At 38.3% G+C, this 72,089-nt stretch overlaps 5 protein-coding genes and 1 pseudogene across 5 annotated transcripts; 1 reads left to right on the top strand and 5 right to left on the bottom strand.

Annotated features, from left to right (window-relative positions):
- The first annotated feature begins 19,074 nt into the window (after positions 1-19,074).
- Positions 19,075-24,288, top strand: LOC129809203 (uncharacterized). Its single transcript, XM_055859018.1, has one exon. It carries the CDS (start codon positions 19,075-19,077, stop codon positions 24,286-24,288), a length of 5,214 nt encoding a protein of 1,737 aa, XP_055714993.1.
- A 1,900-nt stretch (positions 24,289-26,188) lies between these two features.
- Positions 26,189-29,836, bottom strand: LOC129809201 (uncharacterized). Its single transcript, XM_055859017.1, has 2 exons — positions 29,713-29,836; positions 26,189-29,013 (listed from the first exon to the last, which is right to left on the bottom strand). The coding sequence occupies exons 1-2, from the start codon at positions 29,834-29,836 to the stop codon at positions 26,189-26,191; spliced, it is 2,949 nt and encodes a 982-aa protein (XP_055714992.1).
- Positions 29,837-33,523: 3,687 nt separating this feature from the next.
- Positions 33,524-49,094, bottom strand: LOC129809196 (cytotoxic granule associated RNA binding protein TIA1-like; annotated as a pseudogene).
- A 4,212-nt stretch (positions 49,095-53,306) lies between these two features.
- Positions 53,307-54,554, bottom strand: LOC129809200 (uncharacterized). The gene has a single exon (XM_055859016.1). The coding sequence runs from the start codon at positions 54,552-54,554 to the stop codon at positions 53,307-53,309; it is 1,248 nt and encodes a 415-aa protein (XP_055714991.1).
- A 39-nt stretch (positions 54,555-54,593) lies between these two features.
- On the bottom strand, positions 54,594-56,837 carry LOC129809199 (uncharacterized). The gene has a single exon (XM_055859015.1). The coding sequence runs from the start codon at positions 56,835-56,837 to the stop codon at positions 54,594-54,596; it is 2,244 nt and encodes a 747-aa protein (XP_055714990.1).
- Positions 56,838-65,557: 8,720 nt separating this feature from the next.
- LOC129809198 (uncharacterized) lies at positions 65,558-71,245 on the bottom strand. The gene is made up of 3 exons (XM_055859014.1): positions 70,979-71,245; positions 69,599-70,645; positions 65,558-65,944 (listed from the first exon to the last, which is right to left on the bottom strand). The coding sequence occupies exons 1-3, from the start codon at positions 71,243-71,245 to the stop codon at positions 65,558-65,560; spliced, it is 1,701 nt and encodes a 566-aa protein (XP_055714989.1).
- Between the last annotated feature and the right edge of the window lie 844 nt (positions 71,246-72,089).

The following is a 72,089-nucleotide window of genomic DNA, read 5'->3' as shown; positions in this document are numbered from 1 at the left end:
GTTTTTGCAGTAAAAAAATTTCACATTTATAATTATGGTCGTCCTGTCACAGTATATACAGACCATCAGTGCCTTAGAGAGTTGTTTGGTGGAGACAGAAAGAACTCAGCAGTAGCCGCTGCTGGGATTCAGAGATGGGCAGTATTCCTAGGCATGTACAATTTAAAAATTCTCTATAAGAGAGGAGTTGATAATGGGAATGCTGATTTTCTGTCACGTTTTCCATCAAGGGAGGTAACTGGGGTTAGTGATACGCTGCTGAATTTTGTTGATATTCGGGGAGAAATAGCGTTAGATGAAAAGCAAATCCGTGAGGCAACTGCGAAAGACGAAACGTTAATAAAAATTATAGATTTCATTCTTAAAGGACATTCTTCTAAAGTTATGTTGAGTAATGATCTTATCTTAACGGTCGAAAATGGCATCATCTATATGGGTCATAGGATTGTGATACCTGCAAGTCTTTGGGAAAAAGTCTTGAGAGTAATCCATGAAGCGCACGATGGCATAGTGAGGATGAAATCTATAGCGCGAGGTTGCGTGTGGTGGCCTAGGATTGAAAGCGATATCGAGAGGATAGCGCAAGCGTGTGAAACGTGTCAAATCCTGGCACCAAGACCACGGAATGTAACACTGACAAAATGGGCCAGTACTTCTTATCCTTATGAAAGAGTACATATAGATTTTTTTCATTGGAGAGGTAAAATATTTTTAATTATTGTTGATGATTTTACAAAATTAATAGATGTCAAACTTTTGAGAAAAAATGACGTGTGGACCTCAATAGAAGCCCTCCAAGCTAACTTTGCGATATATGGCCTGCCTAAACGAATAATTTCCGACAACGGTAGTCCTTTTCAGTCGAAGGAATTTGAAAAATTTTGTAATCTGAATAGAATTCTTCATGAAACGTCGCCTCCTTATCACCCAATGTCCAACGGTTCAGCTGAAAGAGCAGTACAAACTGTGAAGAAGGCGTTTAAGAAATTCTTGATAGATGAATCTAAGAAAAATCTGAGTATTTACAATCAAATCTCGTATTTTTTGTTCAGATACAATAATACGCCATCTTCTGTCATGGGAGTGGAACCAAACACACTGATGCTGAACTTTAAGCCAAGAACAACATGGACTATTCTGAACAAAAAGGGGGAGGAGAAGATTAGGAATGATCCGGAGGAGAAGTCTAAGGAGGAAAGGAAGAGTATTCCCAAGAAGAAGAACAAGGAGCAGAAGCAGCAGCCAAGGAAATCAAAGATTCCTTTGGTAGAGAAGCAAGAAGTATTATACTTCGACGCTTTGAGCCGCATTTGGACAAGAGGAAGGGTTCACAAAAGAATCAGCCCTACAGTCTACATAGTGGACTTTGGAGGCACTCACAAGAAGTGTCACAGAGATCAGCTCAAGCCCTTCATCAGGAAAGTTACCTTCGCTCCAACGTCACATCTTCCACCTCAAATAGACCACCCTAGAACACCTCCACCAGCAACACCGCCGCCGAATACCGATGGAGATGATCCATTCGTTACACCACCACAAGGGAGTGTTACGGAACCACCGAAGAGGAAACGCAGGGGAGCGGTCTTACCTACAACACCGGTCATTCGACGCAGTGAGCGAATACGAAAAAAATTAATATTATAAAATTCAGATTGCATGCATTTAAAGCATTTAAAGTCAATATTGTTAAAATTTTGAATTATTTGGGCAAAATCTTAAAGGGGGGAAAATGATATATCCCAAATGTATAAAAAGGCTGGAGTCAATAAACTAGCTCTCTTTTAGTCCCTAAACCTCGGCCTCGTCACTGGTGCATACACATCACAGTCATGGGCAAATATTTCCCATGGACGTTGCTAAGCGCTTTGTCGTCCTCCTGCATCAGCTCTGCGTTGTCCTCATGCAAAATGTCCACCTCCTGGATCTGTTCTTCGTCTCCGGGCAGACCAGTGAACACGGACAAGCAAAGAAGACTCGGATCACCTCACGAGGAACATTTCTCACAGTCGTGGACAGCCATCGCTTCACATCCACTGCTGTATGACACTCGTAACCCAAAACTCTTAAGGTGTTGGCTGCATTATCTGCTGGTGCATATTCGAATCGTTCCGTGCTTACAACAGAACGAGTTCTGAGGCTCTCCAAATCTTCGAGGGCATCGAACCAATCCCTCGTCCTAATGCGACGCGCCTCCGATGCAGCAGTCTCACTTATACAATTTTTCATAGTTTCATTTTCTAATTTTATCACAGAATATGGCTCACTTAATTCGTTAAATTTCACTTCTAACTCTGTGTATTTTTCTTTTGGAACAAAATACTTCTCCGAGAGTTTGCCGAAAAAGGAATTGAATAAAACTTTCAAAAGTAATCAAGTATTTTTTAATTTTAGGAATTATTGCCTATTTGTAGGAATTATTATCTGTTAAATTCTGAAGGATTATGCACTGATATTTATCTTTATAGTGAATGTGATAATTTTTTCTGATTTTCTAATTGTTCCAACTCCACCATATAGAGAAGATTCCACGATCCATTTTTTCTCCAAAACTTTAGCATCATCGCTCCCAGACGACAAAAGATATTAACTTTTGGTTTTCAATGACTTCCCTACAAGCTGATATTCTCCATCAAATTAACCTACCCAAATTACCTTTGACTTTTACCAAATTTGGCCTAGGACAATTTCAATGATGAATGATTTCATTTCGTGCACATTAGACACCTTTCACAGCAAAATCGCCATTTTAAATTATTCAAGGTCAAAGGGCCTAAATTTCACAATATTAGGTGAGATTCTTAACAATCTCACCTACTATAATCCTAACAAAATCTCATGTCCTCCGATTGGCCCCAAACTTTGCCAGAATGTGTTTTGACACTTCCTGATCACGAATATATGGATGGCTAAAAACCGTTCCCGTCCGTCCGTCCGTCCGTCCGGCCGCTCTTTGGAGCTTAATAGCTCCTAAACTAAAAGAGATATCGACTTACGGTTTTCGGCAAAGGTTATATATCAGTAGTAAGTTAGCCACCGTACGACTGTTGTGAGACTGTTGTTATTTACCACTGTGCGACTGTTGTGAGCCACTGTAGGACTGTGGTGATTTCTACAGCTGTGGCACTGTACGACTGTTGCACAATCAAGGGAAATGAATGTGTGAATGAATGAAAAAAGCTCTAAGAATATGCCACCGTGCGACTGTTGCAGAAATGTGTAAATTCTAGAGCTGTGTCACTGCACGACTGCTGCGTTGTCAACAAAAATTCTCAAAGCATTCCACTGTACAACTCTAATGATATTTGATCAAAAGATATGATTTTTATAAAAAGCTTCTAGCTAATATTCAAACCCTTTGTGATCGTGATGTATTTGATCTAAGCTTTCACTTGTCATGTGAATAAGTAACTTTCATATCTTTCCAAAAAGTTATGAAAGCATTTTCACAATTGTCAAATTTACATACATTTAAAATGTGATATATATTTTCATGTGAAATGATAAATAGAACAAAAGCAGGACTGTTCCTTTGTATATAAATAGAGATCTCGTTTTCAGTTTAGCAGTCATGAACAGTATACAGATATCATCATGCCTACGAAAAAACAAATACACAAGAAAAATATTCCGAGGTGTATTTCCAGTAGATCAACTACATCTATGTAGCATAAAGAAGCCAGCTTTGTTAGTTGTAAATACAGCTATATCTACTCATCCTGGAAAACATTGGGTGGCAATATATCTTCCAAAGGGTAAAGGATTTGCTGAATTTTTTGACTCATATGGAAGATTTTTACATAACAAATATTTTGAAGAATTTTTTAAGAGATTTTCAAATCTAAATAAGATACTGTTTAATGCGAGAATCCTTCAATCTGTTTTCTCCTCTGTATGCGGGTATTACTGTTGTGTGTATGCCGTGTATAGAGCGAAAGGAAAGTCAATGAATGATTTTATTAAAAATTTTTCTAATCGGCTACACGAAAACGACCGAAAAATTAGCGAAATGTATTATGGATATTTTAAAAATCCTGTAAGAAAGTGAATTCCAGTCAGTCGGATTTCGTTTCCTGAAAAGAACGCACCGGATTCATTACGAATCATGAAGGATATCTTTGAAAACTTTGATATAGAGAAAAAACTGAAGCACTGGAAAAATGATATAGGGAAAAAGACTAATTCCTCAAAACGAAATAAGGATAAAAGGAGTTTCAAAAAAACTAATCATGATGTGAATATAGAGGCTCTGCTACTGGAAAATACAAAATCGTCTGAAAGTCCTACAACACCAAGATCCAGAAATACTGTTAGTGTACTGCAAGGATATACCTATTTTTTAAACGCATGTTACACATCATTTGTGTCCATTGGCTTTTCTTCGGAGGATTTCTCACCAATTGTGCAAATTTCCGCAAAAAACGGTCTCCTAGGAGTTGATTCTATTAGTTTCACCAGAGGTGCCTGGTCAAAAATTTACGCTAACAAGGAATTCATTGCCGAGCGGCTAAACACTTCTCAAAACATGGTCTCCGCAGATAATATTTTTATGAACATCAATAATAATAATAATATTAATGATAATGTAAAATTAGATTTCGCAGATTTAAATAATACAAAATATATTGTTTTTACTCAAAATAATGTTACAGTGACTTTGACCAATAATGAATTTCAAAAATTAATGGATTTAAGTGATTTTTTTAACACAACTCTGATTTATAATAACTCAGTTCAATATTTTATTAAAGAATATTGTTCGAGATATGCATCCTCATGCAAAAATTTAAATGTTAAAAGGATGGATTCCACAGCGTACACATCACCTATGGAATCACGTCCCCCTATAAACTATTTTAGACTATTCCATGAGATACCTTATGTATATGAAAACATATCTTCTTATAATATAGATACGCAGACAATATAAATATAAATACAATTAAAATGATGATATAACTAATATACATGTACCATATAATCCGTAATAAAAAAGTGTGTATATTATATAAATTAATATGTTTCACTTTCCTCAAAAGTTAGGGAGATGAAATTGCTGATCATAAATTTTTATCAAAAAAACATTCTTCTCATATTGCAATAAATTTCTATTATGGGTAATCGCTTTTTCAATTGTGATTACTTCATCATTCTGTTTTCTTATTACTCTTGGTGAACAGCATAATATCGTATACTCGTGAAAATGAGCAATCCAACATTTTTGGAAGGTCTTCTGCTTGCAAATAAGACCCTCTCAACCTTGTTCAAAATTTTAAAAGAACCGAATTTAAAGTTTTATCAGGAAAATATATTAAACAAGATTGAATCGGTATTAAAAAATGGTGTAATAGTTTCTGATGAAGAGAAGATAAGATTAACCGGTGAAATATTATCCGTGGATGGAGACGTAATTGCGTGCCACCGTATTCTAAAACTTCTATGGACTCGTAATGAAGGTAAAGAGATATAGAGAAATATTTTATTAATTATTTGTCTTTTATATAATCGGCAGATTTTTTTTAATATCACATTATTTTTGGCTTTTCCAGAGAATTCAGGGAATATCGACATGACTTCAGGATCTTCAAGATCAAATTTTACTTCATCATCAACGGTTTTGAACTCTGTACCATCCACTGCACCATGCACTACAAGCTCTGTACCATCTGCTGAAATACCTGTACTGCCAACACCATCCTCGTCAACATCATCGTCAAGTTTGTCTCCACCAATGGCTGAAAAAATGCTACATCGTGAAAATGAACTTGAAAATTCACAGAAAGGAGAGGGTGAGTAGAAAGTTCACAGCAAAACAGAATTGATATAAATACTGTCTCTATTTTTTTAATTTTATTTGCAGGGAATGATGATATTACAGCTAATCATAATGAACAGTTGGTTGAGGTTCTGGGTAGAGAAAAATCATTTAATAAAAAATTCAGCGTGACCCAATTAGGAGTGAAATTCCGAATTCAAAGACCCAGCGGAGTAACAAACGGATTTGGGTGGCTGCATAATGCCTTTCAGGAAGTAATAAATATGATCACAGCTGAAGGAAATATTGGAGATAAAGCTGCTTTGGAACTACATCTCGCAGAAAAACCTGAAGTTAAAGCTATTTACAATGGACTCACTCCTATTGATGAGCTATCAGCAGATGTTCTTCTCAGCAGATTTGAAAAAGTAAATCAAAGCAATGCGTCATTTGGAGTCGCTGACGTATTGCTTATTACAGCCGCAATTGTGCACATGAAGCAGGGCCGTGGACGAAATAAAATTGTTCACATGAATTCAGGCGAAATTAGAAGGTATACTTAAATAACATTCTCTTATTCGAAATCATGCTTAAATGTCTTTAAGATTCAAGAAATACAGCGTCATCGATCCTGGAGCAGAGGAATTCTGTCTTCCCATAGCTATCCTTTTTGGGAGAGTGTTAAATATGAAAAATTCGGAACGCAGTAAGAGAACTCTACTCAGTTGGAGACGTTACAATGCAAAATTAAGGATTCAAGCTGTAAATTTGGTTAAGGTATGCGGAGGGGTAATAAACCCTAAAGGTGAATATGACAATAACTTCATTTCATTGTTTAATACTAAGTTCCCTAAATATTTAATAACTGTGTATAACAATGTGAGTGATTGTAAAAGTATCACATATAAAACACAAAAAACAGATCTAAATTCGTCTAACCGTATAAATTTATTTTTCAATGAGAAAGAAAGACATTACTTTTGCATTAGCAATGTAAAGTCTTTTTTCAATTTTAGAAAACAATGTGATGTATGTGATGTTCTTTATAATTGCGATCATAGATGTCCTGGGCGTTGTACTTTTTGTAATCGTGAACCGCCGTGTCCATTTGTTCAATTCCTCAAAAAGTGTAATGATTGTAATCGAGAATTTCGTGGGGATCAATGTTACAACTACCACAAAGTAAATAACACTTGTAATACATTTAAAATATGTGTAACTTGTGACACATTTTACAAAGTTACAAAGTATCATAAATGTAATACTTCTAAGTGCTATATTTGCGGTAATTTTGTTGAAAAACCCCACTACTGCTACATTCAGAGTTTTAAAAAAGATCCTCCACAACGTTTTCAAATTATTTTTTATGATTTTGAAAGTCAGTTTCTCGACGAAGGGCAAGGGTTTTCCCGCCATTCACCGAACTTATGTGTGACAAATATTGTTTGTCACCTATGTTATGAGTCAAACTCATTTCCTGCAGATTGCCCGAATTGCAATCCCTTTGAAAATATTTTTAATAATGATGATAATGCGAGTTGTGTATCAAAATTTGTAAATTTTGTATTAAAGTTCCGTCTATGGCCTGTTGTGGCAATTGCCCATAATGCAAAAGGATATGATTCGCAATTCATCCTTGAGGAATTGTGTAAGAGAAATATAAGCATTAAACCTATTATGGTAGGGCGAAAAATTCTTTGCATTTCTCTTGATAATATAAAATTCATAGATTCAATAGCATTCATTCCTCTTGCATTGTCAAAATTTAGCGCGAGTTTCGGACTAAAGGATTGCAATAAAGGCGAATATCCGTATAAATTTAACACGCCAGAAAATGAGAACTATATTGGAACTTTTCCTCCAATAGAATATTATCCTATCGATAGCATGTCGTCGGAAAAATATTCTAAATTTGTTGAATGGTATGATGAAAATAAACACAAACCATTTAACAATAAGGAGGAACTCATCAAATATTGTCAACAAGACGTACATATCCTTCGCGCGGGCTGTCTGAACTTCATGATTTCCTTTTTGGACACTACAGGTATAAATCCTTTTCTACAAGCAATAACAATCGCGGATTCTGTTATGAAAGCATATAGGAAAAATTATTTAAGGGAAAATACGTTAGGTATTACTCCCAAAAATAATTATAACTCGAACTTTATCCATTTTCAAAGTAAAATAGGTCTTAAATGGCTGATTTTTAAAAAACAAACTTTTCCAAATTTGCGGTATGAAGAAAAAATTAAATACACCAATCTAATTGTTGACGGATTTGATGAGAGTTCAAATACTGTATTTGAATTTTTTGGCTGCTTTTATCACGGACATACGTGTTTGCAGAATCGAGAGTATCAGTGCAGCAGAGACCCGCTGGATACATTGAAAAATCGATATGAAGTGACAAGGCATAGGTTACAAAAATTAAAAAGTCTGGGCTACAAAATTGAATTTGCATGGGAATGTGAATTTCGTAAGTCTCTTAAATGTGATGATGCGTTAAATAATTTGATCGAAAATAATCGTGAAATTATTAACGCAGGATTTGATTTAAGATCAGCAATATATGGTGGCCGTACAGAAGTGTTTAAACTATATTGTAAAGCTCAGCCTGGGGACAAAATGTATTATTACGATTTTACATCTTTGTTCCCCTGGGCAAATAAATATACTAAATATTTTCTGGGACATCCTACCATAATTCGAGATTTCACAGACCCATGCGAGATTCTGTGTCATGATGGTGTTGCGAAGTGTAGAATTTTACCTCCACGTTGTCTTTATTTACCAGTTTTGCCATATCGGTGCAATAATAGGTTAACCTTTCCTCTGTGCGCTATGTGTGTATTAGAAAAAGCCGATCTAGATGAGTGCACACATAGTGACAATGAACGATCACTTCTAGGGTATTGGTCATTGGATGAAATCAGACTTGCAATTGATAACGGCTACACGATTCTTGAATCTCTAAAATTATGGTCATATAAACCAATTCAATACGACCGTGATTCAGGAGAAAAGGGGTTATTTGCGGATTACGTAGATAATTTCCTAAAGATAAAGCAAGAATCTAGTGGCTGGCCTGAAAATTGTGAGTCTGAGGCATCTAAAGAACAGTATCTAGAGAATTATCTTCTTCGAGAGGGGATAAAACTCAATGAAGAGAATATTACCCTTAACAAAGGACGCAGAAGTTTAGCTAAACTTATGCTGAATAGTTTGTGGGGTAAGTTCATTCAGAGGGAGGATCTGAAAGTAACAGAGATCTGTAGTTCGCAGGCAGAACTTATGAAATTTGTCACAAATGAAGGCATCGAAGTACACCAACTATATCTTTGTGGTCCTGATAAAATATTTGTCACATGGTCGCATATAAATGAGAATATACCTGAATCTAAGTACATAAATTTAGGTGTTGGAATCTGCACCACTACAAATGCTAGAATAGCATTATATAAGGCTTTATCTATGGTTGGGAAAAATGTCTTATATTGTGATACAGATTCCATCATATACTTGGTACCAAATGGCGAGGAAAATCCTTTAACAGTCGGTTCATTTTTAGGGGAATTGACAGATGAGATACAGTCATACGGTGAGGGATCGTATATAGACGAATATGTTGCTACAGGTCCAAAATCATATGGTATCCGTATTTTCAATCCTAGTACAGGTACACATTCTTATAAAGTTGTCTTTAAGGGTATCAGTATGAACCGGCATGTGGAGGAGAAGGTTAATTTTGATACACTTAAAGAACTTGTTAATGGTGGAGATCCTATAGAGATTAGATATACGGATACTATATTTAGAGATAAACAATTCCACATGTCGTCTGGTCCATCGTCTAAAACAGCTAAGTTCACACATAATAAACGTCGCTGTGTACAGAATTATGATACATTGCCATATGGATATTAACATATTGTTATATACAGTTATATAAATATTTAATTTAAAATTAAGAATTAGTTGTATTTTCGTATATATTTATTTATTTATTTGAGGTCTACTTATGTATGGAGTGATTTACACTTTTGTAAAAATGAAATGTAAAATATTATTGACAGTCCATGTGTACAATAAAATTGGATTTTTAATAAAAATAATCTGTGTTGAAGTCTTACTATGAATTTTTTAATTTCTTTTGTTTAGATTCTCCTCAAATACTATAAATAGATGATCAAAATCTGACTCTGTTTATTGTAATACTGGTATCGATATGACACTTTTGAAATTTCCTGTACCCTTTTCTATAATACTCGCTGGTCCTTCAGGATGCGGTAAATCTACTTTCGCTCATAATATTCTAAACAACTTACAGAACCTAACTGATACTAAATTTTCAAAAATAATATGGTGTTTTTCAGAAAATGGAAGTGTAGGTAATCTTCCAAAATTAGAAAATCTCGAAGTTTTCAGTGGAATACCTGATAATATAGGAAATGATTCAGAACACAAAACCCCTAAACTTATTGTTATTGATGATTTAATGACAAGTAAAGAGTATGAGCCAAAAATTTGCGATTTGTTTATCAAAGAATCACATCATAGGAATATATCCATAATATTTATTTGTCAGAATATATTCTACCAATCGAGATTTGCACGTACGATTAGTTTAAATTCGAAATACTTAACAGTATTTCGAAATGTCCGTGATAAATCACAATTTATGCCTTTAGCTAGACAACTGCATCCTGAAAATCCTGTTGAACTTTTGAACATATATAAAGAATGTACTTCCAAGCCTTATGGTTATTTATTTATAGATCTTAATCAGGAAACGCCGGATGCTTTAAGATTTCGTACCAATATTTTTGATGATAATTTTGCAACTTGTTTTTGTACATCTGAGCAATTAAATTTACTCCCTAGGTATAGAGAAGATGAAACAGAAAGCAAAGAATTTCAAACGATTGGTGGAGAACAGGCATATGTTGTTTATACTTAAAGACGCCAGTCCTAAACTGCGAAAGTCCATATTACAAAATTGTAATTTTTCAACTATCAAGGCTATCCAGGAAATTGCTCACAATATTTTAATAGGAAACCATGAAGTCACTTCAAAATGCTTTAACACTCTAAAAAGGTATAAAAAGGATTTGAGAAAATTTGTATGTTCAAAGTCATCGGGATGCTCGAAGAGAAAAATAGTTGTACAAAAAGGTGGTTTTGTGCCATTATTAATATCTTCAGTTTTATCAGGTATTATTGGAAAAATATTATCACAAAAATGAATTTAAACATGAAGAAAGATAAAATTAAACGTATGATACTTGTATCACAGGAAGTGTTTGAGAATTTAAAACACCTTTTAAATTTTGATAAGACTTTAAATAACTTTGATCAGGAGATTTATCGGATATTAAAAGATAAAAACTTGAATGATACACAAAAATGGTATAGATATAGACAATCGCTTATAAGGCAATCTGAAAGTTATCGAAGAAAACAAAAATTACCATCGAAACATCATATGGAATTATATGAATCAAAGCCAGGCGAACCTATTAAAAGATTTTCTAGGAAATACCCTCAAACAAATATGGGCACTCAAACAAAATATATATTTAAAACTGATAGGTCCACGGAAATGTCACCTTTGAAAGAAAAACCTGTTAGAAAAAATTTGGATGAGTTGATTTTTGAAAGTGCTGACAACGGTGTGGACACAGTTGATAGCGATAATCAAATTGATGACGATATTTCCCCACCTGAAGCCGAAATATATTCAGATGATACAATTGATGAGGATCCTGAGGAATTGATTCCCGCTGAGGAATTTAATGGATTACCGACAGATGTTCAGCAAAATTTCAAAAAAAAAGCAAATGAATATATTAGACATTCTCCGAGTGCAAAAGATGTACCGTCAGCAATAGGTATTTTAGGAGAAGATGGAACTGTGTATCATATATCAACGGACATTGTAAAGAAACGTATTTCTACTTTACGACCTAGTTCAAAAACCCATGTTAAAACAGCTACAAAAGAAAGAACACGAAAATATTTAAGCAGATCAACGAAACAGCCCGTGCAGACATTGTTAAACTTTCCTGCAAAGAAACCTAGAGTGAGAAAGGATAATACTACCACCAAGTCTAGTGTAAAAAGGGACATGATAGAATAAATGATTTATACACTAATTTAAAAAGTCCATATTTGTACGCAACTCCTGGTAAATTATATAAACGTTTAAGAAGAGAAAATGTCTCTCAACGAGATATAACTGATTATCTTCAGAATCAAGATTCTTACACGTTACATTTTCCAGTGATTAAAAATTTTAAAAGAAATCAATACCGCGTATTTAACATTGATGAGCTATGGGAAATTGATCTATGTGATATGAAACATATTAAAAAAGTAAATAATGATCATTCATTTATTTTGACAGTGATCGATGTATTTTCTAAATTTGCATTTGCTAGACCTCTTAAAACTAAATCAGCAAGAGATGTCACAAACGCCTTTTCTAACATATTGAAAACTAGCGGTAGAATTCCCGAAATTGTTCAATCAGATAATGGAAAGGAGTTTAGGAATAGCTCTTTCAGTAATTTGTTGTTATCTAATAATATAAAACAATATTTTTCTTACAACCCAACGCTGAAATGTGCTGTTGTGGAGAGATTTAATAGAACATTAAAACAGCTTATGTATAAGTATTTTACTCATAGAAATACGAAGCGTTACATAAATGTATTGCAAGACCTCTTGAATGTATATAACAACACTGTTCATTCAACTATTAAAATGAAACCAGCTGATGTGACAGATCATCATATTTCCATTTTGAATAAGATTTATAAGAAAAGACACGATAAATTGTTGTCCGAAATTAAAACTAAGCCAAAATTATTGAAAAAGAATGACCTTGTACGCGTAGCAAAACCAAAGACACATTTTGATAGGGGTTTTGAGCAAAGATGGACAGAGGAAAAATTCCATGTTGATACTGTAATAAAGAAAACACCTTATTATTTATATACCATGAGAGATTTTAAAAATACCCCTATTACAGGTAGATTTTATGCAAAGCAGTTACAAAAAGTTAAAAGCGATCTTCCCCCAATCGAGAAAGTTATAAAAACCAAAGGGCTAGGGAAAGATCTTCAGTACCTTGTGAGATTTGCTAATGACATCCCTGATAAGTGGATAAGCAAAAAAGAAATTACACAACATTATGGGGTCTCTGACAAGAGCAAATGAATTTTATTTAACACTGCTGAGCAATTCATCGCACAATTATTTCCCAAATAACACTTTAGCAAATTTTCATACCAAATTACCCACAAAATTATTTCTTTCTGATGATTGGGTTGTGGGTCTCGCAGAAATATCTTTTAATATTGCAAAATCCTCTAGTGATCGTGAAAAGCCTAGAACTATTCAACCAAGAACAATTTTAATTAAAAACGGCCAGAAAACTGACAGATTTTTTAAAATACCTATATTCTCACAGTTCACACCTCTACATAGCTTACTATATCTTTTGAGAAATACTTTTTCAAAAGATTTACGACCATTAGATGATTTTGTAGGATCAAGTCTAAGTGATATAAATAGCGATATTGATAAACGTTTAACAAATATTGTTAAAAATTTAACAAACTGTGAGATACAAGAGGGGAAAGGCGATACTATAGAACGAGGGCAAACGGGACCCTTTTCACATTTTTCTATTCAATTTAAGTGTAATGAACCTATAATTAAACTTCAAAATCCTATACAACAAAGTAATGGGAAAGAACCTATTACAACAATTACTATATTTTTGGATCACAAATTTTTTGATATACCTTTGTACAATGACGAATTCGAGTCTGTAGAGGAATTGATGAAAACTATTTTACTGTCTATACCTTTTCAATCTAGAAGCCAGGAAAAAATATTAAAAATTGTTGAAAATTCCCGCTTACCACCAGTACGTATTGACAATCAAGAATTTGTTTCAACCAGCCTTCACCCTTCAGTAGTGCCTAAAAATGAACCTCAAAATCATATGCGTAAACTTATGTTTGTATATACAGATATAATAAAACATCAGCTCGTCAGTAATACTTTTGCAAAGTGTTTAAGAACAATATTGTTATTAAAAAATGATGAGGTATATAAATCATTCGAAACAATTCAATATCATCCTTTAGAAAAGACAAATTTTGATACGATTGAAATTCTCATTACTTCACAAGATGGGGAAATATATAATTTTGAACATAGTGCAACTCCAACTATGTTAGTGCTACATTTCAAGAAGAAGTCATTTTAAAATTAATACAAAATGTATAAATAGACCTAACGTATAAAATTAAACTCATTTTATTTAAAAAATGAGTAGCATATACACTAGATATTATCTTAGTCAATGCGGTAGGGGAGAGATAGGGGATGTCTATAAACCAGACTTTTTTGGAATTCAAAGAGGTCGTGGTCTAGGATCAATACTTGGTGGCCTCATAAGAGTCTTGAGGCCCCTATTCGTAAAAGGATTAAATGCTGTTAAAAATCAAGCTTTAAAGACAGGCTCAGAAATATTAATGGACATAGGCACCAAACCTTTTAAACAAATACTTGTTGACCGTGGCCGTGAAGCCCAAAATAATTTAACAGGTAAAGCTATGCAGAAGTTAAAGAATATGAGTGGTGATGGTATATATACAGGATCCAACCTAGGAAGTTTCATTCCGACTTCATCTTCACATGTAAAAACTTCTCAAGAAAAAAAATCAGGTGTACTTAGTAAAATTCTATCAAAAGTTACAAAAACAAAACGTAAAGGGAATAAAAAAGTCAAAAGAAAAATAAGTACCAAGCAGCATAAAAAGAAGAAGAAGAAGAATAATTCACGTACTCTGGATATATTCTCATAATGTCGAAGTACAGAGAATGTATGAAAAGTGAATTAGATATTTTTGCAACACCTCCTATACAAACATCAATTCTACGCACGGAAGAAGTGTCATATCAACCTATTGCTAGCCTTGACAACCCCTCTGTTATAGAATTTTATTCTGTAGCACACGGGGATTGTTATCGCGATCTATCATCAATTTACCTAAGATTTAAAATTCAGTTGCTCAATGAGAATAGCTTGAGCTATAAGGAAAGTGACAGCAAGCAACCAGGAATTGTCAATAATATTCTTCATTCATTAATTCGATCATGTTCTATTTCATTGAATGGAAAGGCAATTTCTCAGAGTGAAGGTGACTACCATTATAGAAGCTATTTAGAAACCCTTTTGACTTACGGGACTGATGCAAAAAATACATTCTTGCAAAATTCGGGATGGTATCGTGATACCAATGATTTAGAAGATTTGACAGGTGTCAATCAAGGATTTCATGATAGAAAAAATATTATTAAAAATAGCACAGTTGTGGAACTCATGGGAAGATTACATTGTGATATGTTGAATCAACCTCTACTGTTGATAAATAATGTGGATTTACGTGTAAATATTACGCTTGAAAAGTCTAATTTTTTCTTACTCTGCGAAGAGAGCGAAAATCCACAATTTCGGCTCTTAGAAGCAACAATGTACATGAATCAAATTACAGTGAATCCAAATATCCTTCTTGCACATAATATGGTACTGGAAAAAGAAAATGCTGTATATCATTACAAAAAAGTTGAAGTGAAAACTGTTACTGTACCATCAGGATCATCATCCATAAATCTGGATAATATTATTCATGGGGTTTTACCAAGAAGAATTATATTTGGAATGGTTGATAATCAAGCTTATAATGGACAAAAGTCTCTGAATCCTTTTAATTTTCAACATTTCGACATGACGGATTTTGCACTCCTCGTAAATGGTATGCCTCATACTATTCAGCCTCTTAGAATGAATTTTGAAGAGAATTGGTATAGCAAAGCCTATCAACAAATATTCAATGGGATAGGAATTCATCATGATTATAAATCTCATCAGATATCTCTTAAGGATTTTAAGAGTGGTTTCTTTTTATTGGCTTATGATTTAGATCCCGACTCTCACTCAGAAGGTTGCATATCCCTCTTAGAACAAGGATCTGTAAGAATAGAAGCACGTTTTGCCCGTACATTATCTAAAACTATTACATGTATCATATATGCTGAGTATGACTCAAAATTGGAAATTGATCGAAATAGAAATATTATTTTATCTTAAAATTATATTATTTTGATTTTTTTTTGTATATAAAGTTCTGAACATGTGTAAGGTGTAAATTTTCATGCAGACGCTAATTCAACTTCAAATGCAATTCCCATAAGGAAAGAGCAATGCACTTTGCTGATTTCACATTGTCGCGTACACGTAACTGGTGTAGTTTTTCATTTGTCGCGTCAGGAAAAATTATTTTCTTTCATTGATATATTTGTTCAGTCTTTACTGCAATCGCACTTCTCATCAAGCTCTTGTGGCGCTAAGTACTCAAGAAAGAGTGATCTTTAAGTGATCTTCAAAGAATCTTCAAGAAAACCTACATCTTAAACCGCTTTAGAATGGTGAGTATTTTTCCCAGTAATTAGTTATTACATGTGATCTGTGATACAGTAAAGTGAAGCTTTGACACGCACTCCTTATAAAAATTGTGATTTATGAATTTCATCAGGTCTCTAGTGATATATTTCTTTTCGTTCAACAAAATCTGTGATGATTTATTGTGATTCTGTGAGTTTCAGTTTTATGTAGAATATTCTTATAATTTTTAATGATAAGTGTTACACGGAAAATTCATAAGTACTTTTCTTTCTCTTGCTGAAAAACCATTGATATAAGGATTTTATTAAAGTGATATTTTCTGTTCAAGAAATAAATTATGTGGTTACTTTCTATTTATTAATAAACTTTGTGTGATTAGATATCAGTGATGTTAAATGTGACTTATAGATATTTTATATTATATTTAATATATATATTCGATTTACTAATAAGAGTTTTACTCTTCATCTTTCGCAGGATTTCACCAAGCTTTTTAAGGAGGCCCAGGAGAGGCAACCTGTGTACAGTAGTAAATTGACTGCAGGACATTACTATAGATGCGAGAAGTTCATCTCAGGGGTGAACACTTTTGGGCAAGAAGTTGTTATAGCTATTCTAAAGAACGGCTATAAGATCTACTTGCCCAAGAGGCTCAGCGATAAAGTCATGCCTCATTGCGACGAGCTGAAGCCCGAGGATAATTGGGCTTTAAAGCTCGTCCGCTACGAAGAAGAGGAGATGGTGTTTAACGGTGTTCGGAAGAACACCAAAACACCCATTTTAGAAATCATCAAAGGGGTGAAAGAAGATGGCATTCCCGATGGTGATGGTAAAAATGCTTCTGCTGTTGCTGAGGAAACGGGAGAAAAAAACTCTCTGGAACCTCTTCCGGGACCGAGCAGCAGCACTGACAATAACAACAGCCACAACACCATCACACCTCAAGGCCCTCAGCCTATTAGGAGAAAGAGGGAGCTTCCTTCTGCAAAGCAGCGAAGGGATAAAGTGAAAAGACTTCTCTCAAAGATGCAGAAGAAGCAGATGCCACACGAGTCGCAAATCGACTTGTTCCTGAGCGACAGTGACGGTGACGTCACATTTATACCGGACTTAGACGCCGAGGTTTTTGAGGATGAAGATGTCTTCACCCAGAGAAAATAAAAAAATTAATGAATAAAATCTTATTTAACATATGTATTTTGTTTTTATTTTCTCCCAAAATTGTTTTCTCAACGTTGTGATTTCCTCATAGGGAAGGGCGTTTGACAGTTTGCTAGAGATGGTAAACTTTTACAGATTTCATGGATTTCTGCCTAAAGTAGATGACAACTGCCGTGAAATTTGTGAAATTTTACCACCTCTTCCGTTTGCATAATAACCCTTGACTTTTTCTTGGTAGGGGGGAGGTGGACCTACTTTGAGCTGTGGGGCTATATTGTTATACGATATTTTCGCATATTTCTAAAGGAAACTGGGTTTTAAAATGATGTAATTTGGATAGACAAAATAATTGTGTTTCTAAATCAAATAATTGTAAAGACCGGCTTCACTTAGAAATAGACGAAAAAGTCGTATAACAATCTAGCCCCACAAATCAAAGTAGCCCCACCTCCCCTAGTGCTTGAAAATATGACAAAAGAAACCTTTAGTTCAAATGCATCACGACCACAGAAATTCTGAAGGGTTTGAATATTAGCTAGAAACTTATCATAAGAATCATGTCTTGGATTAAATACCGTTAGAGCAGTACGGCAGAATGCTTTGAGAATTTTGCTGACAACGCAGCAGTCGTGCAGTGACATAGCTCTAGAATTTACACATTTCTGCAACAGTCGCACGGTGGCATATTCTTAGAGCTTTTTTCATTCATTCACACATTCATTTCCCTTGATTGTGCAACAGTCGTACAGTGCCACAGCTGTAGAAATCACCACAGTCCTACAGTGGCTCACAACAGTCGCACAGTGGTAAATAACAACAGTCTCACAACAGTCGTACGGTGGCTAACTTACTACTTCAGGAGAAGGGATGAGGAATCCTCTGACCACAAAAGGTATCTGAATTGTTTTGGGCATAGTATACAAGAAAATCCCAGAAGATCTGGGATTGCCTGGAGGAAGCTCCAGGAATCCTCTGACCACAAAAGATATCTGAAGAGTTTTGGGCATAGTATATAAGAAAATCCCAGAAAATCTGTGATTTCCAGGAGAATTGATGAGGAATCCTCTGACTCCCGTAGGTATCTGAAGTGTTTTGGACATAATATGCAAGAAAATCCCGGAAGATCTGTGATTTCCAGGAGAAGGGATGAGGAATCCTCTGACCACAGAGGGTATCTGAATTGTTTTGGGTATAGTATACAAGAAAATCCCAGAAGATCTGAGATTTCCTGGAGGAAGCTCCAGGAATCCTCTGACCACAAAAGGTATCTGAAGAGTTTTGGGCATAGTATACAAGAAAATCCCAGTAAATCTGTGATTTCCAGGAGAAGGGTTGAGTAATCCTCTGACCCCCGTAGGTATCTGGGGTGTCTTTGACATAATATGCAAGAAAATCCCGGAAGATCTGTGATTTCCAGGATGTTCAGTCGTTAAATTTAAATTTTTCATCTAACTGCTCCTCTAGCGGATTTTGCACAAAAGTCATTCTGTCATAATACTTCTATCTCTGTCATTGTAAGAAAAAGGATTGCGCAATAAAATTATCAAATTGAGTTTATAAAACTAGCCCAGGTGAATCAGCTATACCCTCGCTCTGCCATCAAATTATCCATCATAGTTTTGATCCATCAAGCCAAATACCTGTGGCTGTATAAGTAGCTACCTTTGAACGCAACAACATGGAGCAATTGACAAAATTGCATAGACAACTCGGTGCCCTCAAGCGCAAGTTGGCGGACACTATGAAGCCATTTAACCAACCTGCAACCGACATGTCGGTGGGGGCCTGGGAGCCTCGTTTGCAGTTCATCAGAGGTCTCAGGGAAGACGCAAAGGTGTTAGAGAATGCTGCTTATGAACTCGCTACTGATGACCAGGAATTTGATAAAGAAGTGGAGAGATTTGCCAATTTTGAGCAAATACTTTTGGAAGCAGAAGTGAAAATCTCGAAGCTGAAGATTCCTGCGGAGGAAAAGCCACCAATGATTCCCGGGAGTAGTGAGAGGGGTTCCAGACTACCGACAATCTCTTTGAAAACGTTCAGTGGCCAGCACGAGGATTGGAATGCGTTTTTCGCGCAGTTCACTTCAATGATACACAATCAGAAAGACTTGTCGGCTGTGGACAAATTCCACTACTTGGTGTCATACTTGTCTGGTGAGGCTTTTCAAGTGGTTAAAGAACTAGAAATCGTCGAATCCAATTACGAAATCGCTTTGGAGCTGCTGAAGAATGCTTATGAAGATAAGAGGCTAATCATTCGTAAGTACATTAACCAACTATTGAATTTGAAGCCCATCGTGACTGAATCTGCCGCTGAGTTGCGTGCTTTGTGCAATGTCGTGAATCAATCTGTCAGTGTTTTGAAGAAAATGGGTCTTCATATCGATAAGTGGAACGAGATTTTGGTCTGTTTGGTGGAGACGAAACTGGACAAGGTGTCTAGGCGAGATTGGGAAGAAACTATCAGTGCAAATAAAGAATTTCCCACCTTTGAGGAGCTCAATACTTTCCTGACTCGCCGCTCTAAGATGCTCAGGTCACTGTCAAATTCAACAGCTTCTACACCAAAACAGACTGAGGAGAAAAAAGGATCTCAGGGTTTCACAAAGAGGAAGACGTTGGTTGTCAGTGGTGAAGACACCCAAGTGTCATGCAAACTTTGCAATGAGACAGGTCATAGACTTCGACAATGTGAAGCTTTCCAGAGATTGGGCATTGAAGAAAGAATCAACAAGGCAAGAGAATTGTCTCTTTGTCTCAACTGCTTGGGCCCTGGAAATCACACATCACGACAGTGCAAATTCGGGAAGTGCAGGAAGTGTGGTAAGTCACATAATACACTATTACATAGAATTACCGATACACCCTCTTCTGATGCACTTGCTGGAAATTCAGTAGACAATTCCGGTGCAGCTTCAAATCAAACAGCTGTCAATGGTACTGGTAATGCATTACCCGCATCCCGCCGACAGGGGGATGCGCAAGTCATGCTTGCTACAGCTGTTGTTTATGTTTTCGATAGATTTGGTAAAAGACAAATGTGTCGTGTCGGATTGGATTCTTATGCGCAATCAAACTTTATCACAGAGAATTTGTGCCAAAAATTACAATTGCAGAAGTCCACATGCAATATTTCAATTTCGGGAATTGGTGATTCTTCCCTATTTATCCGACACTCTGCAAATGTGACTATTAAGTCCCGATACAGTGGTGCAGAATTGAACATGAATGCTCTCGTGATCCCAGTAATCACTGACAACCTTCCGAGTGCTCTTTTTGACCCTGCAAAGCTGAAATTGCCACCTTATGTGCAATTGGCTGATCCAGAATTTTATGTTCCGAAAAAAATCGATATGCTCGTTGGTGCCGAGTTCTTTTTCCAGATTCTCATTCCTGGGCAGATGATAGCTACACCAAACCTTCCGACATTGCAAAACACTATCTTTGGCTGGGTTCTATCAGGAAGTTTGGATCTCTCTGAAGAGACCCAAGAGCAAAATCAAGCATCCACATCTGCTGTCATCTGCAACCTTTCGGTAGAAGAGAATCTGAGTGATCAATTGACAAAATTCTGGGAAATCGAACAACCAACTCCTCCGGAACAGACATTAACTCAAGAAGAGTACATCTGTGAGCAGCATTTTGTTACTAACACCAAGAGAGATGAAACTGGCCAGTTTGTGGTACGACTTCCTCTAAAGAAAGAGACAAGCGATTTGGGGACTTCATATCAAGGAGCTCTTAGACGATTTTTGTCCCTAGAAAGACGACTGGAGAATAATCCAGAAGTGAAAGCAAAATATCATGACTTCATGGCAGAGTATTTGGCACTTGGCCACATGAATGAAGTTGGCCCAGATCAGATAATGTATCAGCCGAGCTATTTCCTGCCACATCACTGTGTCTTCAATGAAAATAGTACCACAACACGCCTCAGAGTGGTTTTTGACGCCAGTCACAAGACATCATCAGGCAAATCTCTCAATGATATTCTGTGTGTGGGCGCACAGACCCAGCCTGAGTTGATGACAATTCTATTGAACTTTCGCATGGGCGAATATGCCATTTCTGCTGACATTCGACGAATGTACGGGATGGTGAAAGTGGACAATCGAGACATTGGGTTGCAACAGATCCTGTGGAGATTTGATCAGGATCAAGCTGTAAGTACTTATGCCTTAAATACTGTGACATATGGTACCGCTTGCGCCCCCTTTCTAGCCACGCGGTGTCTCTTGGAACTGGCCAATATTGGGGCCTCCACTTTTCCACTGGCATCCAAAGCAAGCCGGGAGAATTTTTACATGGACGACTTGCTAGTATCCGTCTCCACTCCCGACAAAGCCGAAGAATTGTTAAAACAATTGATAAATTTGCTACATTCAGCAAATTTTCAATTGCACAAGTGGCACACCAATCACACACCGCTATTGGACACAATCAAGACTGCTCAACAAACCAGTGAACCTCCACAGATCTCAGAAGTTACTCATGCCCTAGGAATTGAATGGAGACCACAAACTGATGAATTTACTGTCAAAGTTCCCGACATCGATCCAGAGAGTGCCATCACTCGGAGAAGTATCCTATCTGACACAGCAAAATTATTCGATCCTTTGGGTCTCATTAGCCCAGTGGTCGTGCGTGCCAAGATGTTCATGCAGGATTTATGCCGAGTCAAGATGAGTTGGGACGAGCCTGTGGATGCTGAACAGTGCCGCCTTTGGCAGAAATATCGGCAAGAACTCTTGACAATCAATTCTCTCAAATATTCTCGATGGGTAATAGGCCACAATGGCACTGGAAAGATTCAAATTCATGGGTTCTGTGATGCTTCCTTGAGAGCAATGGGATGTGTTATTTACATTAGATTCGAGACTGATGAAGGAGAAATATTTGTGCAGCTTTTGTGTGCAAAATCAAGAGTCACACCTTTGAAAAAAGGAACTTATACAATTCCCCGTCTGGAATTGTGTGCGGCTGAGTTACTGGCCAAGGTATCTAATAGAGTTCAAACAGATTTGAGGCTGAAGGAGGTTGAGATGTTTCTGTGGTCCGATTCTACTATTACCCTCTCATGGATTTGTCAAGACAGTGCTCAATTTAAAATATTTGTTGCAACGAGAATTCATAGGATCCAGTCTCTTACCAAAGATGCAACATGGCAAAACGTCTGTTCAAAAGACAACCCAGCTGATATAGTATCACGAGGTGCCACAGTTCGAGACCTAAAGGCTTCATCTTTATGGTTCAAGGGTCCGGCTTGGCTCTCAAGCCCTCAGGAGGAATGGCCAACTTCCAATGCTGTTCGTGATAGTGAAGTTAGAAATCCAATTGAATTGGCTGAAATCAACTGTTCAGTTTCCACTCAAGATTCTTTTGGGAATTTTATCCACAAATTCAGCTCAATTCATAAGCTAAATAGGGTAATAGCTTACTGGAGACGTTTCATGTACAATTGCCGCCATCCTAAGGCAAAGAAATGCGGACCACTCTCTGTCATTGAACTTAAAGAATCCCTGGATATTCTTGTGAGGATTGAACAACGCACCTACCTGTTTGATGAGATCAAACAACTCCAGAAACCAAATAGAGGAAGGCCAATGAAATGCAAGACTCTCCAGTCCTTGGATCCCTTCCTGGATGATAAGGGTATGCTACGAGTCGGCGGACGACTCCGTCATGCAGAAGTATCAATGAAAACAAGGTGTCCCCTTATCATTCCAAAGGGACATTTGGCAAAACTCCTGGCCAGAAATGAACATCAGATATTACTACATGCGGGTCCTCAGCATGTGTTAGCCTCCATGCGGTTGCGGTGGTGGCCCTTGGGTGGCAGAAATCTGGTGAGGAAGATCATCAAGCAATGCATTACTTGTTTCCGAATGAATCCACCGCCCTGTGAGCAGTTTATGGGCTCTCTTCCCAAGGTTAGAGTGAACCAGGCTCGTCCATTTCTCCATTGTGGATGTGACTTCGCAGGACCAGTGAAAATTCGACCAATGCATGGTCGAAAGGGACAGACCAGAGATGCTTTCATCGCAGTGTTTATCTGTATGGTGACAAAGGCAGTCCATCTGGAAGCCGTAAGCAATCTTTCTGCTGATGCCTTTACCGCTGCCTTGAAAAGACTTATTGGACGAAGGGGAAGGATTGCACATTTTTACTGTGACAACGGGAAAAATTTTATTGGAGCGAAAAGAGAGCTGACTCAACTTCGACAGATATTCTTGAGTCAGGAGAGCAACCAGTTTCTACGAGAATACTTTTCGAAGGAAGGTATTACGTGGCATTTTATCCCACCTAATGCCCCTCACTTTGGTGGCCTCTGGGAGGCTGCTGTTCGCTCAGTCAAGAAACATCTGTACCGAGTCACTGCTAATGCAAGTCTCAACTTTGAGGAACTAACAACCTTGTTAGTTCAAATTGAAGCAGTGCTCAATTCACGCCCCATTACTACTTTGTCCGAGGACCCCAAGGATTTGCAGTATCTTGCTCCGGGACATTTCCTTTCCTCTGGAGGACCGCTCACAGCTTTACCAGAGCCTGACTTGACAGAGCTTCCTGTCAATCGCCTTAGTAGTTGGCAACGGGTCCAGCAATTGCTTCAACATTTCTGGAATCGCTGGTCCGTTGAGTACCTCACTCAGCTGCAACAACGACCAAAATGGCTCCAAAAGAAGAGAAATCTACAGGAAGGTGATGTCGTATTGCTTAGAGAAGACAAAACTCCACCCATGTTCTGGCCAATTGGTCGCATCATCAAAACATTTCCCGGAGCAGACAACCTGATACGTGTAGTGGAGCTGAAACTCAAGGACGGAAGGACTTTCAAGCGGCCAATCTCGAAGATCTCACTTTTGCCAATTGATGATGATGATCAACTTTAATTTTCATATTCTCTATCTCATTGTTTAATTTCGATTAATTTCTTGAAATCCAAATGTTTGTATTTCAACCCGGGAGTATGTTCAGTCGTTAAATGTAAATTTTTCATCTAACTGCTCCTCTAGCGGATTTTGCACAAAAGTCATTCTGACATTATACTTCTATCTCTGTCATTGTAAGAAAAAGGATTGCGCAATAAAATTATCAAATTGAGTTTATAAAACTAGCCCAGGTGAATCAGCTATACCCTCGCTCTGCCATCAAATTATCCATCACAGGAGAAGGAATGAGGAATCCTCTGACCCCCATAAGTATCTGGGGAGTCTTTCACATAATATGCAAGAAAATCCCAGAAGATCTGTGATTTCCAGGAGAAATCTCCAGGAATCCTCTGACCCCTGTAGGTATCTGGGGCGTCTTTGACATAATATGCAAGAAAATCCCAGAAGATCTGTGATTTCCATGAGAAGGGATGAGGAATCCTGTGACCCCCATAGGTATCTGGGGCGTCTTTGACATAATATACAAGAGAATCCCAGAAGATCTGTGATTTCCAGGAGAAGGGATAGGGAATCCTGTGACCCCCATAGGTATCTGGGGCATCCTTGACATAATATGAAAGAAAATCCCAGAAGATCTGTGATTTCCAGGAGAAGGAATGAGGAATCCTCTGACCCCCATAAGTATCTGGGGAGTCTTTCACATAATATGCAAGAAAATCCCAGAAGATCTGTGATTTCCAGGAGAAATCTCCAGGAATCCTCTGACCCCTATAGGTATCTGGGGCGTCTTTGACATAATATGCAAGAAAATCCCAGAAGATCTGTGATTTCCATGAGAAGGGATGAGGAATCCTGTGACCCCCATAGGTATCTGGGGCATCTTTGACATATTATGAAAGGAAATCCCAGAAGATCTGGGATTTCCTGGAGGAAGCTCCAGGAATCTTATGACCACAAAAGTTATCTGAAGAGATTTGGACTTAGCATACAAGAAAATCCCAGAAGATCTGGGATTTTCTGGAGGAAGCTCCTGGAATCCTCTAACCACAATAGGTATCTGAATTGTGTTGGGCATAGTATACAAGAAAATCCCAGAAGATCCGGGATTTCCTGGAGGAAGCTCCAGGAATCCTCTAACCACAAAAGGTATCTGAATTTTTTTGGGCATAGCATGCAAGAAAATCCCAGAAGATCTGGGATTTCCTGGAGGATGTTCTAGGAATCCTCTGACCACAAAAGATATCTGAAGTGTTTTGGACCTGATATGCAAGAAAATCCCAGAAGATCTGAGATTTCCTGGAGGATGCTCCTGGAATCCTCTGACCACAAAAGTATCTGAATTGTTTTGGGCATAGTATACAAGAAAATCCCAGATCTGGGATTTGCTGGAGCAGGGATGAGGAATCCTGTGACCACCGAAGGTATCTGGGGCGTCTTTCACATAATATGCAGGAAAATCCCAGAAGAACTGGGATTTCTTGGAGGTACGAGGAGAGGGTAGTACACTACTTCCATCTTAATACTTCTCCCATGGATTTTCATAAAATCCCATAATATCATTGAGGTGACAGAAATAACTTTTTTTTTCAAAAAGTGTAAAATGCAAAGAAAAAAATCTGAAAATTATTGGCTGCTGGAATGAAATTCAGATAGAAAATTCAAAAAGAAAGAGAAAAAAACATAGCGAAGGTTTTTCCATCCCTTTTGCACCTTCACGAAATACCACACACAGAGCATTTCCCCATCTCTGTTTTTTCTACACCTCCTGTCGTCCACGAGTGCTGCCTTTGCTTTTGCTCGGCAGCAGTCGTCGGCAGAGAGGAGAATGTACAGAGCCACCAATACATACAAATATGTGTCATTTTGCCCCTGGCAAAAAATAAATGTCATTCTGCTTCTTTTACTTTATATATGTCATTTTGCTTCTGGGCTCCTCTTTAGAATCAATCCAAGCATGACAGTTTACATCCGCGATATCGAGTGTTTTCAAAGTCATATCAAGGAGCTCAGCTAGCAAAACTGCTCCACAGAGCTCAAGTCGAGGCATTGTGTATGGTTTGTCCAATGGAACAACCCGTGTTTTAGCAGCAAGTGGTAGTATCATCACGAGACTATCCTTTTCAACACGTGCATACACCACTGCGCCGTACGCCTTCTCCGAAGCGTCCGAGAAACCATGCAACTGTACATTTGCTCCTGGTGAATAGTTCATGTATCTCGGAATTCTTATTTTCTCCACCTCTGGAAGGTTACGTAGAAATTCTTTCCAATCATCCACGATGCCTTTTGAAACAGGTTTGTTCCAGTCTACTTGATCCTTACATGCTCTCTGCATGATTAATCTAGCTCTTATAGTTACTGGAGCTAGCCAACCAATAGGATCATAGATAGAAGCCAGATGGGATAGTATCATTCTCTTGTCCATCTGACCAGAGCGAGGAGTTGGTTTTATTTTGTAAGAAAATTGGTCGGTGTTAGGATCCCAACCAACACCAAGAGCTGTTAATGTCCTAGCTTCAATTTGTTCTTCAGAGAGGTTTGCTAGCAACTCAGGTTTGTTACTAGTCCATTTTCTCAAATTCATGCCTCCCTTTTGTAGCAAATTTATCAATTCATTCTGAATTTGAAGAGCACCCTCCACTATGTCTGCCCCTGTCATTACGTCATCGACGTAAAAATCTTTTATGGCGGCGACAGCAGCAGGGAATTGCGCTCCTTCGTCTTCAGCCAACTGCATCAGAACCTTCACCGACAAGTACGTGGCCGGTGCAGTTCCATACGTCACCGTATTTAATCTGTACTCACGAATTGGTTGCTCAGGGCTGTCTCTCCACAGAATTCTTAAGTAATCTCTGTGTCCTTCTGCTACGATTATCTGCCTGAACATCTTCTCGATGTCAGCAGTGTATACATACTTGTATTTACACCAACGTATGATAATCTGATTTAAATTTTGTTGCAGCTGTGGACCAGCATGCAACACTGAATTCAAGCTTTTTCCAGTTGATGTCTTACAAGACGCATCAAAGACAACACGCATCTTGGTCGTGGAACTTTCTTTCTTAAAAACCGCGTGATGTGGCAAATAATATTTTCCACCATCAGGAGGTGCAAGCGACATATGCCCCAAAGAAATATACTCATGAATAAATTCAGAGTAATCCTTTCTTAGTTGCTCGTTTGTGGCGAATTTATTTTGCATATTAATAAAGCGAGCCATTGCTTGCTTTTTTGAATCTCCTAGTTCCGAAGGATTACCTTTAAAAGGCAATTGGACTACATATCGTCCATCTTCGGTTCTTGAATGTGTTTCTGCAAACTCCTTTTCAACACGATGTAGCACCCTATGTGGCTCTGTGTGTTGATCCATTTCCCAGAAAAGCTGTAATTTTCGATCAATTTCAGCCATCGAAATCATGCTAATTATTTTACTTTCTGGAAGTTTCTTTTGACTATGAGATCCTGTTAAGATCCATCCAAACTCTGTGTTCTGTGCGCTAATAGTGTTTGATCTTTTTATCCCATTCTTCAAAACTGATGCATAAATCTGTGCACCAAGGATCATGTCTATGGGTCCTGGTGTCATGAATGTTGGATCTGCCATCAGAATGTTATCAATCTTCAATCCTTTGTATGAATCAGTTTTGATAGGTTGTTGTGGTAATAGTCCTGTGAGCGAGGATAGTACAAGTGCTCCAACCTCAAGTTTATAAGTTGATGGAAATCTCGGCGCTAGAATGATCTGAACCTGATGTTTCGAGACAGCAGCTGCACTTCCACCTATTCCTCGAATGGGTGCGTTAATTCTCTCGCGTGGCAACGCAAGTTCTTGGGCTGCTCGTTCTGATATGAAGGAATCCCCAGATCCTGTATCAAGCAACGCACGAAGATAATGCCAATCTCCTCCATTTGCTCTCGCTTTCATGAGAATTGTAGGAAATAATGGCGAAGTTGAGCTTGTATGCAGGGAGACATGCTCAGAATCCTCAAACTCTTCAGAATCCTTCTGTTCTTCCTGATTATCCGTAGATAGAACTAATGCATCAGTTTTCTTAGGTTTAGTTTCTTTAGCTTGAGATTTTTTCTCATAATGTAGCAAGGTGTGATGCTTTTGATCACAATGCTGACAATTCCTTTTGCTCTTACATTCCTTGTCCTTGTTATGTGACAAGCAATTAAGGCAAAGATCAAGCTTAAGAGCTGTTTGACGTTTGTTGTAAGATGTCAGCTCTTGGAATTTCGGACAGTTTGTTATTCCATGAGCTTCTTTGCACAGAAAACAAGCCATCTTGCTGGTGAGATGAAATGACTTTTTAATGGTTTCTTTCTTCGCACCTTTTTTCTTGCTTTCAGGATCACCTGAATCCTCTTTATCGTTTGCTTTGAGCACTCTGTGCCTCTTGCGTAAGAAAGTCATAAATTGTGCGAGTGTGGGCATTTCAGTTGGATCGGGAAGCAATTCCTCAAGGTATCTAAGAGCATCTGTATCCAGTTTTTTTATTGCGAATCCAATAATTAAAGGATCCCAATTTTCAGTACAACATCCTTGACCTCTTAGTCCCTCAAGGGCCTCGTTAATTTGATCATGAAGAGTTATAATGTCCGTGGCACTGTTTTGGCCAACCTTCTTCATATCAGTCAGGATGTCGATATGACTCATAATAATTTCTCTCTTATTGTCATACCTTTCTTTTAGCAGCTTCAATGCTGCTTTGTAATTATCACCTATCGGGGTGATTTTACTTATAACCTTCTTTGCATCTCCATCGAGATACGATAATAGATACAAAAACTTTTCAGTATCATGAAGATATGGATCATTATGAATTATATGAATGAATAACTCATAAAATCCTTTCCATTCAACAGCCTTTCCAGAAAATTTGCCAATTTTTACGGGTGGCAATTTTGGTCTATGCGACGCATGCGGCCCTGGAAACGGTGTATTGAATTGAGAAAAATTTGGACCTTGTGTCCACTGATTCCCTTGTGGCATAAAGGGAACAAAATAATAGCCAGGAACATTCTGAGGTTGTCCTGCAAATCCTTGTTGATCGAAGGATTGATAAAAATTAGGTCCACGAAAACCTTGCGGTAGAGCATTCTCCTTTGAATGATCTCCACCCGAAAAACTAGAGAAAGTTTGAACATTGTTTCTCTCGTGATTTTCCGATATTTTATTTGAAGAAAGCTTCTCCGCGCTATCTCCTAGTGGCATCTCTTTACGCGCATGTGAATAACCGACGTTCAATCCACCCCGTAGTACATCATCTCCCCACGAGATATGTCGAGATCCAGAAAATTCGCCAAGACGCTGTGGCTCATGTGACAGCTGCTCTTGCGAGCGTGAAAAATTTGGAAAATCTCGAAGAGGGTTATCCGGCCATTTCGGATAAACACCTGTATAAGACAACTCTGTCTTACTTGAGGAACGAGCCTCAGCATCATCTTCATCCGAAGATTGGCCATCCCACACGGGATGCTGAGTCTTATCGTCATCAGACGACAATTCTTTGAGCTTTTCTTCCATCAGGAATTTCGCCTCCATATATACTTTTTGAGTCGCGCCATAAAAGTCATTTTTGAAATATTCGTCATCTTTGCTTAGGTGTTGGTCAAGCTGAATGTGATTACTTTGAAATTCTTTCCATCTCTCTTCAATTTTCGCGAGACGACGCTGAATTGACTCCCGCGTTTTACGTTTGCCCTCTTTTTTATAATTAGTAAGCAATCGTTCCATTTCTACCGCGTGTTTCGCAGTGTCAGCAAGAATACCCTTTGTGTCCATTGCTTGTGTGACGAGTGCAAAGTTCTCTTTCTCAATCAGTGTATGTAGAGAAAAAAAAAAGAAATGCAGTGGAACTTTGTGCCAAAATAAAATTGTGTTTACTTGCCAAAAAAGTGTTTAAAAAATCAAATAAAGTGAATAAAAGTTGTTATGAGTGAAAATGTGTCCCTTGGTGAGATTCTTCCGCATCCAGCCTCTGGATTTTGGAGTTAATTTCGGCTAATTTTGCCTCCAACACCTTCATGGCTTTTCTTCTGCGCCGTTGCTGGACTTTTCTGCCTCCGCGGCTTCGTCTGTGCTTCTTCTTAGGAAGCTCAAAGAGGCGTTTTGAGGACGATCTTCTAGCCAAATACTCCTGTATGGTGATTGGCCTTGGTCCAGCAGTAGGATCTTGGAGCAACTTTTCCAGAGATGGCTTTTCTGATTTCTGAAAGGCTTCTGGAGGCGGTGGTGGCGGAGCCTCTGTGGCCTTATAGAGAGGAGTCGGAGGGACTCTCTCGGGAACAAACTTAATATTCTTACGTTCCACTGAAAAAAGGTTTTTATTTTACTTATGATTTTACGATTCAATTTTCAGGGGACGAGATTGACTGAAGCAGTAACCCGCAAGAAAAAAATGGAGAGTGACAAATTTTAGATTTAGAAGAATTATGCTTAGAAATCTTGAGAGCAATTTAAATTTTTCGGTCGCAAAAAAACCCAAATAAACCAACAAGAGAACGAAAAAAAAACAGGGTTCAATTAAAAAAAGCCGTAAGGACCAATGAATAGACAGTGGCAGAGCTGTTAGGATTTATCTTAGAATTTTGGGAGGGTTTACCTAGGAATTCCGGTGAAGAGAGCGCCTATGACGCTCTACAGTCACTGGGGGACAAAATTCTAATAATTAGAGCGCCTTCTTAAAGGCAGCTCTTTCTTAAAAGAACTTGGGAGGATTCCTTGCATGAGAAGACTTAGTGAAAAGACAAAGTTTTTGCCTTACTTACTTGTCCTTTCCACTACTGCATCACTCTTGTGAGCTTCTATGCATAAGCCGTAGCTAGATTCCATGGAAAGACGCGACTGATTTATTTTCCCACAAATCAATTATTTATATTACAATACTTTCTTAATTCTAAAGAGGTGGGAGAAAGTACAAATTTTTATGCACGCCTACTGCAACTTGGGGGAAATGTGACAAAATATAATGAGCAAGCAAATTTCTTCCCCTACTTTGCAAGTACATTGTACGTTCTTCCACAATTGCCCTATATTCTTCCAAATATAAACAATGAGAAGTTAGTATGATTTATCAACTTTTAGAAAGAAATAATAAAAAGAAAAGGATTAAATATATTATAAAAAATTATTCATGTTCACAGTCGTGAACAATGATGATGATAATGGTTAGACTTACAAATTTTACAATACATTGGGTTTATAAATTGAATTTTATTTGATATTAAAAATTCCAGTTTATGATCATTCAATTGAATCATTCAATTGTTTATAATCAGTAATTGAATTTTCATTTTAGGGCTCTCACTCTGTTCGCAAAAGCTATCAAAAAGCAAAAGATATTAAAAAAAAACTTGTATGACTTATACAATTATTGCTACTTATACTTTTTTTTTCTTCTTTTCAAAAAAGTATAAGTAGCAATAATTCTACAAGTTATACAAGGGCCAATCCATCTCAAGACGACCATAGGGGTACCCTTCATGGTCTTAGATGTTTTTGAATTTTACATATGTTAAAGTACACGATAAAATAATATACCCCTATTTTTTTTCTTCCGAAAAAAAATCCTGGCCGGAGATACATGGCGTCAGAGATGGCGCCTCGCGCTTCATTCCTCAATTGCGATTTTTAGCAAATATTTTAAAATGCTCTATTTCGGGAACGGGTTGAGATTTCTTCTTACACTTTTTTTTATTTGAAAGATAATTTTATACTCTTTAAAACGATATACTTGATTTTGCATTATCTGCTTAAGTTTTTTTGTAACGGTCTTTTCAAAAATTTTTGAAAAAAATTTAAAAATTAATTTTTCTCAAAAACCCCATTCTCAAAAATTTTGATTTTTTTACTGTTGATCAGTAACATTGAGTACTACATTCCCTGAAAAGGCGAGCTTCCACTTTTGCACTTACTTTTTTTAAAATATATTTGAAAAATTAACATATTTTCAAAATTAAAAATAACCAGTTAAACTCAAAATTTTGAGTTCAACTTTTCAGGGAATATAGTACTCCACAATACTTATAAACAGCCAAAAAATCAAAATTTCTCGAAATCAAGTTTTTGAAAAAACTTTTTTTTTGTGTTTTAAATAAAAATGTCTTTTATTGACAAAAATAAGCCTTTAAATCAAATTAAACACATGTACTAATTATGTTTTTTTGTTTCCTTTTAGTTTTTCAAAAAAAAAATTTTGGAAATTTTTTTGGATTATTTTCGAAAAAATAAAAAATAAATTTTTTTTTGAAATTCCGTTTAAAAAAATCTACATATTGACACATGTGTCAAATGTATCTTAAAGTTTGATTTTTGTCAATAAAAGACATTTTTATTTAAAACTCAAAAAAATTTTTTTTTTCAAAAACTTGATTTCGAAAAATTTTTATTTTTTGGCTGTTTATAAGTATTGTGGAGTACTATATTCCCTGAAAAGTTGAACTCAAAATTTTGAGTTTAGCTGGTTATTTTTTATTTTGAAAATATGGTAATTTTTCAAATATTTTTAAAAAAAAAAGTAAGTGCAAAAGTGGAAGCTCGACTTTTCAGGGAATATAGTACTCAATGTTACTGATCAACAGTAAAAAAATCAAAATTTTTGAGAATGGGGTTTTTGAGAAAAATTAATTTTTAAATTTTTTCAAACATTTTTTAAAAGACCGTTACAAAAAAACTTAAGCAGATAATGCAAAATCAAGTATATCGTTTTAAAGAGTATAAAATTATCTTTCAAACAAAATAAAGAGTAAGAAGAAATCTCAACCCGTTCCCGAAATAGAGCATTTTAAAATATTTGCTAAAAATCGCAATTGAGGAATGAAGTGCGAGGTGCCATCTTTGACGCCATGTATATCCGGCCAGGATTTTTTTCGGACGAAAAAAAATAGGGGTATATTATTTTATCGTGTACTTTAACATATGTAAAATTCAAAAACATCTAAGACCATGAAGGGTACCCCTATGGTCGTCTTGATATGGATTGGCCCTTGTATAACTTGTAGAATTATTGCTACTTATACTTTTTTGAAAAGAAGAAAAAAAAGTATAAGTAGCAATAATTGTATAAGTCATACAAGTTTTTTTTTAATATCTTTTGCTTTTTTATAGCTTTTGCGAACAGAGTGAGAGCCTTAAAATGAAAATTCAATTACTGATTAGCGATTTTTTCGGTCGTTTTGAGATTGATTGGCCCACAAGTTTTTTTTTAATATCTTTTGCATTTTGATAGCTTTTGTGGACAGAGTGAGAGCCCTAAAATGAAAATTTCTATCTCTTGATCCTCTTGGTTGTTTGTGCTGTATCCTCAGTGTTGAGTTCGTCTCATTGTGTCTGATACTGTGTCATCGCCGTATACATGATTTGAGGCCGATTGGCAGCGGCCCCATTGGTGGCCGTCACACTCTGTACCGTGGGGACTCCCATATGCATCGTATTGGCCGGCTGGACCATGCGATATGCTCCGGCTCCTTGCTGTGGACTCGTGTAGGCATAGGGATAGTAGACCTGTTGCATGTACTGCGCTGGCATCTGTGCCGCAGGATATCCCGGCCGGTACCAGTAGCCCATTTGCTGATAGGAATAGAGATACTGTGCTTCCTGTGGCTGCACCGGTTGACTCTGGTTTGATGGCTGGGCATTGCTCGTGGTATCCCCACGATTCTCCTTGCCCCAGAAGCACATGACGGGCTGTCCGTTGATGTCGGTGTTGTGAGTGACTTCGATGGCATGCGTTGCGACTTCCTTTCTGGTGAATTTGATAAAGGCATAGCCTGTATCCTTGAACACCCTGACATCCTGAATGGCGCCAAATTGGCTAAAGTGCTTGTGCTCCAGCTCCTCGCTGATCACATTGGCTGCCTAGCCTCCACAGTACACAGTGGCATTTGTTGGACTAATCTGATTGTAAATCCCTTCGTACGATGGCTTACCACCCTTGATACCCTTGCTCGTTTCACGCGGTGGTTGTGGTTTGCGGGTGCTCCAGTTGGTACGAATTGACCTAGAGCCCAGCCACTGTCCATTCATCGACTGAATGGCATTCTCAGCTTCAGCCTTCTTCACGAACGACACAAAGGCATATCCCTTGGATTTCAGTGCTTGCGGATCGCGCACAATGAGACAATTGGAAATTTCTCCAAACCCAAATGGCAATTTTGAGGAAGATTACTGTTGGATGTATGCATTTTGGATCCAAAAATGGGTCCTGTGACGGTCGTCAGAGCGTCGAATGCCGGAAAGTGGGAAATAATATGACGGTTATTACGAAAGTCACTTGGCGTCGTAATAGCTCTGAGATTACTCGCCCACGACTAAAATACGACGCGCCAAAATGGGCTCTTCCAGTGACTTCCAGTGTCCCTATAAATAATCTTCCCCTAGCTGGGTATGTCTGGGGAAATATCACTTGTCGAATGGCAAATAGTATGCAGTGCTGTGAATTTGCAAATTAGTTGGCAATTTCGCGTGTTTTCTCAATAATATTATAGTGTAACATTAGGAAGCAAAGCTGCTCCAGTAGAGAAATGTGTTCTGATTTAGAGAAAGTCAGTGCCGACAAAAATTAAGCAAAAATTAGGCAGTGTTTTGGTTGATAAATTGTTGTGACCCAGCAAACACATCAAACCACAGGATCCACTCCTTGTCCTAGTGGACACATCAAACATCAGGACACAATCCTTGATCCAGCGAACACATCAAACCACAGGACGCAAGTCTTGATGGAAACACACTACACTTTGGGGATTGAACACTTTATTCAGCTGAACTCCACAACTCCCCTTACAGAACTGAACAATCTTTCTAATCCAATTCCCCTTTTTATAATCTTTGTCTTATTAGGTGAGATTCTTAACAATCTCACCTACTATAATCCTAACAAAATTTCATGTCGTCCGATCGACCTCAAATTTGGCCAAAATGTGTTTCGCCACTTCCTGATTCCGAATATATATGTGGCTAAGTTACGTTCCCGGCCGGCCGGCCGGCCGCTCTTTGAAGCTTAATAGCTCCTAAACTAAAAAAGATATCTACTTGCGGTTTTCGGCAAAGGTTATATATCGGGTGAAAATTGCAACTTGGTGCATAGACCCCCCACCCCCCACCCCTCCTTCCAACATTTTGAAGACCCCCCTTTTTTTGTTTTCTCAATAGCTCCGCCCCTATGGCATTCAGCGGACTCAAATTTTAGTATGTTATAGCTGGGCCTTAGAGCTTTCCATCAATACCAAACTTAAGGTCCCCCGACCCCCCTGACCCGAGCTATAAGGGTCCAAAAAAAATTTCTTAAAATGGCCATAACTCCGGTTCTAATTGTCAGAATTTAAAAAGTGAGGGCTTTTTGGAAAGCTCTCGTGAAATGCCACTTCTCCTTCTAACATCGCAAGTTCATAAAACCACCGCTAGGGGTGCTTTTTCTAAAAAGAAAATTTTTAAATCTTAAAAGTTAAATAACTCAAAAATTCCATTGTGCATCGGGCTGAAATTTTAGTATGTTGTAGCCGTTGATTATACCTATCAAACAAAAAAAACCTTAAGTCGATCCATAACCCCTGACCCGAGCTATAAGGGGTCAAAGTTCGAACATTGACCGGCCTCTATCTCCGGTTCTAATTAACATAGCGACCTAAATTTTACCTTTTTGGTTTCGTCTCGATGAGCACTTTCAGATGGAAATTCAAAAAGTCACCACAGGTGGCGCTGTGATAGCGTCAAAATTCATCGAAATTCAAAGTCACTTTTCTCAAAAACGGCATTGTGCAAGTTAATGAAATTTTAGTATGTTGTAGTCCAGTCTAGGACGTTTCCAAAATGGTGCGTATGCGCGCTGTGGTTAAAACAGAACCGGAGATATGAGGGGTCAAAGTTTACGAAATTCAAAAAATCATATCTCCGGTTCTATGTGACCGATTTTGATGAATGAGGGCTTAAACGAAAGATCTCACCAAATGCTACAACTTTCTAGAATGTTTGAACTTCGTGGGACCAACACCAGGGGCGCCACAGTCGAAAAACCAATTTCAATATCACATAACCTCAATTATCTCGACTGTCGCTGAACCGATTTTGATGATTACTTCAACATAATTGTAGAGCATATTTGTCTCTACATTTCGTCCATACATCATTTTCCGCTCAGACTACGCTATCACTCCGATTTTGCCGTTTAAGTGTGAAAAAATTGATTTTTCCCATAATAACGCTTTGAAATCACTCAGATGCCAATTTGACTGCCTCTACTCCACCAAGCCAAGACACTTAAAATAGGGTTTTAAATGGAAAGTCCCACAAAATACAACAATTCTTTGATATAGTTGAAGTTCAACAAATGACTACTTGGGGCACTCTGGATGAAAAAACGAGTTAAGAAACAAAAAACCTCTATTATCTTGGCTTCTGAGTAATCGATGAGATCATGTTCTATAGGAAAATTATAGAGTACATTTTGGTCTACATTTCACCCATATATCACTTTTGTGCCAGTTTATCCAAATCCTTGATATTTTGGTTTAAATACAAAATTTGTATAATTTCACGAATTTGATTCAGGATAACTGAATGGCGACTCACAATTTCAGCTCTAAATCGAATTTGCATGCACTCCGAGTTAGCTCACGTTAAGAATCTCACCTACATAAGCCGGTTAGGATTATCTGTCCCTTTCTAGAATGATCTCATTACTCATGCGACATTTCTTCCTATTTCACCATTTCTTCGAATCCCTCAAGAGATCGCATAAATTCTCCCTCCACATTTGGAATGCGCTTGACCCATTAGTCGTCCGGCTAAAAGTTTTTAGGCAATTCAACCAACAACCATAAACATATCATTTTTTATTAGCCTCCAAATGCGCAAAGAGCATTATCCGGCATGATCAGGAAATGAGATCATACCCTCCGAGGGAATAAGAAAAAATCATATTTAGAGCATTATTGTGAAAAGAAAGAAGAATATAGATTGAATGAAATGTAACCCTGAAGGGGTTACAACATTATGAAATGTAACCCTGGAGGGGTTACAACATTATAAAATGTAACCCTGAAGGGGTTACAACATTCCTTTCCCCTTAGAAGAAGGCGGCTGTGGCTAGAAAAAGGAAGTTTTTGGTCCAAGAAAAGAAATGTCGCGAATGTTAGTAAGTACAAATTCATCATTGATATTATTACTCTTAATATTAGGTGAGATTCTTAACAATCTCACCTACTATAATCCTAACAAAATTTCATGTCGTCCGATCGACCTCAAACTTGGCCAAAATGTGTTTCAGCACTTCCTGATCACGAATCTATATGTGGCTAATTTACGTTCCCGGCCGGCCGGCCGGCCGCTCTTTGGAGCTTAATAGCTCCTAAACTAAAAAAGATATCGACTTGCGGTTTTCGGCAAAGGTTATATATCGGGTGAAAATTGCAACTTGGTGCATTGACCCCCCACCCCTCCTTCCAACATTTTGAAGACCCCCCTTTTTCTGTTTTCTCAATAGCTCCGCCCCTATGGCATCAAGCGGGCTCAAATTTTAGTATGTTATAGCTGGGCCTTAGAGCTTTCCATCAATACCAAACTTAAGGTCCCCCGACCCCCTTGACCCGAGCTATAAGGGTCCAAAAAAAATTTCTTAAAATGGCCATAACTCTGGTTCTAATTGTCAGAATTTAAAAAGTGAGGGCTTTTTGGAAAGCTCTCGTGAAATGCCACTTCCCCTTCTAACATCGCAAGTTCATAAAACCACCGCTAGGGGCGCTATTATTAAAAAGAAAATTTTTAAATCTTATAAGTTAAATAACTCAAAAATTCCATTGTGCATCGGGCTGAAATTTTAGTATGTTGTAGCCGTTGATTATACCTATCAAACAAAAAAAACCTTAAGTCGATCTAAAACCCCTGACCCGAGCTATAAGGGGTCAAAGTTCGAACATTGACCGGCCTCTATCTCCGGTTCTAATTAACATAGCGACCTAAATTTTACCTTTTCTGTTTCGTCTCGATGAGCACTTTCAGATGGAAGTTCAAAAAGTCACCACAGGTGGCGCTGTGATAGCGTCAAAATTCATCGAAATTCAAAGTCACTTTTCTCAAAAACGGCATTGTGCAAGTTAATGAAATTTTAGTATGTTATAGTCCAGTCTAGGACGTTTCCAAAATGGTGCAAATGTGCGCTGTGGTTAAAACAGAACCGGAGATATGAGGGGTCAAAGTTCACAAAATTCAAAAAATCATATCTCCGGTTCTATGTGACCGATTTTGATGAATGAGGGCTTAAACGAAAGATCTCACCAAAAAGTATTTCAATGTTAAGGTCAATCTTCCACTGCTGATGGATGAGGAGCAATACGTAGTGTCAGTGAAAGTTGATGGTGTTGTTTTATTATTCACAATTGTTCTCCCAGTTTTTGATGCCCTGAAGAAGGTCCCAACCAAGGATCGAAACGTCGGCCAATAAAAACATAAAGAAGAACAAGAAATTTTTTAGACCGAAATTCCAAAATCTGACTTAGATCTCACCAAATACTACAACTTTCTAGAATATTTGAACTTCGTGGGACCAACACCAGGGGCGCCACAGTCGAAAAACCAATTTCAATATCACATAACCTCAATTATCTCGACTGTCACTGAACCGATTTTGATGATTACTTCAACATAATTGTAGAGCACATTTGTCTCTACATTTCGTCCATACATCATTTTCCACTCAGACTACGCTATCACTCCGATTTTGCCGTTTAAGTGTGAAAAAATTGATTTTTCCCATAATAACGCTTTGAAATCACTCAGATGCCAATTTGACTGCCTCTACTCCACCAAGACACTTAAAACAGGGGTTTAAATGGAAAGTCCAGCAAAATACAACAATTCTTTGATATAGTTGAAGTTCAACAAATGACTACTTGGGGAACTCTGGATGAAAAAACGAGTTAAGAAACAAAAAACCTCGCTTATCTTGGCTTCTGAGTAATCGATGAGTTCAAGTTCTACGGCAAAATTATAGAGAAGATTCTGGTCTACATTTCACCCATATAACACTTTTCTGTCAGTTCATCCAAATCCTTGATATTTTGGTTTAAATACAAAATTTGTATAATTTCACGAATTTGATTCAAGATAACTGAATGGCGTCTCCCAACTTCAGCTCCAAATCGAATTTGCATGCACTCCGAGTTAGCTCACGTTAAGAATCTCACCTACATAAGCCGGTTAGGATTATCTGTCCCTTTCTTCTTCATTAATATTTGATTCTTCTCTAATACATTTGAGGTGGATGTTTTACATTTATCATAATCTTTATTCTTTTAGATATACATGTATATATATATATATATATATATATATATATATATATATATATATATATTAATTTTTTTTTTGCAAATTTCTTTGAGTTAGTAAGCTATTCAAAAAGAGATACACGCAATAGATTGATTGCTGTGGTACTATCATCCTTATAAAAATCGTATATTAATTTAATAAAAAAAAATCAATAGGACATAATAAGTTTGATTTGTCCCGGGGGACCCCCTCCCCCCATAGGGAGACAATATTAATTGTCTAAAACTTTTTTATTTATTTTTTTTTTTAATATTTTTTTTTGTATTCATTTATATATTCATATATGTATTACCCCCTTTTTTCTTTACTTATATATTTAGAATTTGGACATTTCACGAGACAAAGAAAACTCTCTTATATTATTTTTCCCTATTGTTAATTGAAGCGTACATTCTTTTTTTATTGTACCAAGATTAGGACTATTTTTTATATTTATGTTTTCATAAGTCGGATCCGAGAAATCCTCTTGATTGGACTGTATGCTTTTATGAATTTTTGAAGTAGAAGCAGATTTGGAATTCATCTCTATTTCTTCATAAGTTTGGTTTGACGATTCTTTTTTTTCGCGAATATGTTCACTCGGGACAAGATAATCTTCAGAATGTTGCAGAGATTCAGGTGGCTGACTAAAAGTCATGGTTAAATAATTCAGGTCGTCTTCCGGTGGTATTTTCGTAATGTTCAATACCTCTGAGGCGCTACCGCATGTGATGAGGATGATTAGACTGAGTATGAATAGTGAACCTGCGCGGTGGAATAGAAGTTATCCTCTCAGTTTCAGAGAACGCAATGTCCTACTTCCTCCCCCCTACCATGTCACATCATCTTATTAATATCTTTTTATATGGTAATCGTATTTCCGCAGAAGAAAACCCGAAAAACTTCGCGGATTGAGGTGTACGGTCTCACTTCATTCACCCCCATACTAACGACTATCAAGACAAAAGGTCACACTCCTTATGTTTTACTGATGTCTGTATACATTTTTATATATATATATATATATAATAAACATGCTATTTGTATATATATATATAAATAAGGACTCGGTTATCTATGTGCATAAAAGAAAACAATTCTCTCTTTTTTTTTCTAAGTACTAATAGGGTTACGATACTATCGCGCCACCTCTCACTCTGACAGATTCGTCAAATGGTGCGATTTCTCTTTTATGCCCCTTTTCCCCTTTTTTTCCATTTCACACACTGACCATTTAGCCAAATGGAAGAGGGATAGGTATTTAGTTTGCAGTTTCTTGTTCTTATGATTCCACCACCTCACACGCTGAATATATAATCCAAATGGCAGAAAAAAAAAGAAATTCCTACTGCTAAATTTCAGCTGATTATCGTCAGCTGGTGCCCACCGAGTTGTAGGCCGAAGAAGGATTACCATGGAAGAAGAATCAAAAATGAACTCGGCGATAGAGGGGGGTACAGTTATCAACTTCATTCTATCCAATCTATTATTCCCTTTTAATATTAATATCCATTCCTTTTTTTTCTTACCTTATAAGTTATTCGATGTCTCGAGAAATGGACTTGATTTCGTTTTTAATCGTCCCATTCATCTACCGGTTGTCTATTTCCATAGAGCCTTTGCTCCCAGAATTGCACTTCGTAGCGTATGAGATTGCGAAAATGGCGAATAACCGACACCATGTATGCCTGACATCCAACATCCGAGAATGTCGGTATCAGGTTTCTACGCCAAAATTCGTAGTCCTCATAATCATCCACTAGATACCCCAAAAGTTGGAACCAACGATATAAGTCTCGGGGCAAATATTCCATTGACAACATAGCCTCTACATTTATTGAAGTACGGTTTCCAACCTCGGCTAAAGACTGGCGGTTTTCCTCATATTGTTGATTCTCCCGCTCTTTTCTCCACTGGATCCATTGGAACCGTTGTTCCCATAACTCCTTTTCTCGATTTGTTTCGTCACTACATAACCTTCTCCTTGTCACGACATTTATAACGTTACACAAGATATAAAATATTCCGAACATTTTTCACTACTTTTTTTTTCTCTTTTTTTTTTTAAACAAAACGTCCGAATTAAGCGATCGCTAAACTAAGAATGTCTCTATTTTCCTGAACTAATTTTATTCATCCTCCCAACTTCATCATATGAATGCCCATTTCTCCCTTTATGCCTTCCGCTCTCTTTCTTTTCCTTTTCTCTTCATTTTTACTTGAACTTCAAAAGTAAATTATTATGATATGTTTTAGTTTTACTTCCTAGCAATATAGTTGACGTGACGGCAGACGGGGTGGCAATTATTGTAAATGGACCATGACGTCTTGGTAGAAATTTATGAGCTTCATTTTTTTTTTTTGGAGGGCCTTTGTTCGCTACTAAAACTCTATCGCCCACTTGAAAAGGTTCAGCAAAATGAGGCTTCCGATCGTGTTGGTTTTTGCTCAGTATTTTTTCTTATATATTCGTTCCTTTGCAAATTGTTGAGTAATCTCTAATTTCTGCCTCAAATTTGAGACAAAATCATCATATACATACATAGGATTACTATTGATGTTTATGAGAGATGTAATATCGTATTTCCTTCCAAAAACTAATTCATGTGGGGTGTAACTATGAGAACTGTGCACACTGGAGTTAAAAGCGGCTACGGCTTTGGGAATCCAGGAATCCCAATTTTCCTGACAATTTTGAGTATAGTTTCGAAGATATTCAGCCAAGGTCCGATGAGACCTCTCAACCCCCCCTGACGATTGTGGATGGAAAGGTGTCGCGTATGTTTTATTTATTTGCAATAATTTGCGTGTCTTTTTGAATAAATCCGATTTGAAGCACCCTCCTTGATCTGAAACCACTTGAATGGGGGATCCATAAATACAAATAAAATGGTCAACAAAGGCTTCGGCCACAACCTCTGAACTCTGTTCTTGGATTGGGATTGCTACTAAGTACTTAGACATGTCATCATAGATAGTTAGGATGTATCTATTTCCTTTTAATGTTATAGGTAAAGGTCCCACAATATCAACGGTAACTTTGTAAAAAGGATACGGAGCCGTCGTGGTGACGACCATGGGCATCCTGGTGCTCCGGAGCACTTTATTTTTCTGGCAATTCTCACAACGTTCAACAAAGTGTTTTACTATTCTTTTCATATTGTGGAAAAGATATTTTTCTTTTACTCGTATCATAGTCTCCTTAGTTCCCGTATGTCCTGTCAAGGGATTTTCATGAATTTCCTTTATTATGGCCTGAATTTTGATAGGATCGGTAATAAAAGTGATTTTATTAAAATAAATGAAAATTGAAACTTGAGTTTCCTTGAATACATAGTTCAACATTCTTTTTATAATTTCATATTGGAGGTGGATCGGTGTCACGTTTGACTTGTCTATTGAGAGTTCTTTAATTCCTTCTTTAACAGCAAATTCCTTCATTGCCACCATCGCACCAAACACATCCTCATACTTGAGATTTGTGGAAGGGGGAACCTTACACAAAAAATATCGTCTGTCTGCATGGGAATAATAATTCAGTCGATTATATTCGCGGACGTTCAAGATTTCAGTGATAAAATCTGCATTGATATGGGGAAAATCTGAAGGACAATTATCCTCAGGAACAATTAAGAAAATATCTTTCCTTCCTGATAAATAAAGTAATTCATTTTTAATTTCTTCTATGAGTGCAGTCAATTGTGCGTCTCTTGTAATAATAAATTTTTGATATTCTTCATTAGGCACCGACATTTGCGATGCAAGGCCTTTTCTTTCTATATTTTTTTTTTCTGTGATCGTGTTATGGCGTATACATTAGTATTATTGTCGATTTCGGGGGCTCTAGAAAGGGCATCGGCTACCACATTTTCTTTTCCCTTTTTATAAACGACCTTGAAATCAAACTCTTCCAACTTCATTCGCCAACGGAGGATTCGACTAGTTGGATCTTTGATACTATAGATCCAGACTAGGGGTTTATGGTCTGTTTCTATCGTGAAGCAGCGCCCAAGGAGGTAAACGCGATATAGTCTACAGAAATAATAAATGGCTAATGCCTCTTTCTCTATCGTAGAGTAATTTATTTCGGCTTTATTGAGAACTCTACTACCGAAAGAGATGGGATGGCCATTTTGCGATAGGACTGCTCCGATAGCATATTTACTAGCATCAGTAGTGAGTGTAAAAGGTTCATCAAAATTTGGGTAATTAACAATAGGACTGGTGGTTAAGCTTCCTTTTAGGGTATTGAAAGCCTTGTCACACTCCTCCGTCCATACAAAATCCGTATCCTTCTTCGTTAAATTTATTAAGGGTAATGCAATTCTGGCAAAATCCCGTATAAATCTTCGATAATATGATGCTAGACCTAAGAATGATCGTACATCCTTAACAGTCTTGGGAATAGGGTATTTGTTTAAAGCATCGGTTTTGGACGGATCAGTATGTAACCCTTTGTCCGAAATTTTATATCCCAAGTAAATCAACTCAGTTTTCAATAATTCGTATTTTCCCGGACTTAACTGTAAATTGAACTCCTTTAGTCGTTGGAAAACTGTCTCTAGATTTTTGAAATGGTTCCCGATTGTGTCCGAAAAAATTATAATATCGTCCAAGTATGCCATACAAATTTTATTCAACAGATCACCCAATATATTACGGATCATTCGGGAGAATCCTGCGGGTGCGGAACATAGACCCTGGGGTAAACGTTTAAATTCATAATGAGACCCCAATGCATTGAATGCGGTCTTATGTCGACTATCCTTGTCTATCTCTAATTGAAAGTATCCGGATGCGAGATCTAATGATGAAAAATATTTACTCTGGCCCAATCGGTCGAATATATCCTCGATATGACCAATAGGAAATGAATCCTGGATAGTTATTTCATTCAATTTTCTGAAATCTATTACTACCCGCCATCGTCTATTTCCATTACTGTCCGCCTTTTTAGGAACAATTAGCAATGGACTATTATATGGGCTAAACGAAGGTTGGATTACATTACTGTCAAGTAACTCACTAATCTGTCGCTCAATTTCTTCTTTATGACATGCAGGTAAACGATAGGGTTTGACATTAATTATTTCGGCATCAGTTTTTGTCCGAATCTTATAAGTATGATTTCTTACGGATCCCAATTTATCGTTCTCCAAATGGAATATTTCGTGATTCTGTAAAATTAAATTCTTTAGCTGATTCGTCTCCTCTTGATTCAACTGGCTTTCAACCTTTAGTCCTTTTAATATCTCCTTCACTCTATTTTCTCTGCAACTTATTCGATTTATATTTCCTGCCTCTAATTCATAAATATTGAATTGTGCAATTTCCTCCCACTTAAAATCCTCACAACTCACGAATAGATCACTCGATCCATGATTTTGTATTTGTATTTTGACCCTTCCATTATCAGATGTTGCTAAGCATTCAGGCAGAAAAAGACCTGGGTGAGGTTTTGTATTCATGCACAAATACACATTTGTGTCAGGTGCACAAATCTCGATTAAATCATTACATTTTGCCGATATTCTTATCTTATGCATCCCTTGATTTTCATGTAATTCACGGGTCTCTAAGAACAAATTTCTTATTTCATATAAAACTTCTTCTTCCTCTTCATCTTCTTCCCCTAACAATTCATGATTATCCATCTCTAAATACCCTACTAATGTTTGCACTTGTTCCCTATCTTCTTCTATGGCCTCTTTTAATTTTTTCTTAAGAGTGTTTTGTCCCGATTTCTTTTTCTCTTCTCCAACTTTTTCACTATTCTCTTGTTTCGCCTCTTTTTCTTTCTTGGTGTTAGTTGACGATTTGGGTTCCTCATAAAGTTCGCACTCTTTTTCAAATCCTACTACAACATTCAAATTCCTAAAGAGAACCTGCCTTTCTTTTGTAAAGAGAATTGCATCTAATTTAGATAATACATTATATCCTAGTATTCCATCAAAAGGTAAATGATGCCCCTGGGGAAGTGTCTGAGCTGTGATAGTAAAATCCGGCGAGGGTTTGACTCCAAATCGCATTAATAGATTTACGGTGCCCAAAGTTTCTACAGCCCCACTAGTAATTCCACTAACCGCAACTCTTTGATGTGAGGTTACTAAGACTTCAGGATTCAAACTCTCTGCCCTTATTAATGAAGCTCGAGCACCGGTATCAATTAAAAAATTTAAAGGACGTAAATACTTAGATTCAGCGCAGTATATCTTGATAATCGGAGTGAGTTCCAGGTTGTTGACAAAAAATGTGAGCTCATTTTTCTGATCTATTGGCCGTTTTTCGGGTCTTGGGAAGTCAACAAATTCCCAAGCGGCTGGGATCCATTTAAATGGTTCTCTTCCGTGATTAATTCTCGTGAGGGCTCATCTGCCTCGTAATATTCTTCTTCTCTCTCTTCAGGAATATAGAATTCTCCATAGCCCCCACAACCTTGTTCATAAAGCATATAAGTTCCTCTTGGATTCCCTTGAGAAAAATTTCCTCCAAAAGTAGACTGTCGGGGAAAATAATTCCCTGGAATATTTCTGGGTCCCATATTACCACCTGTCGACGGAATTTGATTTCCCCTGAAGGGGGTTCGAGAAGTCATTTGTGATAAGTTCTGATTTTCGACCTTAACCGCCGGGGGATTTGCATTTTGATAGGGTTGATAAGAGTAAGAAACTGGTCGAGAAGGATACGTAGGGATTCCACGATAGGGGAAATTTTGGTTATACCCTCCATTTAGGTTGTTGGAAAAGGTTCTTGGGAAGAATTTAGTGCGAGTAAATTTATTCCCTTCGGGAGAGTCCACCATAAACCCTGCCCTTCGCAGGCGATTTTCTGCGAATAAGATTGCATTCTGAAGATTATCAGTTTTTTCGGCGCGAATTAAAACCCTTATTTCAGGATCCGGAATAGCGTTAGTAAAGGCCTCAACAGCTACCGAATTTAATGATTTACGAATACTTTCAGGAATAACGTTACGTCCAAATTCTGAAATATATGCGTTCAATGCCACATTTAAACATTCTTGAATTCTTCTCCCAAATTCCCTGTAAGTTTCTCGAGCTTCCTTTCTACATGTATATAAGTTTTCTCTTGCCTCATCAATTCCAATATTTCTACTGACAATTCCCATGATGTAACTTCTGAGGCTCCTATAGTCCTGCCAAACGTCCGAACTGTGGATTTGCTCAAAAATTTCCACACTCATTTTACTCAGAAGTAACGACGTGAAATATTGCTCCAATTCCTGATTTGCTTCGATCTTATATAGGGAATACACCATATCCGCATTCCGGAAGAATAAATTAATGGACCTACCATTGAGTTCAGGAAACGCTGACACCCTCTGATCCAATCTCATCTTTGGAATTACTCCCGTCGAGGTATCTTCTTGATCCTGCTCCATTTCTCCTACTAAGACTTCTATTGCCACACGAAGCTCTGTCGCTGATACTGTCTTTCGAATCTCCTCCTCCTCTCCAGTTAATAAAGGACTAATTGGACTGATGGCCCTTTCACTTGAAGCTGATCTGGAGCGTTGTTTTCTTTCTACGAAAGTCCCTGATTTTGGTTCAGTTGGCGTACGGGGGAGGTTGGGCATACTCCTGCTATCAGCAGAATTTTCTGGATTATCCTCCAAAGTGATTTCCTCCCGAACTTCCACTTCCTTTCTACGTCCCGTCTTCTTATTTGTGTCCTGTCTATTGTCACAAGACACAGCCCTATTTCGCAACTGTATTATGCGCGGGTTTGTGGACATTGACTAGTCCTGAATTCAAAGTATTTTCACGATTTTCACTCCGAGTCACAATTATTCTTTTCTGCCGTTCCCGGGCGAAAACACCAAAATTATGTTGTGACCCAGCAAACACATCAAACCACAGGATCCACTCCTTGTCCTAGTGGACACATCAAACATCAGGACACAATCCTTGATCCAGCGAACACATCAAACCACAGGACGCAAGTCTTGATGGAAACACACTACACTTTGGAGATTGAACACTTTATTCAGCTGAACTCCACAACTCCCCTTACAGAACTGAACAATCTTTCTAATCCAATTCCCCTTTTTATAATCTTTGTCTTATTTCTAGAATGATCTCATTACTCATGCGACATTTCTTCCTATTTCACCATTTCTTCGAATCCCTCAAGAGATCGCATAAATTCTCCCTCCACATTTGAAATGCGCTTGACCCATTAGGCGTCCGGCTAAAAGTTTTTAGGCAATTCAACCAACAACCATAAACATGTCATTTTTTATTAGCCTCCAAATGCGCAAAGAGCATTATCCGGCATGATCAGGAAATGAGATCATACCCTCCGAGGGAATAAGAAAAAATCATATTTAGAGCATTATTGTGTAAAGAAAGAAGAATATAGATTGAATGAAATGTAACCCTGAAGGGGTTACAACATTATGAAATGTAACCCTGGAGGGGTTACAACATTATAAAATGTAACCCTGAAGGGGTTACAACAAAATACCCGGACAATTTTTATGGAAAATTAAATTTCGTTATTCAGGTGGTTACTCCTGTCTCAGGAGTATTGTGTGATGAAAATCTTGTGTCTAAAAGTCCTATTTAGTGAAAAATTTAAAAGATTTTTGTGTGTTGTTGTCATCCAGCTGGAACATTTTCGACATGTCGGACGGCTCATTCAGCAATAGTCGAATGAGAAAAATATTCGCAAATGTGAGTAGTGAAATTGGAAAAAATTGACCAAAATTTCATAAAAAGTAGCAAAAAACAATAAAATATGTGAAGATTTAATGAGAAAACAGTGTCTAAGGTGATAGTATAGTGCAAAATTTTGCAGTGCATCTGACTTTTTCATTGAGAGTACGTACGTCGATTTCGTACATATGCGGTAGAGAAGGATGGCAAGTGCACTATTTTTGGTGCGTCATTTTTTCGTACGGAAAAGGACCGTCCTTTGGAGTCGCTTTTATTACTTCATGTTAGAGTAAATTTTAAGCCCGTAAAATAACTAATGAATTACTAACTCATTTTTGAGTAATGCTCTGACTACAATTCGACGCGAATACTACTATTTTTTAAGATTCCAATTATGAGTAATTTTTTGACCATTTCTTGTACAACAAAACCCAATCATTTTTGAGTCGGAGTAATTCTTTGCCCATTGGGAAGGGTGCAAAAGCCTCCCTCAGGGTCTCTGCCTCAATTTCCGGACTCAAATCCCCAACGAAAATGTAATGATGGGAACTAGTGTCAGCTTTTGGCTGATTTCCTGGACTCGTGGCCCAATTAACTTTCATCTCCTTGTCCAGGAAGAGTCTCTCATTCATGGCGGTCAGTGCTGTGGACGCTGACTGATGATTGGTAAATTCAATGAATGCTTAGCGATCATTGCCAGGTTCCCTAATTATCTTGCAATTCTTCACCATGTCAATCTGTGCAAAGAGCGACCATAGCAATTCCTCAGACACCGAATTGCCCAAGTTGCCCACATACAGGGTCTTGGGCTGTGACTCGTCCATCTTTCTTTTCCTTTCTTTCGAACAAAAAAAAACCTCCAAAGCTCACTCACTCACCCAAAACGCTTCTCCAACTCTGGGCTGCAGATGCACCAGCTGCAGTACCACCACTTGTGGGGGGATGACACAGAGTTCCGGGATAGGGGATGATACCGCCAATTTAGCACGAGAATTGCGTGAGGAAATGGCAAAAAAAAAAGTACGCCCGTGATTTCGCCGACTCCAACACACACATACACTGTCTCACTCTCCACTGGAGGAGCGCACCCAAAAAGTGTCCAGAAAGATCCTCTCACAGCGCACTGGAAATTGTCTCTGACACACAAATAACTATACCACGCACTTGTTCAACACCTTGGGCATCCAATTGAGCACTTTTCAGCATCTATTTACATCTATTTTTGCAAGAAATTCCCACATAAAGATCACTAGGCATGTATGACATGACATCTAACATTGCCAAGTTTAGTAATTGATTGATTGAAGATTGAAGAAAATGATAAAAATGATTGATTGAAGAAAAAAAAAGTATTTTCTCATGAAAAATACTTTTTTTTTTAATAAATTTTGCCTTAATATCCTAAATGAAAAAGAACATTTTTATTGCAAAAAATTCTTTTCTATTTCAGATTTTTTTTAAAAAAAAATTTAAAGAAAATTTCCTTTATTTTTTTTATTTTAAAAAATTATTACTAAATTTTTTTTTTCAGACAAAAAAATTCTATTCCCAGGTTGTTTGTGGTGAGGAACCATTTTTTTTCTTGTCTTGCAAAAAGGATTTCTAAAACATAAATTCTTAAAAAAAAATAGTAAATTTTATTTTGCTGTTCTATTAAAAAATCCATTGTGGGTGAAAAAAAAACCACAAAAAATCGCGCGTAACTGGACAAAATGTGTATGTAAAAAAACTGAAAATATTCTCATTTGTAATGTTATAAGGAACATTAGATTTAATCAACTAAAAAATAAAAAGAAAAAATAAGAATAATTTTGCATATAGAATGAAATTTGAAATAAAAGAAAAACATTCAACGTGAGAGACGTAGGACTAACAAAAAAATCAAAAGAATTAATTAAAAAAACGTAAGAAAAGTGTGAAGAGAAAATCTAAATAAAATAGATGTTGGCTCCAATCAGGCTGCAGGAGCCAATATAGAGGAGGAAGATTTCTCAGATCTCGCCAAGAAATTCCCTGCTCTTTAGACTGTTGATTTATTGAAGGTTTTCTACCCTTTCGGTGTCGCTCGGCGTCTTTTAAAGACAGCCCCTGGTAACGGCAATTGAATGCCACTGGGATACAGGCAGGAATGCCCCTCAGTGATGGCGACCAGACTAATCTGATGCCTCCAGAGCGTAAAACAGAGACTTGGTCTGTGCACCGGGCACGAATGCCTCAGGGAGAAAATATCTTCAATTCCTCAAAGTCCGAGCTGCCACTTAAGATAGGCTATTTAAAGCCGCAGTGGTAGGCAGCGGAGCCTCTTCTGGCTGCTGAAAGTAGGCAATCCTAATGCCGACGAACAAAGCCAGAAGATGTTGCCACTTTAGGTCCTTAGGCTTTATGTAAAGCCGCTGAGTCCAGGCAACAGAGCCGAGCGTCTGGCTGCTGAGAGAAAGGCACTTTAGATGCCGCTAAAGACAAGCCAGACTCTTTGGCCGCTGAAGTGGAAGGCACTGGAGTGCCGCTGGACTTGGCCAAAGTGGTCCTGAGAAATCGCAGAAGAGACAAAGGCAATTAAATGCCGAAAAGAAACGCTTGGTTCCCTGGTAATGCGAAATCTAAATTTATTTACAAAAATTATGGGTTTTTATACAAAATTTGTGGTCTCCCACTATTGAGCATTGTTTGAAAATTGCTAAGTCCCTATATTTGAATATATGCCTGATATGCAGAATTGCATTTTTCTTGTTTGTCTTCTTCACCCAATGACGCACGTTAAATAGGTCGGTCATTCACTGGATGAATTGTCATATAAAAATGAATATCTTAAATATATCCTGAAATATATTGATTTGAAGGATGAATCCTTTAGAAAGTGGTAATCGGCTTTAGTACGATTCTATTGATGGTAATTTCCATCTGAAATTCGGATTAACAGTGCATTTAATCTTAAATTGAAGATGCTATGAGACATGATAAAGGATTCATATGGTTTTTTCATACACTATAAGGATTGGACTAACGATATCAAGTATAGTTACAGTTTGATAGTGTAGAAAAATGATCTTGCATATATGAATAATAAACTACGGATATTTATGATAAAAAAACTATCCCTAAAAATATGCAATTTAGTGTTCAATGAGAAATTTTGTGTCTGAATGTTGTACCCAAGGATTGGCATGATTATTAAGTAAACTAATGATCCTTAAAGGATGAAACTATCTTAAAGCATATTTGGATTATATATCTGCTTGATGAGACGGATAATTTCTAATTTTGGATCACTTGTAGTGCAAAAATCTAAGCCTAAACTTTATCATTTTTGCTCGTGGGGTTTTACATACAATTTCTCATATATTGAAGAAAAGGCATGTTCCTATCCGGAACAATAGAAATGTGTGATATATGTTAAAAAGAAAAGGAAAACAAGGAAAAATAAACTAAAGATAGCGGAGAAATATATAAAAAATAGAAAAATTACACTCGAAACACTTTTTTTCTTGCGTCATTTTATTTTTTATTTAACGGATGTGTGTGTGTTTTTTTTGCTAAAATATTCAAGCATTTTTATTTTTGCAAAAAAAATCCGAGCGTAATAAATTTTTCCTATTTTAGAAATTTCAGAACAGAATTTATGATAAACGTTTTGGCAATTACAGCATTGCTAATATTTTATTTATTTCCCAATTTTTTTCCTAGTCTAAAGATTTTTAAATTAAATCAATTTTTTGTGGTTTTGTGTGAAAATAATTTGTTTTTTTGGGACAAATTTTGGAGGAAAATTGAGTTTGGAAGTTATTTAACAAGTAAACGATGGAAACATAGTGACATAGAATGCAGTCAGAGAAAAGTTCACTAGGAGGCAGTTGCTTGAAAGCTGACATATTGGGCGTAATTCGTTATTTAGCTTAAAAGATAGAAAAAGTGAGGTCATTCTGATCCTAACCTCAAAAAAAGTTCCCGGGCGAAAACACCAAAATGTAGCCCAACGAAGTGAATGATGCAGCTGGTTGTGCAAGACTTATTTTTTATTCAATTGTCAATATATTAATTAGCGAATGAGGGAAATTGGAGTAAGGAATGGAGTGGGAAGAAGGTGGGACTGGAATATGGGAAGAAAGTTGCAAGGGGTTTGCAACAATGTGGTCACGGTGATTTATGCCGCAAATATACCTGACACAATTATTATATGCGACTATTAAGCGACGAATTGTGTCACTATCCGCCGCAAAGAAGAGCTCTGCACCGTAATGAAAAAAAGGAAGAAGAAACGCTCACGCGAGGATCAAGCGAATATCATAGGGCGTGATGTCCCGGAATCGTCTGAGTGTATATAGAGAATAGTTGACCTTACGGCAAATGGATGTGGCATGTGGAGAGACTAACCTGTGTATGGATGGTACGTATGGATGAATTGGATGGCGCGTGAAAGCCCCACTGGATGAGATTCCCACCTGTGTATGGATGGTACGTATGGATGAATTGGATGGCGCGTGAAAGCCCCACTGGATGAGATTCCCACCTGTGTATGGATGGTACATATGGATGAATTGGATGGCGCGTGAAAGCCCCACTGGATGAGATTCCCACCTGTGTATGGATGGTACGTATGGATGAATTGGATTAGCGAGTCCTCGAGCCCATGCGGTTGGGAGGACAAAACGCAAATTCCTGGTCACAATTGGGCACCACCAGAGTGGCACAGAAACACCTAGTTTAATATTCTCACTGGATTTCTTCGGGGAAACTCACTGCACAATCTTAAGACAAAAAAACGTGGTGTTTTTTTTGATAATTTATTATAGTGTGATAGCACTTGGGACACAGGAAGCACAAAGAGGTTGGTCAAGCACAAATTTTTCCTTTATATAACTTTCTGGAGGTTATGTAACCAGCCCAAAAAAGGTCAAAAAAAGATCCCGCTTTTCCATGGGAATATCCCAATAGAGAGGGGAAGGCAAAAACAGATGAATGTGTGTGTGTGTGCTGATCGTCAGTGGTGAGTTCACCCTGGACACACTCATCACTGAGAGAAATATTAGTTGAGTGCGTCAACATGATCCGGCGGCGGTTTCGGAGGGTGATAATCCCTCCAGTGGCAATTTTGCCACATATTGAATGGCACGTTGGTAGCTCCCCTTCGCAGTTCTCACAGTGACCACTCGACACTGCTGATCCGTTCCAGGATGGGTAGCCTCTACGATGCCTATGGGCCAATGGCTGGGGGAAGAGGTCTCCTCTCGCAGTAGGACAAGATCTCCCACCTGAAGATTTTTCTTGTGGGAACACCACTTCTTCTTTGGCTGGAGAGTGTGGAGATACTCCTTCCTCCATCGAGAGGCGAATTGCTGCAACAGTTTTTGGCATAATTGCCATTTATTGAGCATGGATGGCGAGACAGTAGTCAGGTTGAGGTCTGGGAGCATTTTGAGTGGTTTTCCAACCAGGAAATGGCCAGGTGTGAGAGCGGACGGTTCATTTGGGTCCTGAGACAGTGGAGTCAATGGCCGGCTGTTCAAGATGGCTTCCACTTGAGATATGACCGTGGTCAGCTCTTCAAAAGTTAATATGGTGTCTCCGATCGCTCTCTTAAGGTGGAATTTTAGGGACTTTATTGCTGCTTCATGTAGGCCTCCGTGGTGAGGGGATCTGGGCGGCATAAAGTGGAATGTGATGCCTTTGGTGGAACATTCATCGCGGAAGACGGGTACCAGCCGGAGTTGAGTCAGAAGACCCTTGAGAAGAGAGTCAGCCCCGCGGAAGTTGGTTGCGTTATCGCAGTATATGTGGGACGGCGCGGAGCGACGGGCAACAAATCGCCGTAAGGCTGCGATGAATGAATGTGTGGTCAGGTCTCCCACGACTTCTAGATGAATGGCCTTAGTGGCGAAGCAGACGAAGGCGCACACGTAGGTTTTGTAGGAGGCACCTCCTCGCTTATAGGCTGGTCTCGTGAGGACCGGACCACAGAAGTCAATGGCACAGGTTGCAAATGGGGTCGTAAGAGTCACTCTTTCCGGTGGGAGGTTGCCCATAAGCTGCTGAAGGAGCGTAGGTTTGTGTTTGAAACAGATGATGCAGAGTCTGCAGACCTTCCTTGTGAGGTTTCTTGAGTCGAGAGGCCAGTATCTTTGTCTTATGGTTGACAATAAGGTCTGGGGACCGACATGATGGTGATCCAGATGGAGTTGGCTCGTAATCATAGTGGCGACTTGACCTCTTGGCAACAGGATGGGATGGCGGACATCATATCCCTCAGAAGACTGTTCCAGCCTCCCGCCGACACGTATCAGTCCCATGTGATCTACGAATGGGCTGAGGGGCAACAGGTACCGAAATTATGGAGTAGTGGGCAACTTTCCCTTCAGTATGGCGGCCTTAACCCCAGGAAGGCACTTGTCTTGGGCATAAGAAATGAGTTTCCTCTCTGCATTGACTAATTCGAGTGGAGTTAAGGATGAGGTCGGCTTGGTCTTGGATGATATACGTAAGATATAGGCAAGGATTCTTGTGACCTTACGGAAGCCATTATGACGGGTCAGGATGGTTTCAATAGGATGAGTATCTTTCTTGTCTGAAATTGTTGCCACCGCTAAGGGTTCTGGGATACCTCGTGACGGATCAATTGGCCACTGACTAACTGGATGGGTAATGAATTGTGGGCCATTCCACCATAATGACGATTTCAACAAATCAACTGGGTACATACCCCTGGAAATGATGTCTGCCGGATTGGCATCAGTGGGAACATGATTCCATTTATGTACATCAGTCAGTGCTTGGATTTCGGTTATCCTGTTCAGTATGTATGCGTCAAGTTTCGTCCGCTTGGATCGTATTTGGCCCAATACTATTGTCGAGTCAGTCCATAAATAATAGTCTGGGAGGAGGAATGATTTGCGGATCTTTTCAAGAACACGTGCTCCGAGTACCGCAGCACAGAGCTCAAGGCGAGGGATTGTAGGGGAGTCAGTGGGAGCCACTCGAGATTTTGCCATTAAGATCCTGGACATAATTTGGCCCCGGTTATTTTCTGTTACCGCATAGGCGACAGCCCCATAGGCATATGAGCTTGCGTCAGTAAAGACGTGGATTTCTTTGAGGGAGGAACAGGGTAGACCTGATATCCACCGGGGAACCGTTACATTCTTGATAGCTGGCAGAGCATGGGCATAACGGTTCCATTCCACGAGGATATCGTCTGGCATGGAGTGGTCCCATCCTACGTTCTCTTTCCACAATCTTTGGATTATCAGTTTCCCATAGACGACCGTAGGTCCGATTAGATCCAGAGGGTCATAGAGGGAGGCAACGCAAGCCAAGACTTCTCTTTTGGTGCGGGCTGTGGTAAAATCAGTGGAAAGTTGGAATTGAAAGTGGTCAGAAAGAGAGTGCCAGGTCATGCCCAGTGTGGATGATGATGTAGGGACCTCTTGCTTGGGCTGTGTGGATAGAGATTCGACAATGATGGGCTCGTTTGAGTTCCATTTAGCGAGTTTCATTCCTGCACTAGCAAGAAGGTCTTGGAGCTGCTGGATGGATTGTTGGGCCATTTGGATAGTTGGGACGGACGATAGACAATCGTCAACGTAAAAACTTTTGGTGAGAAGTTCAGAGGCTAGTGGGTATGTGACTTGGTCTTGCTCGGCCAGATCGTTCAGAACGCGCGTGGCAAGGAAGGGGGAGGAGGTGACACCAAAACACACTCCTCTAGCTCGGTAATGCTTGATGGGTTCGGTGGTTGTAGATCTCCACAGAATTCGATGGAAGTCGCGATGTGGGGGATGGATTAGAATCTGGGGATACATCTTTTCGATGTCGCAAGTGAAGGCGTATTCATGGAGTCTAAATCGGAGGAGGATCTCCACGATATCGGGTTGGACCGTGGGTCCCATCATCGCCACATCATTAAGGCTTAAACCGGTCTGACTCTTAGAACTAGCGTTCATGACGACTCGAATCTTACCAGATGACTTGAGAACAGCATGGTGAGGAAGATAGTATGCCGGCCGATTTAGTTCTCGGTCGGGGACTTCCTCAAAGAACCTCAACTCGAAATTCTCGGACATGGCATTATCGTAGCTCTCTTTTAAAGTGGGATTTTTCTGGAGCTTCCTCTCCAATGACACGAATTGCTTGGTGGCGTTAGGAAGATTGGTATCAAGTCGGGCTAAATTGGGTTTGAAAGGGATATAGGTTACATATCGACCAGTACTGTCTCGGATGGTGGTTGTGCGGAAGATTTCTTCCACTTGTACGTGGTCGGGTTTGGACTGGACAGGGACTTCGACTTCCTCAGAAGTCCAAAATTTCTTTAAGGTGGCATCAATGGATGCGAGCGTGGTAGTGACGACCGGATTGGGTGGAGAGATGGGTTGAGTTAGACATGGGCCTGAAACAACCCAACCGAGGGAAGACTCTTTGAGTACTGGGAGACCGGGACCTAACCTAAGGACTCGTCCACCGATTAAGTCGTTGTATAGCTCATTACTGATGAGCAATTCAATGGGCTGGGAGATGTTCCAAGTCGGATCAGCCAATTGGATATCGGACGGAATTTTGTATACCGGAATAGATATCATTTTTTTGATCTTCAAGGCGCTTAACGTATCCCTTGAGGGAATTTCTTTTCTCAGCGAGTGGCATCGCAATTCAAATGAAAGAATTGGGGATAGGAGAAATATATAGGGATAGAACAGACTTAGAAAATGCAGAGAATTGACTCACCTCAGAGCTTACTGTTGCAAAACAGGAAAAGTGCCCAAAATGCTTAACTTTTAGAATGCACTTTTCCTGCTTTGACACCTTTACTCTTCCTCTTTCCATTATTTATATTAAATTTATTATTATTTTTATACAAGAAATGTCGCGACATTATAAAATGTCCCACTCACCCACCACCCATTGTAATTTGGTTCAGTTCTACTCAATAAACCGCGAAAACTTCACCACGCATTTTCATTTCGCTTCAGTGGTGCCGTGACCAGGAATAGCACAAAGTGTCACGTGTGTGAATATTCCATGAAGCGCACTAGCTTTAATTTACGCGGAAAAAAAGTGCTAGTCAAAGAAGTGAAAGTGAAGAGCAAATCTTGCTCTGGTGAAGTGAAATCCGCTGAACCCTCCTGCATAGCCGATTTAGGAGTCGCAGAACCATCCTGTGCAGCCAAATTAGAAGCCGCTGATCCCTTCAAGAAAAGCAGTCTACTACAACGGTCACCACCGACGCCTTCCACAGCCCAAACCCACCTATCGCTTGGAGTGACTCCTCTGCTGAAAGAGATCGAGAAGCTGCCTGTAGTCTTCAATTCATCCGAATCTGACGAAGAAATTCCTGTGTTCAACGAGGAAACACCAAGGAAAGCTACATCAAAGTCGTCTCAACATCTATCCTTGGGAGAACCATCAAAGGCTCCACAAAAGCTTCAGTCACAAAAATCATCGCTGGAGCCTACTCAAACATCTCAGCATCCTCCAGAGCCATCTCAGCAATCTACAAAGCCACAGCAGTCTTCAAAGCGATCACCACCACAAAAACCAACAAATCCTCCACCTCTGCCACCAAATCCTGTTCATCGGACATCTACATCGTCTACAATGTCGCTACAAGAGAGCAGAAACCTTCTTCAGTTCCAGGAACTCTACAAAAATATTCCTGTTTGTACGGGTGAGTCAAGAGTTATTGTCCATTTTCTCGCGATTTGTGATGGAATTTATGAGGAATTTTTCAAGCAATATGAGGGAGCAAGAGATATGGAATTTATTCGATATCTTTTGCTAAAAGTAGATTCTGAAATTTATGAAGTTCTAAGAGGTCAAAATTATAATTCTTATGAAGAATTTCGCAATGTAATTAATTCTGTCAATGAACCTGAATTGAGTATTGGAGAAGCTGCACTTTCATTACAAAAACTCTCGATAGGACCTAAGGAAACATTAAGACAATTCGCAAAAAGGGTAGAGGATGCGTTAAGGGCATTTGACTTGGCTTGTTCTGCCCATTGCGACGGGATTCTTTCCCCATCAGTTAAATCGAAAAATTTACGAGAGGCATTAGATGTATTCTGTAGTGCAATCCGCAATACCGATACAAGAATTATTATGCTGACGCGCGATTTTAAAACTATTATTGCGGCACTCACCTTTGCAGAAAACAGATTACGATCTCTTCCCTTCCACCCAACTGAGAATTCAGCGGAAAATATAGGAAACAGATCGACAAATAATTCTAATTTCAGAAATTCTCATGGGGGAAATCAGTCTAACCGTCCTAGAGATAATTCAAATCAGCCCCAAAACAACTCTCACACCCAAAATTCCAATTTTCGCCCAAATCATTCCAGAAATTTTCGCCAAAATCATTCCGCTCATCAGAATAACAATTCGTCTTTTAATCGAACTTCTAACAATAATTAATCTATATTGAATAATACTGGTGGAAGATCTTCTTTAAATCCTAATGAAACTACGTTTTTCAATCCCCCAGGAGGTCAATTTAATTCCACCGCCCACCCGCTTAATTCATTTCCTAATTGTTCTCAGACTCATGAGACACGCGAGCCGGAAAACGAAATTCGGTCGGCAGGTCAAATGCAATGAGATCACCTGTCGGCCGGGAAAAAGTTATTAAAATACCCAGCTATTTTATTGAAAAGCCCGAAAATCCTCACTTATTAGAAGTATATTGCGTTTACAAAACAGATAGGGCTCAATTTACATTTTTAGTGGACACCGGCTCTCCTTTTTCCTTTATAAAACTTAGATGCTTACACCCGGAAATGCCTGTTGTGGTCTCAAGAACAATGGCAATTGGAGGAATAACTGAAGGTATAGTGAAGACACTCGGTACAGTCTCACTACGTATGGGATTTACGTCATTTGATCATCAAGATGTCTTAGCATTGCTCCACGTACTTCCTAACAGACCATTCCCTTTTGATGGCATCATAGGGAGAGATCTTTTATCAGCATTAGATGCAGTGATTCATGTCAATCAAAGGCTCGTTCTCTTTAACAAATTACAGATAGCTGTTCCATTCATTCCTTTTTCTCTGGATCAGCATCGTCTCCAAGATGAATTTAACTCGAATTCCCCTGGCCAAAATAATTTATCTAAATCGCATGCAAAAAGCGATCCGCTCTTATCGCCAGAATTCGATGATTCTCCCCAAAATCAGTCTTCCACGCATGACAAGACCAATGAGCCCACAGAAAGAATTTCTTCACAAAATGCTGATTCAGACCAAATTCAATTGAGACCCAATTCCGAAACTTATGTTGAATTTGCATTTCCGCATAATGAACCTCAAGTGTGTCACCAACATAATTTTGATGACAAAGTATATATTCCGGATTGTGTCATCACCCCAATAAATAATAAAGCGCGAATTCCCATAATAAATAAAAATCCGCACACAGTTCAAGTGCAACGCATTGCTCCGATTACTGACCTTCTCCACGAATATTGTGTATTCTCTTTGGAGCCCACCACTCAAAATGATGATTCAGATATAGAAGCAAGGGCAAATAAAATTTTGTCAATTCTTCAAGTTAATGAAAAACTGAATGTTAATGACCGAGAAAAATTGCATAGTCTGTGCCGAAAATATAATGAGGTATTTCATTTAGACGGGGACAAATTGTCACACGCAAATTGTGCAGAGTATAAGATCAAAACTATACCTGGATCCGGAATTATCAACCAAAAGCCTTATAGAATTCCCTTTCACCAACGAGAGGAGGTAAAACGACAAATTATAGAGATGCTTGATAGTGGCATAATACGTCCTAGTTATTCCCCCTTTTGCAGTCCTTTGATCGTGGTTAAAAAGAAACCAGATCCTAACGGGAATCCTAGGTGGAGGATAGTGATAGATTTTCGTCGATTGAATGAAATCACCATCAAGGATCAACACCCTCTCACAAATATAGACGATATATTTGATCGTCTTGGTAATTGTCGTTATTTCAGCACTTTAGATATGGCTTCGGGATACTATCAAATGAAAATATCTGAAGAAAGCAGACATAAAACGGCTTTCAGTGCCCTCGGATCCCATTTTGAATTTGAGCGTCTCCCACAAGGGCTCTGTTCTGCCCCAGCAGCCTTTTCGCGTATGGTTCGCGGGGTATTAGGAGATTTGCTTGAACAGCATTGCATGGCATATCTGGATGATATCATTGTATATTCCAGCACAATAGAGGAACATTTCAAAAAACTTGATGCAGTGTTCAAAAGACTTCATGAACACAATCTCCAACTACAACCTAACAAGTGTGAGTTTCTGAAAGCTAGACTAACATATTTGGGATACATTGTCACCTCAGATGGCTTGCGACCGGACCCCAAGAAAACCGAAGCTGTAAACAACTACCCTGTCCCTAGAAATCCAAGAGAAGTCAGATCATTCTTGGGATTGGCGTCTTATTATAGACGATTTATTCAAAATTTTTCTGCCATAGCTAAACCATTATTTGAACTCACTAAAAAGTTGAAAAGCCCTTTTCTATGGTCAGATGAATGCCAAATATCCTTCCAAATTTTGAAAGACAAACTGACTTCCGAACCTATTCTAGGTTATCCTGATTTTTCACAGAGCTTCATTTTAACTACGGACGCAAGTGACTACGCTATTGGTGCCGTACTATCACAGAATGATAAGGTCATTTCGTATGCTAGTAGGGTACTCAATAAAGCTGAGAGAAATTACTCCACAATTGAGAAGGAGGCTCTTGCAGTATATTACTTCTGTAAATACTTCAGAGTTTACCTTCTCGGCCGAGAATTCACACTAGTTACTGATCATAAACCTCTAAAGTGGATGTACAATATTCGTGAACCGTCTAGCAAAATTCTGCGATGGCGATTAAAATTAGAGGAATTTTCTTTTAAAATAATCCATAAAAGCGGAATTCATAACACCAACGCAGATGCACTATCACGAATCCCCATTCAAAATAACGATATCAACTCTTTTGATACATCCAGTCATGCACTAGTCCCACAAAACTCAATTTCTGAAATTTCGCAACCTTCAAAAATTTTCGCTATCACTAGATCGAAATCAAAAGCAATCATATACAAAGAAAAGAAATTGCAAAGAGAACAAAATGATTCAATGGAAAATTCTAATTTGAAAATCGCAGAGAAAACTTAAGAATTTTCTGATGACTACGAAGCATTCCTAAATATTCGTGAAATAGACTTGCCTCAAGTGATAGAAGAAATTGAAGAAGAATACCTCGGAAATAATCTAAAGGATCCACGATTTATCCTAGTCACCTCCAGTCATATAAAAGAAGACTTTCCTGACATAGAAAAGTCTATCATTCAAAATATAATTGAAAATGTCGAACCTTATGACATTTCACAATCTCTTATGAATAACGTTCCCTATGTCTTCGGTAAACTTCCCAGAATTACGCAAATTCGCTATCAAGACCTATTCTCTGTATTCGGTAAATTAAAAGATCACTGTGAAAGCACCGACATAAAAGTATTAAGAATCCATAAGTCGAATATCAATTTACAACATTTAAAATATTCTCTGATCAAGAGAATGCTGAATTTTATTTTTATGAATAGTCAAACGAAGGTCAAAGTACATCTCAATAAAATTATTCGACTTCAAGATCCGGAAAAGATTAACAACATCATTAAAGAATTCCATAATAGTCCACTTCATGGACATAAGGGAGTAACAGCAACATCTGCTAAAATCAAACAAAAGTTTTTCTTTAAGAATATGAATAGAACGATAGCAAAATTTATTGAGAGATGCGATGATTGCCAGAAGAACAAAATTAGTAGGCATACGAAAATGCCAATGATGATCACATCTACCCCTCCTTCAGCTTTTTACCGTGTGACTATGGATGTCGTAGGACCGCTTGCATTAACGGAATCCGGAAATAAATATCTTTTAACGATATATGATGAACTGACTAAATATTTAGTAGCCATTCCTATGGCAAATCAAACCGCTGAATCTGTAGCCGATGCTTTCGTAGATAAATTCATTTGTATTTTTGGGACCCCCATTGAAATATGTAGCGATCAAGGTGCATGTTTCACCTCTGATGTATTTAAACGAATGTGCAAATTACTACATATAACTAAAACTCAAGCCACCCCGTTTTATCCTCAAACCTCTGGAGGAGTTGAACGGTCCCACAGAACTCTCGCTGAATATCTAAGAATATTCACCCAAAATGGTAGATCAGATTGGGATAAATGGATCCCTAAAGCTGTGGCCGCTTACAATTCCTCCCAACACCATTCACACAATTTTAAACCCCATGAATTAATTTTTGGTGAAAAATATGATATCTCGTCATTTTCCCACCCCATGAATGATCCTGTATATACATTCGATGACTTTATCACAGATTTAAAACGAAAATTACAAACTACTCAACATACCGCAGCTGAAATGCTAAAAACTAAGAAAGAGAAATCTAAAAATTATTACGATACTAAATTAAATCCTGTCCAATTTAAAGTAGGTGATAAAGTACTTCTAATAAACAAATCACTTCCAAAAGCGGGTGAAAGCTCAAAATTACTTTCGAAACGTAAAGGTCCTTATACGGTAACGAAAATAGTTTCTCCTTTAAACACGACAATACAGATCGGAAAATCTGAAAAGACGTATCACAATAATTTATTAAAACTTTATGTTGAATAACACCGCAAGGAAACTAACTGCACCCAATTATATATTTTAGGAATCTTGTTTCTTGTGATACTCTGGAGCCTCCCTGCTGTTGCACCGAACAAAACAGACTACCAACTTTGGCCTGTCGAAGACTCTCAGAACGCTTACATGTACAACATGGGAGAAGTTTGTCTCACTGATGCTGACTGGACCATTGCAGTAACCCTGGAATTTCCCGACTTGGACTATAACATGAAAACCCTTAATCTGCACATAGGCGAATTGAATGATTTTTGCAACGCCATGGCTCATAACAATGAAACTAAACACCAAAAGGACTGCAGAGAATTGATAACAAAGATCCAGTACATGCATCGAACCTGCAACAGGACATACACCGTATTGAAGCGTCTTCTTTTACCAACTACCGTAAAATCAACAAGGCCTAAAAGAGGACTGTTTAATATCGTAGGATATGCATCGCAATTTTTGTTCGGTACAGCTACGCAGGAGGACGTTCAGGAGTTGAGTAAGAAGCTTGATATCATACAAAGTAAAGACGATCGTTCGGTAGATTTACTCAAAATGCATACATCCTTAATTAATGCTACTCTATCTGATTTAACTGAGGCGAAAACTGATTTACAAGCTACTAAAGAAAAAGTAAATAGTATAATTACTACAGTAAATTTAATACAGACAGAAAAATTAAATCAACATAAGGAAGAATTATTTAGGCATTTAGAACACATGGTAGTTATGGAAATTGAAAAATTGCAGCATAATATTGATGAACTTCTCAATATAGTCCACACTGCCATGGGAGGAAAGTGTCATCCTCTTCTCCTAGATCCAGACACTCTCGAAAAAGAATTGGGACAATTATACCCACGGATCCCTCAGTCTAAGGCACTACCTCCCCTCAAAATTTCTCAATTATATGAAGTCGCAGACTTAAAAATTGTTGGATCATTAAAGAGAATCACTGCGTTTTTAAAGATCCCTCTTTGTCACAAACCAAAATTTAATCTTTTTCATATCATACCCTTGCCCCAAGAACTTAATAATGTGTCTCGAATTTTGAATATTCAATATCCCTATATAGCAGTAGACAGTTTTAGAACTTCCTATGTTTTAATGAATTCCAACAAATTAAAATCGTGTAAAGGAACTTCCTTGCCAATATGTCATTCGAAAATATTTCGTTCATCCCAAATTCCTTCATGTGAGTTTTCTATTACCAGGGGCTCAGCAGAATTATGTACTTTAGTACCTTCAAATCCCAATTTTAACATGTGGATACATATCAACAACGATATATTTCTTTTCACCTTGTCTAAAAATGCTTCAGTTTATTTAAGTTGTAATTCAAAAGAAGTTGTTGAGTTGTCATTACCCAAAAAGGGAATAATTCAGTTAGAAGCTGGTTGTACACTCAGTAATGAAGGCCTGCACATAATCTCGAATATAGCTCTTGATAGTATTAACTCACGTGCCCTGGATATGGAAACTCTGGGAGAATTAGGAAAACTTAAAACTATCAATGCCTCAATATATACCCCTATCAAACCCCTTACAATTACTGCTAACGTTAGGAATGATCATCTGCAAACTCTCTTAAAAGAATCAATCCGACTTTCAGATGACCTACATAAGAATCATAGTTCTTTTATTAATACTCATATTATCCCTCAATCCTCCGGTATAATTGCAATCATAGTTATTATATGCATCGTGGTATATTTATACTTAAAGAAGTCATCTTTGGGTAATAGTAAAATACGATCTGCATCCCCCTTAACCTCAATCAGTATATCACCTCCAGTGATTTCGCCACCGATTCCTATTGTAGCTTCTTCGGTATTGCTTGAACGACCGTCATTACCTGCTCTTCCGCCTCCTCTACCAAATGACGTCTATGAAACGCCTATAAGAAAACCTATCTTTTTAAAATAACCCTTCCAGAGTATTCTTTTCTTTATATATAAAAAAAAAAACACCGCCAAAAAAAAAAAAAAAGTAGCTATATACAAAAATAATTAATTTAAGTAATCTATTCATTGTGTAATGCTAATATTTGCAATATTTTATACCACTATTTATTATACTATATTTTATATTCTATACTATACTATACTTTTCTATACTATTATATCATTATTATATTTGACGATCACGGTAAACAAACAAGCTATAATTTATAACTATTTATTGTAACTTATAATCTAATTGTCTTTTTTTATTGTAAAACATAGTCTACATTAATGATATGAATTTTAAAATTTTATTGCCAATCGTATACAAAAATACAAATTATATACAAAAAAAAAGAAAGATACACCATTGTAAAAAAAAAAAAAAAAAAAAAATTTAATGTAATTAGATATATTAATTTATATGCCTTCGTCCAAAAGGGGAGGAGTGTTGCAAAACAGGAAAAGTGCCCAAAATGCTTAACTTTTAGAATGCACTTTTCCTGCTTTGACACCTTTACTCTTCCTCTTTCCATTATTTATATTAAATTTATTATTATTTTTATACAAGAAATGTCGCGACATTATAAAATGTTCGCGACCCATTGTAATTTGGTTCAGTTCTACTCAATAAACCGCGAAAACTTCACCACGCATTTTCATTTCGCTTCATTACAACAACGTAGCCTGTCGTTGAGGCTCGGCTGGACTAACGATGGAGAAACTAACCTGTGTATGGATGGTACGTATGGATGAATTGGATGGCGCGTGAAAGCCCCACTGGATGAGATTCCCACCTGTGTATGGATGGTACGTATGGATGAATTGGATGGCGCGTGAAAGCCCCACTGGATGAGATTCCCACCTGTGTATGGATGGTACGTATGGATGAATTGGATGGCGCGTGAAAGCCCCACTGGATGAGATTCCCACCTGTGTATGGATGGTACGTATGGATGAATTGGATGGCGCGTGAAAGCCCCACTGGATGAGATTCCCACCTGTGTATGGATGGTACGTATGGATGAATTGGATTAGCGAGTCCTCGAGCCCATGCGGCTGGGAGGACAAAACGCAAATTCCTGGTCACAATTGGGCACCACCAGAGTGGCACAGAAACACCTATGTTCGCGCACGCTCATACAATATTGCGCGAAAAGCGCTAATTGAAAATTTGAAGTCTAATTTGATTGCGCCGAAAGCGGCGAACTTAGCGACACTGCCCATCAGGCAATACAGTAGGGGAAGTGGAGCCATAAACTCTCTTTGTGTCAAGTGAGAAAAAGTACATGTGTAAAGCAAGTGGTCAGAAAATTAATAAAATTCTTGTAAATAAGTTAAAGAGTGTTTTTTATTTGGCTGTATCATCATCACAGGAGGGCCATCGTTGATCCTTTCAAGCAGGATTAACCCCCCTGTGTCTAATTGCAGGTATTTTACTGAGTTGAGGACAACATTTCAGACAGAGAAGAAGAATTAAACTCTCTTTGTACTATCCCCAGGTAAAATCATTGGAGGAAAACTCTTCCGGAAAGCGGGAGAATTGAGGTTAACCATTCCCTGTCTCACCCACAGGTTTGTCCCCAACAACCTAGTTTAATATTCTCACTGGATTTCTTCGGGGAAACTCACTGCACAATCTTAAGACAAAAAAACGTGGTGTATCTTTTGATAATTTATTATAGTGTGATAGCACTTGGGACACAGGAAGCACAAAGAGGCTGGTCAAGCACAAATTTTTCCTTTTTATAACTTTCTGGAGCTTATGTAACCATCCCAAAAAAGGTCAAAAAAATCCCGCTTTTCCATGGGAACATCCCAATAGAGAGGGGAAGGCAAAAACAGATGAATGTGTGTGTGTGTGCTGATCGTCAGTGGTGAGTTCACCCTGGACACACTCATCACTGAGAGAAAGGGACAGATAATCTTAACCGGCTTATGTAGGTGAGATTCTTAACGTGAGCTAACTCGGAGTGCATGCAAATTCGATTTAGAGCTGAAGTTGGGAGACGCCATTCAGTTATCTTGAATCAAATTCGTGAAATTATACAAATTTTGTATTTAAACCAAAATATCAAGGATTTGGATGAACTGACAGAAAAGTGTTATATGGGTGAAATGTAGACCAGAATGTTCTCTATAATTTTTCCATAGAACATGATCTCATCGATTACTCAGAAGCCAAGATAATCGAGGTTTTTTTTTTCTTAACTCGTTTTTTCATCCAGAGTGCCCCAAGTAGTCATTTGTTGAACTTCAACTATATCAAAGAATTGTTGTATTTTGTGGGACTTTCCATTTAAAACCCTATTTTAAGTGTCTTGGTGGAGTAGAGGCAGTCAAATTGGCATCTGAGTGATTTCAAAGCGTTATTATGGGAAAAATCAATTTTTCACACTTAAACGGCAAAATCGGAGTGATAGCGTAGTCTGAGTGGAAAATGATGTATGGACGAAATGTAGAGACAAATGTCCTCTACAATTATGTCGAAGTAATCATCAAAATCGGTTTAGCGACAGTCGAGATAATTGAGGTTATGTGATATTGAAATTGGTTTTTTGACTGTGGCGCCCCTGGTGTTGGTCCCACGAAGTTCAAATGTTCTAGAAAGTTGTAGTATTTGGTGAGATCTTTCGTTTAAGCCCTCATTCATCAAAATCGGTCACATAGAACCGGAGATATGATTTTTTAAATTTCGTGAAATTTGATCCCTCATATCTCCGGTTCTATTGAAACCACAGCGCACATACGCACCATTTTGGAAACGTCCTAGACTGGACTACAACATACTAAAATTTGATTAACTTGCACAATGCCGTTTTTGAGAAAAGTGACTTTGAATTTCGATGAATTTTGACGCTATCACAGCGCCACCTGTGGTGACTTTTTGAACTTCCATCTGAAAGTTCTCATCGAGACGAAACCAAAAAGGTAAAATTTATGTCGATATGTTAATTAGAACCGGAGATAGGGGCCGGTCAATGTTCGAACTTTGACCCCTTATAGCTCGGGTCAGGGGCTATGGATCGACTTAAGGTTTTTTTGTTTGATAGGTATAATCAACGGCTACAACATACTAAAATTTCAGCCCGATTGCATAAGGAATTTTTAAGTTATTTAACTTTTAAGATTTAAAAATTTTCTTTTTAATAATAGCGCCCCTAGCGGTGGTTTTATGAACTTGCGATGTTAGAAGAGGAAGTGGCATTTCACGAGAGCTTTCCAAAAAGCCCTCATTTTTTAAATTCTGACAATTAGAACCGGAGTTATGGCCATTTTAAGAAAATTTTTTTGGACCCTTATAGCTCGGGTCAGGGGGGTCGGGGGACCTTAAGTTTGGTATTGATGGAAAGCTCTAAGGCCCAGCTATAACATACTAAAATTTGAGCCCGCTCGATGCCATAGGGCCGGAGCTATTGAGAAAACAGAAAAAGGGGGGTCTTCAAAATTTTGGAAGGAGGGGTGCGGGGTGGGGGGTCAATGCACCATGTTGCAATTTTCATACGATATTTAACCTTTGCCGAAAACCGCAAGTCGATATCTTTTTTAGTTTAGGAGCTATTAAGCTCCAAAGAGCGGCCGGACGGCCGGCCGGCCAGGAACGTAACTTAGCCCCCCATATATTCGTGATCAGGAAGTGGTGAAACACATTTTGGCCAAGTTTGAGCGCGATCGGAGGACATGAAATTTTGTTAGGATTATAGTAGCTGAGATTGTTAAGAATCTCACCTAATATTAGTTGAGTGCGTCAACACCCATGAATAATAATTTTCATTCTAATGAAAAAGGGACAGATAATCCTAACCGGCTTATGTAGGTGAGATTCTTAACGTGAGCTAACTCGGAGTGCATGCAAATTCGATTTAGAGCTGAAGTTGGGAGACGCCATTCAGTTATCTTGAATAAAATTCGGGAAATTATACAAATTTTGTATTTAAACCAAAATATCAAGGATTTGGATGAACTGACAGAAAAGTTGTGGGTATAAGCCGACGTTAATTGCAATCAATAATAGGGAAAACCGGAAGTCGTCGGGACGAGATAATCACTCAGGGAAACACATCAACTATCATCAGAGCTTTCGGCTCGGTCTCCAAGCCTTCATCAGTGGCTGGAGTAAAAAGAAGAAGGAGCCGTTTTTATTTGGATCTTTAAATATTAACAATTTTCTAACAACTCACTCAAGTCTTGCAATCTTTCTCTGAGACTCATTCAGGGTTTTGGTCAGGATTACACCAGGGCATAAAAGGGAATGGGGGCACTTTTCTTACACTGTATTTTATAAATTTTTTGTATTACTTTGGCACAATTTTTGGATCTTTTTCTTCGTCTTCAATCTTGCTGGGAATTTCTCTTTGTTAGTAGTACTGGGGAGTCCAGAGGTGAAGAAACGGTTTTTACATTCGAGATTTTTTGACCGTTGATGATTTGAATTATTTTCTTGTTTTCTCTGCAGAGATCTGCAGAGATCATATTCCCCCTAAAATACCATCAAATTCCATCCGTTTCATTTGCTCCAATTAAGGCTGCGTATATTGTGGAGAGCTTTTCAATATCTTGTCTCTTGTTTACCAATCTCCCAATGTTTTTGCTTATGTGCAGCATCTCCAAAATTAATCGTTTTGAATAATGTTTATGTTTGTCTATGATCTTGGTGTCGTCGAAACGGAATTTGTGACCTGTGTTTGCTGTGTGTGCGCATAAAGTTGATGCCTGCTCGTTGGATATCGGGGGTCTGCAATCTCTTCGGTGCTGCTGAATCCGATTCTTGAGATGCTGTCCCGTGGTGCCAATATACCTGAGTTCACACCCACCACACGGTATTTCGTACACCACATCGGATTTCTGCTCCTGAGGAATAGGATCTTTCACTTTTGTAAAAAAGGACTTCACTCTTTTTGCTGGTTTGAATGCTGTTTTCTTGTTTCCAGATTTCTTGATGATATTCCTCAATCTCTCCGAGAGCCCCTTTACATAGACCATCGAATGGAACTCCGCGGGTTCATCCTGTCTCTCTCCCTCATCAGTGCCTCCTGCCCTCCTATGTTGACGCTCTGGTCTCAACAGTGATCGAATGATGTGCTCTGGGTAGGCATTCCTCCTGAGTACCCTTCTGATTATCTCGTCCGGGTTTTCATCTTCTTTTGAGGTGAGCTTCCTCACCCTATTTCTGAAGTTCCTCGCTACATTCAGGAGCATGTTGATGGGATGTAGACTGTGGTAATTCAGCATTCTCTGGGAGGAACAGGGTTTACTGTACCACACCGTTTTTATGCTTCCATCTTGGTTTCTATGGAGCACCATGTCCAAATATGGGAGTTTATTTTCCACTTCTTCCTCCAGTGTAAATTTGATTTTTGGATGGAAACCGTTGAATACCTCTAGGACATTCTGCACATCTTCCGAATGTATGGCCACCAATAAATCATCCACGTACTTTTTGATGAATGAAATTCTCAAGGAACTGCTGTTTAGAATACATTCCAGAGCTCGCTGCATCACAATATCAGCCACAATGGGACTGATGGGGGAGCCCATTGCCACACCATCCAACTGGACATACGATCCCCCTTTATATAAGAAATATCCTGAGGTAAGGCAGAAACTGACAAGTCTCGCAAGTTCTTCTTTTTCCAGTGTTGTATGATCCTCAATTTCATGAAATCTCCTATCAACCTCCTGCAGAGCTAGTTCAATAGGGACATAGGTAAATAACGAAACTACATCTAAACTTACGAGAACAACCCCTTCGGGAAGGTTCTGCTCCCCCAAAAACATGGCCAGTTCCTCTGAGTTCTTAACATTGATGGGATTGTTTGAAAGAGGGGAGAGTTGAAACGCCACAAATTTTGCTAAATTGTATGTGGGACTTCCCACAAACGACACTACCGGGCGTAATGGAACTTCCGGTTTATGTATTTTCGGGAGACCGTAAATCCTTGGTGAGTTTGCTTTATATGTTGTTAATTGGGATTTCTGGAACTGATTTATTCTTCCTTTTTCAAAAAACGCCCGTACTAATTCATTGTTCTTAGTTTGGAATTTGTGTGTGGGGTCCCTTGCCACTCTCTTGTACGTGTTCTCATCGCTCACCAATGCTTCCATCTTCTCCTCGTATTGTACTCTGTTCATAATTGTTGTCTTATTTCCCTTATCTGAATTTATGATTACGATTTCTTTTCCTTTTCTTTTTAGGAATTCGATTGTCTCCCTCTCCCATGTCTCCATCAGCCTTTCCTGGTGGGACAGAGCTTTTGGTCTACGGATCTCATTTTGAAGGACATTCACTAGTCTGGCTCTCATTCTGTCAGCCTCTCTCGTGTTGCTCACCCCCTGTACCACTTCTTCCACATCCGCCATAATATGAAAAAGCGGTAGTTCTCTCACTGGCAACGAAAATTTGGGCCCCAAGGATAGCAACTGAACCACACTGTTAGGGACTTCGACATCACTAATATTCACTAAAAAATCTTGATGTGCCTCTAAACCTGTCCTACCTTCATCCCTCATCACCTGGTTCCTCAATTTTCTGTTCAGTACAAACATTTTCTCTTCTAACATTCTCCAATAAGCCTGTTTTTGATCTTCCAGAAATCGTCTACAATCTACACTGTAGTGTAATAATTCCTGAATCTCCCTCTCCGATCTTCTTAGTTTCTCCTGAATTTTTCTCAGTCTCCAGTGAGTTATACCTAACTCTAATTTTAGGATTTTTGATCGGAAGTCTACCATTAATCTCCTCGCCTTTCCATTGAATGGAGAGTCTATTGCGATGAGATTCACTACACACTCAATATTCTCGATTATGTGTCGTGGGGAGACTCCCTCTCTCCTGCACTGTAGCAAAAATTGTCTTCTAGACTCAAGGTGTGCGAGTTTTTTGACTAATCTTACGAAACCTCTCACTAACAACATATTAGGTCCCAGTATTCTAGCCAGTCTGCCATACAGCCCATCCTCTCCTTGCTCCTGGGGGGTCAATTCTAGTCCGGGGGATTCATTCATTGTGGGTATAAGCCGACGTTAATTGCAATCAATAATAGGGAAAACCGGAAGTCGTCGGGACGAGATAATCACTCAGGGAAACACATCAACTATCATCAGAGCTTTCGGCTCGGTCTCCAAGCCTTCATCAGTGGCTGGAGTAAAAAGAAGAAGGAGCCGTTTTTATTTGGATCTTTAAATATTAACAATTTTCTAACAA

Source organism: Phlebotomus papatasi, unplaced genomic scaffold (genome assembly GCF_024763615.1).
Source record: "Phlebotomus papatasi isolate M1 unplaced genomic scaffold, Ppap_2.1 HiC_scaffold_43, whole genome shotgun sequence".
Taxonomy (NCBI): Eukaryota; Metazoa; Arthropoda; class Insecta; order Diptera; family Psychodidae; genus Phlebotomus; species Phlebotomus papatasi.
The sequence above is the reverse complement of the archived record's forward strand: the minus strand, read 5'-3'. Positions and strand labels throughout refer to the sequence as shown.

What these genes read in the sequence shown, in the direction of transcription:
- LOC129809199 (XM_055859015.1), bottom strand. Translation starts at nt 56,837, where the DNA reads ATGATATCTATTCCGGTATACAAAATTCCGTCCGATATCCAATTGGCT.
- LOC129809201 (XM_055859017.1), bottom strand. Translation starts at nt 29,836, where the DNA reads ATGGAGGCGAAATTCCTGATGGAAGAAAAGCTCAAAGAATTGTCGTCT. An exon ending in TGCTGAGGCTCGTTCCTCAA is followed by an intron (nt 29,014 to 29,712) that starts GTAAGACAGAGT and finishes TCACCCCGATAG; the next exon opens with GTGATAATTACAAAGCAGCA.
- LOC129809200 (XM_055859016.1), bottom strand. Translation starts at nt 54,554, where the DNA reads ATGGGACTGATACGTGTCGGCGGGAGGCTGGAACAGTCTTCTGAGGGA.
- LOC129809198 (XM_055859014.1), bottom strand. Translation starts at nt 71,245, where the DNA reads ATGGCGGATGTGGAAGAAGTGGTACAGGGGGTGAGCAACACGAGAGAG. An exon ending in AGGAGAAGATGGAAGCATTG is followed by an intron (nt 70,646 to 70,978) that starts GTGAGCGATGAG and finishes TTGGGGGAGCAG; the next exon opens with AACCTTCCCGAAGGGGTTGT. An exon ending in CCCCGATATCCAACGAGCAG is followed by an intron (nt 65,945 to 69,598) that starts GCATCAACTTTA and finishes TTGTCCTCCCAG; the next exon opens with CCGCATGGGCTCGAGGACTC.
- LOC129809203 (XM_055859018.1), top strand. Translation starts at nt 19,075, where the DNA reads ATGGAGCAATTGACAAAATTGCATAGACAACTCGGTGCCCTCAAGCGC.